Below are 72,089 nucleotides of genomic sequence, written 5' to 3' on the forward strand. Positions count from 1 at the left end.
TGGTCTAGGGAAAGGGAGTTCAAGGCATGTTATGTTGCCTTACCTTTGGCAAAAGTTCCTAAAGCATGTGTAGCTGAAGATGGGATTCATGTTGAAGGGCCTTGTTGGGAAGCTTGCAAGCCCTTCTAGGATATTGTACAATACCTTAGGGAAAATCTATGCACCAGACGAACCAAGCGAATTCGTGACAAGAAACATGGGTTATCATCGATGTAGCCGACACTAAAAATTTTGGGAAAAAATGCAAATTTGGCAAGCTCGCACAAAATTGGGCATAACCCACTGAGCCCCGAGGGTTTTTCGTTAGTGAAAATCCACTGGAATCATCAAAAAATGCAATGGAGAAGTGTACTGTGAGATCCAGGCCTGGAACTTTATTTTTCATTAAGGTTTTGATCAGCTCTCTAATTCTTGATTAAAAGTTGGTTAATCCAAGTATCATTAGCTCAAGATTATTTTCACTCATTGCTATTTCACTCTCTCAAAGTATTTTGGTTAAATGGGAGTACAACTATCCCAATTGATCACTCAAAGTTAACTATTTTTTTCCTTGAGATTAGTGGTGATTATTAGTGATCTCAATCTTGTTTAGCACCCAAATCTAAGTTAAATTTGTTCAAGTTATTGTAAGAGGAATAGACAATGTTGAGATAGAGTTAAAATCTTGGTGAGACCTTCCTCATTGAGCCATGGCCAGTCAAACCTTAGTGGATAAATTCAGTGGGTGAAGGATTTCATACATGGCAAACAAAGGTCATGTATTTACTCATGCAGCAAAAGGAGCTTTGGGGGCTAGTAAATGGATATGATCTTGAGGAAGGGACTGATGAAGTCAAAGCATGGATTAAAAAAAGATAGAAACACCATGGTCACCATTAGATTAATTATTGGGGATAATATCATTCATCATATCAGTAAACAAGGAGTATGCCAAAGAACCCTGGGATGAGGTAGAGAAAGTATTTGGAGTTAGAACAAAGAATTCAGAAATAAATCTAAAAATACGGTTTTATAGGCTTGATATGGAGTCTAAAGACTCATTTGTAATTATGTATGTAAGATGAAGAGCATTATGATGCAACTTGCAGGTATCAAGGCAACCGTGGATAAGAAAGATGCAATTGTGTAGATGAGAAAGATGCAATTTACGGTCTTAAATCAAGAGCATGCCTCAAGAGTTTTCTTTAGTGGTAGCAACTCTTAATTAAAATTCGGTTTTATGGGGTTGATATGGAGTTTAAAGACTCATTTGTGGAGCATGTAGGTAAGATGAAGAGCACTATGATGTAACTTGCAGGTATCAAGGCTCCCGTGGGATGAGACATGCAGTTGTGGTCTTAATCAAGTGCATGCCTCAAAAGTTTTCTTCAGTGTTAACAACTCTTAATAATCTTATAAATCTTACACTTGAAAGTGTTGAATCTTCTCTATTTGAATAAGATAAAAAACTAAAACGTACACAACAAAGCTCAACAAGAAGTAGAGAAACTGATTCTTTAACAAATCCAATATCAAATGTAACCATTATGGAAGGATGGGGCACGAAATGGAACAATGTCATCATCAAAACAAGTCCAAACTTGTATGTGATGCATGTGGCAAGGTAGGCCACCTTGAGAAGAACTACTGATCAAAGGAGAAGCACCAAAACAACTTGATGGTGGGAGCAACTCATGAGGATGCTCCATAAGAATACCTTTTCTAGGTGTAATGATGTATGTGATATCATTACAGAAGAACTACTGATCAAAGGAGAAGCACCAAAACAACTTGATGGTGGGAGCAACTCATGAGGATGCTCCATAAGAATACCTTTTCTAGGTGTAATGATGTATGTGATATCATGTCTTGTTGATATCAATCTTGGGGTTGGTCAATCTTGGGGTTGGTCAACCCTTGGTGAAGATGTTCCCATACGTATGTGGATGTGATGATGTCTATGTTCATGTCCATAATGTCATTTCATGTTGATGTAATCACCTCTAGAGCTAGTGATGATGTAGGCTAAGTGATATATGTGTGTCTCTCCATTAAGGGGGGCAAATGTCATGTCTATGTATGTTACATTACCTTCTTGGGATGAGACCCATTTGGGCACCAAGGGGGGTTGTTAAAATGGTGCTCACGTCGTGTCATGTATGAGGCACATTATGTGGGAGCAAGGTAGATGGAGCTTAGGATGTCATGAGATTAGAATGGGTAAAGGAGGTTATTAGAGAATGTGAATGTAAAAGGGAGACAATGGTCAAAAAGTAGGCACATGGAAAGTTCAAGGGTGCATAGGCATGTGGGCATTTATGAACACATGGATGGAACAAGGGTGCATGGAGCATGTGGATGAGAGCTCTATGAGAGCTATAAATGGATGTATCAAACTCATTCTCTTAATGCAAAAACATAAGTATGTGATTAGTCCTAATCCATATCTTGTTTATCTTCATTAGTGTCAACATTATGCTGTAAATATGTCTTCTTCCATCTCTATGAGAGCTATAAATGGATGTATCAAACTCATTCTCTTAATGCAAAAACATAAGTATGTGATTAGTCCTAATCCATATCTTGTTTATCTTCATTAGTGTCAACATTATGCTCTAAATATGTCTTCTTCCATCTTTCATCCACCATAGCTCTCACCTTCCTTAGTTATGTACTCATATTCTCCACTTCAATTAACCCCCCATCCACGCAGTTGGAGAAGGTAAGGACTTGGCACTAGTACTAGAGGTTAAGGCAAAGTACATGGTGAGGAAATCGAAAGATGGTGGAGGGATCTCAATGAAGGAGATGGTGTTTTGGAAGAAGAGCATGGTGAGGGTAGTGTGGGAGGTGTAAGAGACTTTGGAGAGGATGGTGGAGAAGGTGGAGGTGGGAATCTCATCATCAAGGAAGTTCTTGTGTTGGAGGAGGTTAAGCTAGAGGGTCCTATATATTAAGAGACTAAGGTTTTGTAAAAGGAGAGAAGAAGCGTGTGTGTGTGAATGGACTTATGGTCCACTAGCTCACCTATTTAAAGGTGGAGCTTACTAGCTCACCTATTTAAAAGGTGGAGCTAGAAGGCATTTCTGTTTTGAGCAAGAAGCCTAGTTGTATTTTGAGCAACTTAATAAGCAAGATATTTTCTTGTATTTTGTGTCTCTCTCTCCTCCACATAATGATCTAGCATGAGCACCACGAAATTTTATCATGGTATCTAGAGCTTGGCAAGATTAGGTCACTTTTGTGGTGTAGAATAGGTCAATTTTCTTCTTTTTTCTTTTGTGGAGCTGAACCTCCTACCAGTGGAGCAGCTCCAGCAACTCGTGGAGGCAACAACTCGTGGAGCTTTCAACTAGAAAAGTGAAGAAGACCTCCAGACGCTTGAGCTCATATAGCCAATCGACGGATTCCCCTTCTCCTGACCGCGACATTGTCGCCTGAGTAGAGCGGCGTCATTTTCCTGTGCAGCTGATGCTGTACGCAAATTCGCCGTGTGTAGTCGTTGGCAGTCCTAGAGACCTTAGGGCTTTTGAAGCCCAAGGTCCCAAGATCCTACAGCTTGAATCTTAGCCCTAATGGCGGGCTGAATCAACTGTGAGAGTGAAAAAACCAGGCGCCTACTGTTTCTCTTGTCCCAAGATCCTACAGCTTGAATCTTAGCCCTAATGGCGGGCTGAATCAATTGTGAGAGTGAAAAAACTAGGCGCCTACTGTTTCTCTTCTCCATGAAAGCTTGCTCAAGCTTGTTAATAGTGTTCTTTTTCACTAATCTCTTCTTCTCTGCTCTAATCACTTAAGTGCTCTTGTGAGGGCTTGTTGCTGATCCTATTTTGAGTTTGAAGTGGTGGGCATACACCATGAGGTATTCATGAGCCTCATTCTTCATCAAGCTCCATCAACAACATCTTCAAGTGCACAAAGCTATTCAAAGTGTGCTTATAAGCACTAATAGTATGGATTAACACTAATGAGGCTTCTAATCCAGCAAAGGGGAGTCATTCCAAAGTGTTTCTAAATACTAAGAGTGTTCTTAAACATTAATGGTGAATCTAATCACCAATGCAAGTGTCATTAGATGCTAGAAATGTGCTCTTAAGCACTAATCATGTTTTTAAACACTAATGGTGATCTTAATCACCAAACAAAGTGTTCTTTGACACTAATGAAGCTCTCCCCATCAGAATTAGTGGTTGGGCACAAACCCTAAGTGCTAAACCATAAGCTTAACCATCTTAATCTCCTTTTTTATGCAATATCCTTGGCTTGATTAAGGGTTGTTGCACTCATAAGCCTTTCTCTTTCTACTTAAGCCAAAACATCAAAAATTTTTATTTTTTCTTCTTCATAAATCAGCCCATTACTCTCTAGTAATCTCCTTCAATACCCAATGTCAAAGGACAACACCCAAATTAAGAAGTTCTGAAGAGAGGGCTTTCACACTTGGCAAGTCCTTGTCAAGTACAAGATGATGTCCAAAGGTTTTTGGCCATTCATCTCCGGCACTAAGGTTATTGATCAAACCAAGGCTGAAGATATTGTAGATGATGAGAGGGCACAAGCCATCATCATGCTTCATCTTTATGAGGCTCTCATTCACCATGTGGACTAGCTTCCGACTGCAAAGGAGAAATGGGATGAGCTTGATAAGCTCTATGGAGCTCGTGGTAAGAATTCCAAGATCTCACTTAAAATTGAATTTTTCAGCTTGGAACTCAAAGAGGGAGACGGCATTGGAGCCTTCATCTCTCACTTGAAGGGCCTTATGGCTCAACTTGCATCAGTAAATGCAAGAATGGATGAAGATGATGCAGTGGTTGTTTTACTAAAAGCAAGAATGGATGAAGATGATGCAATGGCTGTTTTACTAAAAGCAGTCAAGAAGGTGTACCCCGCCTTAGTCACCACCCTGAAGAACATACCTAATCCCACCCTTGAAGGAGTCATTCAATCTTGTCTTGATGAAGAAAAGAGGCCAAAGGGAGGAGCTGAATCTTCAAATGCAACAACTTCATCGAATATCAAACAAGCTTTGTCACATCAAGTGATCAAAGTAAGATGTCTCCATTGCAAAAAGGTGGGTCATTTGGCAAATAATTGTTGGATCAAATATCCCAACAAAATGAAATGTAACAAGTGTAAACAAATGGGACATATCACTTCTAAATGTCCTAACAAAGTTACATTCTTATGCTTCTCATGGTAGTGGGAGAGGGAGAATCCCTCTATTTTTTTGTGCATGAAGAACCTGTGACCATCTTCACATGAGCTCACACCCTACCCATCCCCTAAACCTTACCGTGACCAATCCAAAAAATCAATAACAACAAATAGGCACAGTGCCACAATGAGAATGCCTACCTATATTCTCATGCCATGAGAAAGCATAGTTTTAAGCTAAGAGGAGACCACAAAGCTTACCAATAGTATAGGAAATCAAAATTATTCATTATCATGGATTCTTACTTTTGAAATTCAACACTACATGTGCATGGAGAGTCTTGGGTAAATAAACAAAAATTAAAAAAGGGATGGGAAAACCAAGTTAATAATGATGTGCATAAGAGCTATGCATGGAGCTAATTCATAGAGCTAGCTTATGAATAGAGTTCTATGCATAGAACTGATGCATAGAGATAGCTAATGCATATAGAGCTCTATGCATAGAACTGATGCATAGAGATAGCTAATGCATATAGGTCTACACATAAGGCTCTATGCATATAGAGCTTATGTAGAGCCTTACATATATCTATGTACATATATTTTACTTTCATCCTTGCATAGTTTTCAACAATTTAATTTATTTTGTTTATTTACTTCTTTCACCACATGAAGAAACAAATATGTGGTGATACGAAACAAAGAAGAAGGAAATGCTTTCTCTAAATGGTAAATGACAAAGGACCAGAATTGTCTCATATTGTAATGTATCAAATCTTGACAAATCAACAACATTTGCATAAATCCTTCTAAGGCTTTTGCTTAGTCCTATATAGAATAAATGTTGTGAATGCCAAGAGAAAGATGATCTTCTAGGAAAAAACTTATTAATATCTTGACACACATTTCTATATACCTACATCCAAATGGTACAAATTGTTTTAGTGGGAATCTAAAGAGAGATAAGATAAGAACCATGGGAATGCATTGGGTATTCCATGCCTATGTTCACAGCACCCCATTAGGGTTTAGACTACTAATGATTATTTCCAGTGTCAACAATGGGCTACATAATAAGAAGACCTCTATATGTGACCCCAAGAATAAGTATTGCTCCTAGAATGACATCTTTGTACCTATGACACCATTTCATGGAATGCTACAAGGCAGATATGCACCAACCCTCCTAACCCCTCTAGTAAGTATGTTTTGGCTTAGCAAATAATAATAGGGGTGGCCAGAGAAGTTGGAAGAGAGATACAAAGCTATCTCAAGTGGTGAAATGAATGCCTAAATTTCATGGAGACATTGACCCTAGATAGCACTTGGAGATATTTTCCCAAGTCCATTAAACCTATGGTAATATAGACAACTTGACCAAAGTAGGCCATTTGGCCTTACACTGTAAGGTAGAGCAGGTGAATAGTTTAGATCATGGGAGCTCAAGGAAAAGTTAAATTTTAGACATTGAAAGGAGCATTTATGGTTGGATCTGCTCAAATAGGATCAAAATGGAGTGATATAACGTAATAGTACTTGAAATGAGAATGAAATAGTAAGAGAGTTTGTAGCTTGCACATGAAACATCTTAATCAAATATGTGAGCCAAAAGAAAGAATGATTGAGATCAATTATTGTAAATATTTCAAATGGGTTATGTGATTTTGCTTTGCATGATCATGAGTGATTTGATAAAATGAAGGACAAAGTGGGGAGAAAAGATACCTCAAATCAAAATCCACCCATGTAATAGATCTAATTTGCAAAGTGAAACCACCATTGCTGTTAGATGAAAAAATGACCTCATTTAAGGAAATCATCCCACCTTTAAAAATGACCTCATTTAAGGAAATCATCCCACCTTTAAAAATGTCCTCATTTAAGGAAAATACCAAACTTGTACACTATTTGTGCTAGGGCAGTCATGATACCAACTCATGTCGTTATCCTAGAGTATCTATCGCTACTATGCCTTAGCAGCACCTCTTATTGTTGATAAGGCATAGAGATACCAACTCATGTCATTATCCTAGGGTAGTTCATTATCATAGGGTAGTCATGATACTAGCTCATGTCGTTATCCTATAGTATCTATTGTTATACCTTATCAGAATCTCTTGATCTACAAACTCTACGATAAGTCTTAATCAACCAACTTTAAATAGCACAATAGTCAGTACAAAATGTTGCTCAAATCAACCATCTACTATTGGAGGATCCAATGGAAAATTGGGGTTACAAGTTAAGTTAGAACCAAATCCTCAATAATGAATTCGACCTAAGATTCTTTACTACATTATTACTAGATCACCAAGGGGTTCCAATTTTAATATTCCAAGGGTAGAGATATAAACCTAAGAGTATGAAGAGATACTCTTTAGTGTTATCATTAGACCACATAGAGTCACGAAGAGAGACGACAATAGGTACCTTGACAACACATACATATATAAACTTGATAGTATGAAGAGATACTTCATTTGTTGCTATCATTAGACCATATAGAGATATAAACTTGATAGTATGAAGAGATAATTCACTGCTATTGTTGGAGCACATAGAGTCATCAGATGGGTACCTCGACAACATATGCAATTGCCTTGATAGCTCTTGTGATAGGTGTGGGGATTGATTATTTACTAAAAGATTCTCCAACAAGGGTATCTATGGTGTGTCTCATCAACCAATATTCTTAGTTTTTTTAAAAGGAAGTTATAAGCATTCTTAAAACAATACATCGTAACATTTGGTCAACCCAACAGTCTTCAAAGTTATTGAATATAATTGAACATATTACTAAACAATCTAAAGAGAAATTGGAGGGAAGTTTGGTGCCTAATCTAATGACCAAAATTTTGATAAAGGAGAGCTTGCACCTTTAGATGTTGTCATGGATTTACCTCAATCACCTATCAGTGAGAGCACATTGAGTATGAGACTAGTGCAAGGGTATATCCAAGGGATATTATAGCTTTCCTATTTTTAAAATCAACGTGCCTATTGAAACCCTACTCTAAATAAATCCAAGCCTTTAGATGGATCTAAAAGAAGGGATGGATGGTGACTTGAGAGTAAGAAATATACCATCCATTACCAATTCAAAATCCTAACAAGATATCAACAATACCCGTTGCCTATACACCCAAAGAGATGAAAGGTTCATAGAGATCAAAGAAGCCGATGTAATCATCATGGACGAGATGCCGATGCTAAGTAAAATGACATTTGACATGGTTGTCCGCCGTCAAATTGTTAACATCACAGATGGTACACTTTCGAGCCCTTTTAAGAACAAGTTGCTTCTCCTCTTCGGGGATTTGGCACAGCTCTCACCAATATGCAAGCACTCAACTAACCTATGCACGGCATTCCAGATTACCCAATCGGCCCACATTGCACATGTAACTGTGCACAACATGATGTTCTCTGTACGCCATGCTAGGGATATCCCCTTACTTGAATTCCTACAAACAATATGCCACAGGTAACCAACAGAATTTGAGATTCAAAGAACTCTTTTTGAGTGTATAGGGCAAGAGGACGGTATAGAACAGTGCATCGACAACCAGACCACTATCATTTGCACTCACAAGGAAGACGTTCATCGATACAATGACATAATGCTCACAAATTTGTACTCGAAAAAAGATATAGTTACTATTAGTTTGAAAACCAGACGGTATAGAACAGTGCATCGACAACCAGACCACTATCATTTGCACTCACAAGGAAGACGTTCATCGATACAATGACATAATGCTCACAAATTTGTACTCGAAAAAAGATATAGTTACTATCAGTTTGAAAACCAATGGCTTGCTTGCATGACTGGATTGGTGATATCACTTCAACGAAATACATAAAGTTGCAGGAGGTGCAAAGTGTATAATAACCGAGAACATTGACTTGACAATTGGAGCAACAAATGGGGCATCATGCAACATAGAGGAAATACTTGAAGATCCTAACAGAATAGTTGCAACAATACACGTCAAAATTGACGCAACACAAAGCACAATAACACTACGTCGTATGAAGTATGCCAGAAGGGGTACCACAAGTCCACATTCCCATTCCCATTAGCATATGCCATAATAGGATGCAAAACACTCTCAACAAAAGTCCTCCTCATGGTAAAAGAAGCATTTGCACCAGGACTAGCGTATGTGATGTTCTCACTTATCATAGAACGTCGACATTTGAAGATCCTATAGCTGCTGATGCCCGAAATGTTCATTCCCATGCCAAACCCTTTTCTCCAATGTGAGATTCGAATGACTCTAAATTCAAGTATAAGGTTAGCATTGTATATCATTTTTCTTTGTTTGAAATCAAATATATGCAAAATAAGAAATACAAACACATCACTCATCACTATGCCACATGCAAAAAATTTGATTCTGTAATATAATAATAAATTTTGTTCATTTATTGTCAGTTAACTTACATTCCTATACATCAACCACGTCCACACATCGAAGTAGCTATGGGGACAGTAAAACAAGGTATGTTTCTAACACATTCATTCATGCAATCATTAAGATAACCATGCACCACGTTTCCAACAATAATATCACAACATTTTTAACATGTAGGTATTTGAATTATTTAACATCACTTGACAACTCGAACCAAAGTCATGCCCATCACACTACGTAACAACAAACCAAATGCAACTGGCAAACTTGACTGGAGATCAACTAATAATAAATATTAACAAATTTTTGAGCTAACCGAGCTACGTTCATACATGAACAACTGCAACAAACATCTAAGTGATGACAAGCATAAAAACTTGAAGCTAGAACAAGTGAGCCGCATAAACATAAAGTTCCCTCTCCCCTTACCTAATAACTCTCTAATTGACTAAAAGAATTGTAATATTACCAACATTCTACAGGACTACAGAAGGAGATACTTGTAGAGATCGGCATTGAAATAGACGAGACAACTGGACAACTACTAGACGTAGAAGCCCAAAAACTTTTGGATGATAAAAGCAAAGGGATAACCACATACACAATGGAAATGCTTCGTTATGGATACAACATCGACATCAACCAACTATTTGATGTTGATAAAAAAATTACAAGCCTGATATTGTCCCAAATGATGAAAGAATATGATTACACAACCGACAATACCTGACCGTCAATAAATGATGAGAAAATAACTTGGCACTTTGATAGAAAACTCTTCAACTAACGGTTCATGCAAAACAAAGATCCATACAAGATGATTGAGAATACATCAGGCAACTAAATGACCAATGTCATAAAATGCAATACAAAAAAATACATATAAAATGAATAAAATAATAATAATTCCAGTCTGCGTAATCTAGATGGAACAGATGGAGATAGGAGACGAGCAACCAACAAAAAGACAATGACAAACAAAGAGGATGAATACGTAGTCTACTCCATCAAGTGCTCTAGGAACATGAGAAAATACATTGGAGTTATAAAAGACTACAAAAAAAAAAAGCAACGCATCCTAGAAAATCACCGAGTAGAATGAAGAAAGACGTTGAAGGCTATAAATCCTTCCACGAGAATTTCACATTCAACTACAAGCATTATTATAGCTAGAGCATTATTAGAGCAACAGATATTATTAGAAGAAACAACTAACAAAGGGTATAACAACTTGAAAGGCTATCCGACACATTGCACCAAATACTATTATTTGAAGCATTATAGAAAAATATAAAATTTAAATTTCTTGTATGTACTTAGATCTTTCTTGAACACTTGATGTGTAAGATTGTCTTTGCAACATGATTAATCAATAACAAATGGAACATCTGCTTACATCTTCTATTTTATATAATATCGTGACATCTCAAAATTTGAAAAAAGATTTATTGATTTTGAACAACGCTTTATTTTTGAATTTTTTGTGTTAGTATGAATTCAATTTCATGTTTGTTTGAGCACATTGGGTGCACTTGCACACGCAGATAAGGCTGCCCAAGCATACTTTCAACCTTAAAAGAGAGAGAGGGGGAATTTTCCATATGCCTAAATTAAGTTACATTGACAGTAAAATCCGTACTGTCGGCTATGGCAGGCAAACGCAAGGCAGAGGGCATTGCTCTACTCTCTCTCTACAACGACGAGGAGGAGGAGGAGGAGGAGGAGGAGGAAGATGACGAAGTCGTTGTAGAAGAAAAAGCGGAGTACCAGCAGGAACAGGATGAGAAGGGTCATGGCGATGGAGAAGAAGAACCACCAACAGAAACAGTTGCGGTTCAGGGTTCGTTCCCAAAATCAGAAGCTGCAGAAGCTGTTCAATGGCATGAAAATGCAATTGGCAACGCCTATGGCATCATCGTTGATTATGCTCACGACGAGGCTGCTCTCTCTCCAGAGGCTGAGGTACCACCATTCGTAAAGCTTTAATTTCCTGTTTCGTTTGGTTCTCTTTGATAAGGCCTTCTGTTTTTTTTTTGGTGTGTAATGTGTACGGGATTTTGTTTCCTAAAAGCACAACCCTGCTTTTCTACTTGGCTATGCTTTTCCTTTGGTATGCAGGCTGTTGTTTCTAAAGCACAGCAGTGGACGGCCTTGCCGCACAGAGCAAGAAAGTGGAATCTGTCGCCTCTTGCTCCCTGCATATGGTGTAAACTGCACCGTCATTTCTCCTTCTTTGAACTCCTTAGCTTTGTGCTTACCTTGCTTTCCATGCCGTGGAGAGGGTGAGCTAGAAGGGGAAGAAGAAGAAGAAGAAGAAGAAGAAGAAGAAGAAGCCGATGAAGATGAAAGGCTTGATAAAGAAGATGGGCTCCTCCACCTTTTCCAACTTTGTCGGCTTTTCGCATGATGAGAGTGGGCATGGCTCATCTTTTTCCATGAGAAGGTGGAGGATTGGGTGATCTCTTTGAGGGAGATCTCTTTGATGAAGACGTTTGAGGGAGATCTCTTTGATGAAGACGTTTGATTTTCAACCGCATTTTCTTTTGTTGGTTGCTCATCCCCTTTCTTCATTTGCTCAATCTTCTTAGATAACTGCTCAAAATTCTCATCACGTCGGGATCTTAGAGAATAGTGTCCAAATTGGTCATAGTTTTTTTGATCATGTGGGTTCTTGGGTCTTCTTGAGTTTGCTTTCCACTTTTGGTGGCTTGGTCCTCTTCTTGGTGGTGAGTGCTTCCCATTGCTTGAAGAAAAAGCAAAAAGCACCATGTGTAAAGATCGTTATGCCTCGTAGGAAAGAGAGATAAACTTCGCTCTGATACCAAAGTAACAGGCCTTCGTAAGGGCACATCAATTATATTAGATAAAACCCCTTGGAGGAGTCTTGAGTACAAATTCTTAGAGCTAGAGAGCTCTCTTGTCTTTTTTACATGTCTCAACAATGAGAGAATAGCTAAATTTATAGTTCTTGCCCAAAAGCACTTGAGAAAAGCGCTTCATAACTCACTTATAGCCCCAAAAGCATCTTTTTAATAATCTCTTTTTAGTATTTAAGAAGCTTTTAATCTTTTGCTTTCCAAAAGCTAGTCGCATCATTCCAAGCCTGAAAGGTTGCTTGCGCTGGTATCCTGCTACATGGCGCTGCCAGGTATATGAGTGGTGATGAAGAGTAGAGAGGGCTGCCATCCCGAGTGGTGTTGATGTGAGATGGTGAGCAGAAGGGATTGCTGTCCTGAGGTGAACTGTAGGAAAACGAAGATGTACTGTAGTAGAGAGTGGGCTGCTGTCCCAAGGTAAACTGTAGAAGAAAAATGATGATGTATTGTACTGTAGCAAAGAGCGGGTTGCTGTCCCAAGGTGTGAACTGAAGAGAAAACGCTGATGTGTTCTATGTAGCAGAGAGGGCTGCTGTCCCATGAGCTAATGTAAAACGTAGGTGTGCTCTATGTAGCGGTGGTGATGAAGAGCAGAGAGGGCTGCCATCCCGAGTGGTCTAGTGGTGCAAGGTTGCAAGCTCTGGTGACAAGGGTGCTGCAATATCTGAGTGGTGGTGAGGAGCAGAGAGGGCTGCTGTCCCGAGTGGTGTTGATGGTGAAGATAAGCAGAGAGGGCTACCGTCCTGATGATGTGAGATGGTGAACAGAGAGGGCTGTTGTCCCGAGGTGAATTGTAGAAAAACGATGATGTATTGTAGCAAAGAGTGGGCCGCTGTCCCAAGATAAACTGTAGAAGAAAAACGATGATGTACTGTACTGTAGCAGAGAGTGGGCTGTTGTCCCAAGGTGTGAACTGAAGAGAAAACGCTGATGTGTTCTATGTAGCAGAGAGGGCTCTTGTCCCATGAGCTGATGTAAAACGCAGGTGTGCTCTATGTATCAGAGAGGGCTGCTGTCCCATGAGCTGAGGTAAAAACGCTGGTGTGCTCTATGTAGCATAGAGGGCTGTTGTCCCATGAGCAGATGTAAAACGCTGGTGTACTCTATGTAGCAGAGAGGGCTGCTGTCCCATGAGCAGATGCAAAACGCTGATGTGTTGGAGCTGACAGGCGCTGATGATGAAGGAGATGAGTGCAGGCCCTGGCAACAGCAACAATAGCAGAGATGTGGTACTTGATGTGATCTATGAAGTGGTACTAGATGCTGAATGATGAGGCTAATCTATATATAGTATGTGGGCTGCTGCCAGGGCAATCGACCAATAGCAAGACCCAAAAACAAGAAATAAAACCTAATAAATCTAGTAAAAATCCCTTTTTAGGGCTGGCAAAATGCCATTTTCACACAGATACTCCCACCCCTTGCACCTCTAGAGTCGCCCTCAGACAGGAGTTTCCTAGCATGATTCTCTTCGTGTCAAGATCAACACGCCCCTGTTATATGGCAGAAGACAACACGTGCACACATGCTCGTCCTTGGGTTTAACTTGGCGTCCCCAACCCTTGGCACACATGCACAGATATGCTCACAAGCATAAATCAAATGAACAAATGAATGTACATACAATTCCTTGGTTTTGACACCAATTTCTTGGTTTTGACACCAGCTCCTAGTGTAGTCCAACTCCCCATGCTAGTGTTTGACTATGGGAGACTAACAGTAGTCATATCCATGTATTCAGTTTTGATTTCCTTCACTGATAAACAATGCCTCCATGAGATGGCTAGTCCCATGACTCTTGTACAAAAGAATTAGTGTTGTTCAATCTTAGAGTTGCTCCTTTTGGATACAACTTGGATAACAACCCTTGAGTTCTAGAATGCTCAATTCCCTGCACTGGAAAATAAACCTGTTAGTAGTCATCTCTTGTTTGTACACTATACCAGGGCCTTTGTTGTGGGTGTGCCCGCCCGTTTTAGTGTTTTCCCATTTTTCCCTACGGTGTGGAGGACTGCCGGCTGTCCTCAGAAGCTGGCCGACTGCTGCTTTGGTACCCGACCTGGTCAGGTGTCCTAGCCGACTTTAGGCACCAGGCCGACTTGCTTATTTGCTGGTCGGGGGCTGCCCAATGGCTGGTCGTGAGCATGGGTTGCTGTCGGCCTGTTTTAGGCTGGCCGACTAGCAGCCTAGGGCGCCATATAAAACGGCCCCCTTGCCCCCACACTTCTCACTCGTCGTTCTGGGATTTTCTTTGGTATATATAGCAGAGTTGTAACATGCGGAAGCTTTGGGGAAGATTGGTAACTTCAATGCTCAGAAATCAGCACACTTTTCGTGACGGAATTAATGAACAAAACTGAATGAAGATGTGTAGAAAATAGAGAGAGGGGGAGAGAGGAGAGGACACAGTGTTGGGTCTCGAATACCCTCTGGAGGGCCCCCCACCACGAATGGTGTATTTGCTTTATTAGAATGATCCTGGTAGTGAATCAGCATATTCACTTAAGTAATCAATCTTATCTTGATCTACGAGAGTTACAGCATCATGCTCAACATTATCACGTACAAAGACCAAGTAAGAACAAGCTGATTTCTTTATTGCCTTTGAAACAGATATATGGCTTACAACGGGTATGGTACTCCCAGTAGCACCCGCATCAATACAAACTTCCCTACCCCTATGAGTAAACATAACTTTCTTTTCTTTGTGCAAAATCTTGGGATCCAAACGATAATGCCAAGGCATCCCAAGTATCACATCACATCCTGTAAGTGGTGCCACGAGGAAGTCTTCATGATCCAAATATCCCTGTTTTTGTATGCGAAGCTTCCCAATGATGGGAGTGACCTTAACTTCCTTGCCCTCAAAGGCAGCATCTGCATGAAAGTCCATGTCCAATTCCTCGGGCTTTAACCCAAGAGCAGCAGCCATCTGTATGGATATGAAGTTATCTATTGAGGCATTATCAAAAAGGAATAAAGCTGTTTGGTCCTTTAACTTGTCCCAAGCTTTGCATAAGATTCTGCTCTTTGGTTCATGTGCAGTGTTACCCTGAACATCGGGTATAACATTCACACTCGGTTTGGCATTCTGCACATTATTCTTTTTGAGATTCTGGGGGCATTGAGCTTTCATGTGATCTTCGCTCCCACGTGTGAAGCACTTCCCTTCTCTCATGCAATCAAAGATATGCTGTCTGGATAGCTTAGGATCATCCTTTTTACCCCCCGGCTTCTTTTCTGAGCCCCCTTTTGCATCCTTGGACTCATGAGGCATAAACTTAGGTGGCTGTCCACTCTTTTTCTGCTCATTTCCAGCTCTGAATTTTCCCTTGTATGAGCTGAGTTCTTGTCTTTTTGAGGCTCCTTTGCCATGCAACTCCCCAAAATTAGTTGCTGAGTATATGAGCTCTTGTAACGTGTTTCGGGGATACACTGCAAGGCTCTTTTGAATGATTCGTTGTAGCCCTGACTCAAAACTTTCTTTTCTTCTCATCCTCACTAATTGTCATGAAAGGTGTGACTTTGAGAAGTATCTGCCAAAACTTTGAAACATAAGAGGAAACGGATTTGCCTTCATCCTGTGTTAGCCAATCCATTCCTTTCGTACATCCTTCTCAAAGTGAGGAGGAAGGAACTAATCATAAAATTGCTCTTTGAAAGCACTCCATGTATGGACGGCTGTCCTATCCAAAAGCTTTGCCATCCACCAATCACTTGCAGTCTCTTGAAGATGCATACCTACATGTCTGAGCATAGATTTCTCGGTAAATTCCTCAGTGCAAAAGGCTATTTCAAATTGCCTTATGAAAGCACGTGCCTTGGTAGTATCCAACTTTCCAGTATAACTCTCAAATTTGACGTCCTTGTCCCCTGACTTGAACTCTTTGGCCTTCTTGCTATGACGAGCATCCCGAAGCTCTAATACATCATCCTCCTCGTCATGTCTATGATGACAACGGTGCCCAGATCTAGGGCTGATTTCCCGTGTAACACCTTCCACTTTGGATGGAACTTTAGGAGCAGGAACATACCTAGAAGGTGGAGACACCACCGACAATGCATGAAGATCTTCTGCATCTCTCAAATGGGCTGAAAACCCCTCATCATCCCCACAGACTGCATGTCGATGTACATCTCCTCCTCGGGCTGCATGTCGATGTACATCATCTCCTCGGGCTGCATGCCCGCTCAAAACACTAGCTCCGTTTGCATGTCCTCTCACATCACTGGTGCGGTTTGCATGTCCTCTCACATCACTGGTGCGGTTTGCATGCCCTCTCACAGCATCATCGAAGTTCCCTTCACGGGATAGCCTGCGAGGCTGCCGTGTGAAGATCCACTTGCCCTCATCACTGGTGCGGTTTGCATGCCCTCTCACATCACTGGTGCGGTTTGCATGCCCTCTCACAGCATCATCGAAGTTCCCTTCACGGGATAGCCTGCGAGGCTGCCGTGTGAAGATCCACTTGCCCTCATCATCGGAAACATCATCGCCACGGCTGTTTCAATAAGCAAGAGCCAACTCTCGAGGTTTGTCGATTCCCATCTGTTGGGCAATTTTATCAATAGTGACCACATCAGCCTTGACATGAGACTTTGATTCAATGACCCTCTGTACATCAGGATCTCTTTGCAAAGCACGGAGCTCTTCAAGCTCATTCATCAAGGCATCAATATCCTGTTGATCCTCAGCCCTAGAGCAGACAACGGTGGATCGTTATCCGCCAAAGCCCCAACATGATCCCTGTCTCTATCTTCTTCCCGCATGCGGTGATACGGGTGATAGAGTCCTCCACAAAATGATCTGATTGGCTGGCCATAATGCATCTTCCAGCTTTTCAGAAAGAGGAAGATTTTTTCGTGCCCCGGAATCGCTCTCTACCAATTCCCTAAGTATGATACCGAATAGACTGCAAGGTTAACAGTGCCCCTACACAGACAAGAGGGCCATGAAGTCTTTCCACATGCTCACTGCCGCTTAAACCAAAGGTAACCTCTTTCGAGGTGTGACAATAAGACGAGGGCTACCTCAGAATCCCAACCTTCTCTCACGGATAATGACTCCTTACAGCCATATCCAGCATCATATTAGGCACAACTGTGTAGAAAGTGAGGCTCTGATACCAAGGTAAACGGACGGGCAATTGTACATGGAAAATCTTATCAATCATGAAAACTGAAAATACATATAAGCATGCCAGACAAAAAGAGATGACAAATTTGCACAGTACACCACACTAGGGCCCAGATGGGTTGACCCCCCCCCTCCCCCCCCTTTATGGTTAGATTACCAAAAAGGAGTTTGCTTCCAAATACAACTTCACAGGTGCCTAGGGATTCTCCACTGGCTAGCACCTGTCTCTTCCAGTACAATATGAAAGCAAAACAAATACATATGCTGAATTTTGTTGAAAATCCTCAGCATTAAAGGCACTTCCAGCATCAAGCACATGCAGGACAACTATGGACAGCCCATAGCACTCCCACATCAGCCCGGAACAACCTTGTGTCTTCACTTTCCTCCTGTTTGGCTCATAGGGCAAGTAGACCAGCCATGGAAGGCTATTTACAACAGTCAACCAGCCCTCAGCAGCCACACAGAAAGATGCGACCAGTAGCAGCACACAAACTTGCAAGCTCCAGGTCGGAAGGAAACTTGTCTAGATCGTCCCGACCAGCTTCTCCTCTCTGTTTTTCTCCCCTGTCCAGCCTCTACTCAGGCTGTAAAACCAGCCGGCTAGTAGTAGAAAACACACAGAAAGAGTCGTCCAGCTTCTCCCATGCACCCGATGAACTTCAGTTGCGATGGATGGCTGTAGAAGCTTGCCAACAGGCTGAAAACCAGCTGACCAGCCCTCATGCACCTCTGAAAAGCAGGCACCTCACACAAAGCTGAAGTCTTACTCAAGATTAGAGCTCCTCCGCCAGTTTTAGCTTCCAGTGTGCTTTTTAGGTCCAAAAGGGGGCACCTACTTTGAAGGAGGCCCAAATAATGTCCAGTGCCCAGCTTTTGGCCGTCACATGTATTAAATAAGTCCTGCTCAATGTGTACTCACTTATAAGTTGCCCGGTCACTTATAAGTGAGTGTGAACCTGTACCAATAATTATTAGCATGTGAACTCATAAAGCTGTAAATTGAGTTTTTGGGAATACTTACCACCTGCAAAACACATGTAGACCACCTGTCAGTTCCAAACAGGTGTGCACATACACGTCCACAAGGTGCGCAAGCATCCCCGGCGCCATGGACAACGCAAGTAGAAATCTCAGGCATTGTCCAGGCAAACAAGACAAGTCATCCAAAGATAAAATCAAAGTCATGCACACACATGAGTGCAGCTAGACTGGAAGAAGCACCCATCTGCTCAGTTGTATCCGTAAAATGTCCAGGGCTCATGATCCTTCCAGAACCTTCCCAGAACATAAATACAAAAGATCTCCAAGATAGCTAGTCCCGGAGAATTGCATCATGTCAGGCTCCATGGGCCATACATGTACACCATGTCAGGCCCCACAAGCCACACATGTACTATCATGTCAGGCTACACTAGCTATACATGTACTATCATGTCAAGCTCCATATGCTACACAGACACACCATGTCAAGCTACACCAGCCATACATGTATGTCATGTCAGGCTCCACATGCCACACATGAACAGTAGAAAAATAGAGGCTGTAAGGAATTTTGTGACAGTCATAGGTGCGTATGTTTCGGCCAGCCACCTTCAAAGATGCACTCTCGCTTGCGCAGAGTGCTGAGATGAAGTACAATGGAGGAAAGCCCAAGACTTCCTAGGCTTCCACTCCAAGGCACCCGCCCCGGGGGGAAAGGTCAGAACCAGGCGAGGGCTTTCCCTACTAGGACAGAGCACGGGAGCCTTTGGCTCCAAGAACTCGACTAATGCACCCAAGCTTACTCCATACTAGAAAGCTGAGGCAGGGAAGACCGGTGGAAAACTGAGTCTAGTAGAGACACCTCAGTACAAGAAGGAGGGTAGGTTTTTCCAATGTCATACAAAAGGACACACTTCTAAGGATTGTCCAAAAAAAACTTCTACTCCGCAGACTACCAACCTAGTCTCCACGGCTTTTGCGGTGAGCCCCGCTTCCACATAGACTCCCAGCGGTCGTCCCTAGTTCTTCGATCAGTGGAGTTTATAGCCGAGAGCTTGAAGATAAGCAGAAGGGCGCCCTAGACCAGGAGTATGAGCGCAATGAATTGATCAAGATGTTTGGCTACATAGGTGGCGAGAGAGTTGTTTTCTTGTTTGACAGCGGTGAGATGGAGCGCGGTTCTTATTGACTTCGGTAGACAAGAAGGTTGAAGGATTTAGCATAGGCATGGCGACGAGCATCAAGTTTGAAGCTCAAGGTGCTAAGCTAGTGATTTAGGGCATAGAGTTTGTGTGAGATTTTATGATTGCCCCTCTTGTAGGAGCAGACATCATTTTGGGAATTCAATGGTTTCACAAGTTCCAACCAGACTTTTTGATTGGGATAGGCACACTTTTCGCATTTTTCGGAATGTGTATAAAGCCCAAGTAATCATTAAGTGTGAGCCAGGGATCTTAAACTTTCATCTCATAAGCCACATGTAGAGTAAACAAGAAATACAGAAAGACGCACAATGTGAAGTGATTTTTATCGAGACTGCCCAGACGGTGGCTAGTGCTTTTGAGACGTACTAGGCTCTCCATGGCAAGTTCCAGGGGATTTTTCTTTTGGACGATCTCTGTCCCCAGCTTCCCCCATCTAAACCGGAGGACCACACCACAGGATAGACCTCCTCCTTGCTAGGCTCAGATTTCCCAAGAAAGTTTCCATACTGCCTGTCCAAGGCAATGGAGTTGGAGTTGGACCGCCAACTCCAGGAGCTGTTGCAAGCTGGCTTCATACGCGCTAGCCCTCGATTGTTAGGAAAAAGGACGGTTCTTTCCGATTGTATGTCGATTATCGTACACTCAATAAGCCGGCTATAAAAAGCAAGTTCCTGATGCCTCGGATAGATTACATTCTTGAGAGATTGAATTGGGCCAAGGTGTTCTCGAAATTAGATTTGAAGAGTGGGTACCACTCGGTTCAGATTGTTGAGAGTGACATTCCCAAGACGGCCTTCCATACGGAACAAGCCCACTATGAATCTGTGGTCATCCCTTTTGGTCTTACGAATGCCCTAACCGCATTCAACCGCATGATAATGCGGATATTCCGGGACTTGATTGGAAAGTGTGTGTTCATATTTTATGTATTTTCAGCAACAGTCAAGCAGTATGACATTGATGTAGAGAAGGTTTTGAAGTTGCTGGAAAGCAACGAGCTCTATGTCAATGAGAAACATTTAGAGTTTTATCTGTTCGAGGTTCACTACCTTGGATACATAATCAGTGCCGAGGGCATCTAACGTGACCCAGCCAAAGTGGTTGAGATAGTTAATTGGGAGATACCGCAAACAACGTATCATATTTGCTTATATTTTAGGCATATTCCACCCACATTGACAAGTTCTTTGACCTCTCGGCGGATCTTATAGATCTGCTCAAGGGTGTCAAGACTAGAAGGGAGCGGATCCGAACGACTCCACGAGCTTTGGAGGCATTCAAGAACCTCAAGGTGGCTTTGTGCCAAAGCGAGTAATCAGCCTTTAGTCATTCTACTTTTGGATTTTGAGAAGGTCTATGATAGAGTGGATTGGAACTTCCTTGAGGGTACTCTTAGCCATATGGGTTTCTCTTAGACATGGATCAGGGGAGTTTCATGCATGTATCGTGATGCTCACAGTAGTGTGCTCGCTTGCGGTGATAGAGGAGAGCAATTTCAGATCTCTTGCTTAGTACAGCAGGGTTGCCCTTTAGCCCCATTATTATATATCATAGTTGCAGAGGCCATGAGCATCTTCCTCCGCTCCACTGCTGATATTTTGGGATTAAGGTTGTCTCTTCGTAGTCAAGAGGAGCTGGTTGACTCTGAGTTAGCTGATGACACAACCATGTTCTTGGAGGCCTCACACATATGTTTATGTTCTTCAGGGTGGCACTGGAAGAGTTTTGTTTGGCAGCAGGGTCACTCATTAAAATTGTTGGTTTTTGGAGAAGCGACTTGTCGAAAGTTGCTTGGGGTGCAGAGTTTGGTTTTACTTGGATCAATAGAGGATGCATTGCTAGATATTTGGGATGCCAGTTGGGATTGATATTTCTCGTGCACAGCAGTTTGCTTCGGAACTCATGAGTATCGGGAAGAAGCTTCTTCATTGGAGCTCTAGGAGATTAGATTTAGCCTCCAGACTCCAGAGCATAGTGGCTAATCAGGTATTACTCGCCTTGGCTTGGTTTATTGCCTCTTGTTGGTGCTTCTCTCGTGCGTGCATTGGTCAATTGCGTAGGTTGATCCACAATTTTCTTTGGTCGGGTTTGGATGGCACCAAAGATACATGTGCCAGGGTAGCTTGGCTCATAGTCATTCAGCTCAGACGAGTGGGGGGGGGTTGAATATTATTGATATGGATGTTAAGTGTAGGGCGTTGCTTTGCAAACTTGGTCAGAGGTTTCCTACCAGACACTGAGCCTTGGAAGGATTTTTTCTTGTCTTAGATTTCCAGATGTATACCTTGTGTTGGAAGAGATTGGCTGTCGAGCCCACGTTTTTGTGCACAGAGGTTGATATCAGGGCACCATCTTCCCCTCTTACTGCAGCCATTGTTAGAGCTTGGAGAAGCATGAGACCATTCTTGCGACAAAGGCTTCCTAGGTCTTTGGATGAGGCTGACCAACAACCTATTATGTGGAACGAGTTCATTAGAGATGAGGCCGGTCGGCCACTTGGTGCATCTCGTTACATGTAGTGGTCAGGATGGGAGAGATGTGCATACACAGTTCCTGCTTGGAAGACCTTTAAGAGTCTTTCGGTGGATTGGAGAGTTGCATCCACTTAGCATCTTAGAGGCTCTCGCATACATATCGATTAGATTGATGCAGCTATACCGCATGAGTGGCTCTCTGGGACCTTTCATGGAGATTATCATCCGAGTTGGTTGGGAGTCTTTTCGAGGATAGGCATACCTCTGCAGGTCATTGCTTTCCCGGGCCAGGAGGCTACATATTGCATCATCTACTCTATCATGCTTGGAGGGAGATTGAGGAGATGCAGCATGGAGGGGATCATCCTAGATACTAGGCTTAGTCCAGTGAGGATTGTTGGTTGTTCGGGGAAGCATTGGTTCAGTGATCCTTCTCCTCAGATAGTGACTCATGGCTCTTGCTGTTTGTGGCTTTATGGTGGCACTCCTATCAGATATCTTCAGTGGGATCCAGGTGAGTGGGAGTGGATTGATGCGTTCGATCCTTTGAAAAGCCTTCCCTTTTTCAATTTCACGGTCCGGAATGCTAGGCTTCTCATCACTCAACAGATGCATAGGATCCAAGGTGGTACCAAACGTTATGTACTGTACGGATCCGTACGTATTGTACGTTGTTTGGTACGGGAAAAAATTTTAAGGTACGTAAAAATACGTATCATTGGTAAAAATACATACGGAAGGTTGAGGTCGTACGGCCTCCAGAGTCCAGACGCAAGACGCAGGCACGCCGCACAGAAGGCACAAAGTTTAGAACAAAACACAACAAAACGGCGAAACGTTTAACGCAGGTAAAACTCCCCCCAAAAAAAAGTACGGATCGATCCGTACGTACGGATCCCCGTACAATACGGATGTACGGTACGGATTGGATCCGTATGTAGGTTTTGATCCTACCTTGATAGGATCCCTACTCTCAGGCCTTATTGGGAGACTTTTGATATCTCTCCAGTGATACAGTGTAGGTATTGGCATGGGCTTTGGCATTCATACAGAAGGAGCCAGATCTCTCATTTCTTTTGGTTATTTTTACATGGTGGTCTCCCCACCAATCAGTGGAGATCGGTTTTTGGTGTAGCATCTTCCTGTCGAAGATGTGCGGCGAATTCTGAGAGTGTATAGCATTGTTGATGGGGATGCAACACTGCACATCATATTTGGGGTTCTTTAGCCCAACTTATGGGCAAATTGAGTGGCCGCACTATGCATGTGACTTGGGGGGTAGTTGCGTGGTTTTCCCAATCTGGTCCGCACCTTTTCTACAAGGGTAGTGATACAGACTCCCGCTATTTTCATTCGTAGAGGTATTGCCGAGCATGGTTTATTGCAAGATGTTCCTCACTTTGATTACACACCTCCCAGACAAAGGATTGACACCAGTTTGTAGATTGACACTCTTAATACAGCATGGCAGATTTGGAGAGCTAAATGCACGGAGGCTATTGAGGGTGTCCAGATTTTTGAGTCTCAGTGCATTAGTGCTATATGGGGTGATATCATCCATACTCTTATGGCTACTTGGGTTCGTATTCAGGGGTCCTCTTATTCCGCGTAGGCAAAGCACGTTGTATTTATGCGGGAGTGTGACCATGGCATTTTCTTTTCTTCTAGTCCCACAAGTCTCTCATGGCATCATGATGCTCCTCAGTGGTTGAGATCACCTTATGTATTGGGGTGATTCTATTCTATTCCGGCTTATAGCCGTGATTGTTGTATGCTTTTTTCATTCTTAATAGAAGTCTCTTTCTTGAAAAAAAAAAAACTGACATGGTCGGATACGATGCATTTATAGTTGGATTCTCGTGTAAAAAGAGCAACTATTGTCTAAGTTTTAACAAGCTGTAGATTTAGCAAAATCAACCATGGATTTTTGGCTCGACCAAAACTCTCCTATTTCTCTCTTTGAGGTGTTTCAAGAAGGGAGGATTGTGCATAAGTTCTTTGTTGAATCTTTGAATGTGTTTATGTGGAGGCTACTCTTTGGATTATTTTCTTTTGTAGGGGAGAAATCGTAGCTCAAGTACAACTGAATACCAGAATGGATTGTGGATATTTCTGAGTTTACACTTCAGAACAAGATTGTTCTAGAGATATCAAACAAGTGGACATGCCAAACTCCTATGAGAATCTTTAAGCTCCCTATCTTTTTGACTAGTTAGCATTTTGACTTATTTATGGAAGGTCTAGAATGAAGGAGGGAGAATGTTACGGGCCCAATCAGCCATAACGGCTGGCATTTAAATTGAGGCTAGGTTTATGCCTAGGGTGGCTTGGGAAGGGACGCACAAGTTACGGGTGCTTATTGGCATAGGTTAATGTGAAAGCTTATTTTTAACTATAAATATTCCTCATTTATTATTAGCCCCAAAGTGAGTTATTGGCTCATAAGTGCACATCCCTTGTAGGGGGATTGAGCCTCGAGCTCTAGCTGCACACCTTGGAGGGGTGGGCTGCCGTGGTTGGGGATACCATGGCTAGGCAAGGAGCGAGGTCAAGGTGTTGGTCTAGCCTCATAACTTAGTGGTGCTCCGCAGGAAGGTGAGTTGTTGGCACCATTATCTATGTGTTTGTACACAAGGGATGCTTGGGAGATCAAGTGGTAGTTTCAAGTACTCTTAGGCTCGGTGGCCGGCTGCCATTGGAGCCCTTGGCTTATTCTGCCTTCATCTAATTAATGTACTTGGACAATCTGGTGCATATCTCCTGGGCACCCACATCATGTACAAGAATAAACACTCCTTTTGGTAATACCTTAAAAGGAAGGGGGGGGGGGGGGGGGGGGCGGTGGCCGCTGTTAATTAAGTTCACTATTAAGTGTCCCACGAGTATGTGCCCTGTTACATTGGCTGTTGTATTTGCATCACTTCAAAGAGCAAAGAAAGAAAGGGTCACAAACTGCTTGCGACTGGAGCACTTAACTTTACTTGGCAGCACTTTCGAGTCTGGTTTTAAAGTCTTGAAAGCTTTATTAGGATTTTTCCTTTTCCTCATTTTCGGCTCTCACAGAGTCCCCCTTATGCTTACTTATTGGGCCCTATCTCTTGGCCCAAAGCAGAGGCTCTTTTCTAGGACCTGTTTGGCCTTTTTTCACCCTTCTCATCCTGTATACTGCACTTGCTTCACATTGTCTTGTGCCTCTCTTTCCATGGTCAGTGTATGCGGCCTGAAGATGATACATTCCTTTTCGTGGTATCAAATTATCCCAAGTCACTATTGCCTTTTTGGGTTGTCATTTCTTTTTAGTGTCGTTGAGTTTGTGCTTTGCCCTGAACTATAGGGTCAATATCTTTGTGTACATAAACCTTGCGATTATTTCTGATAATGTGAGGTGGAATGATACTCTATCCTATGCATGATGGAGTTGAGCTCTATCGACAGACTCTCATGAAGTTAAGGTTGCAGTTTTGTCCTTGTCAAGTGTACGAACTGGATGGGACCCTGATGTGGGAGAAGGAATTAGGGTTAGGTCATGTGGGAGACATACACAGAGAAGCACAAGGGAGAGAGAGAGAGAGAGAGAGTTGTGGGGATAAGTCAACTCATCAAGTGAGTGTGTGACTCCCCTATCACACATGTATATTGCACTAGTACACATAGTGCACTTAGTACATTAAAAGTACTAAGTGTACTATGTACTATAACTTATGGGCTTGTACACACTATAAGGGTGGGCATAACGCCTTTACCCCAACAACCTCCCACTTAAAGGCAAAGTGCCCTTAAGTAAAGGAAAAGAAAAAATCAGCATGTACATGATAATATACAAGGCCATATCAAGGCTGAAAATGGCCTCATCCAATGCCCATCAAGTGTCTGCAATGAGCAAACCGCTCCGGAGGCAAACTCTTCGTCAACAGATCAGCCGGGTTGTCATCCGTATGAATCTTAACAAGCTGAATTTGCTTGTTCTCTATCACCTCTCTGATGAAGTGATACTTCACATCCACATGCTTCGTCTTTGCATGAAAGACAGGGTTCTTTGCCAATTGAATGGCACTCTGACTGTCACAATGCAACAATGGAATATCCCCTGTATAACCCAAATCAACCACTAACCGAGATAGCCATAATGCCTCCTTGCAAGCCTCTGTGGCTGCAATATACTCGGCCTCTGTAGTAGATAAGGCTGTGCACTTCTGCATCCTGGATATCCATGACACAGCACCTCCTGTGAATGTAAACACATAACCGGTAGTAGACTTCCGGTTATCTGGATGACCGGCATAATCCGAATCCGTGTAACCATGCACTAATGCATCCTGTTTGCCAAAGCAAATGCACATATCCTGTGTGCCCTTCAGGTATCTCATGACACCTTTCACTGCTTCCCAATGCTTCTTGCCAGGGTTGGCCATGTATCTAGAAACCACTCCCACTGCAAATGCAATGTCCGGCCTAGTAGCAACCATGGCATACATGAGACTGCCACAAGCTGAAGCATACGGAATCTTGGCCATATCAACCCTGTCTCTATCCGACTGTGGGCTGTCCATAGCACCGAGTTTCACATATGGAGGCAAAGGAGTACTAGTCTTCTTCCCCCCGTCCATATTGAACCTCTGCAAGACTTTGCCAATGTATTCCTTCTGAGACAAATACAACACATGCTGATTTCTGTCCCGAAGTATCCGCATACCCAAGATGTGATTAGCATCACCCAAATCCTTCATATCAAAGGTTTGATGCAGCCTCTGCTTCAAGGTATCCATCTCCTTACGAGATTTCCCGGCAATGAACATATCATCAACATACAAGATGAGGATCAATAGACTGCCATCCAAAGCTTTCTTGGTGTACAAGCAGTGATCTATGTCACTTCTCCTGAATTTCTGAGATTTCATGAATGTATCAAATTTATGATACCATTCTCTTGGTGCCTGTTTGAGCCCATAAAGACTCTTTTTCAGCTTGCATACAAGCTTCTCCTTTCCACTTACTGCATAACCCTCTGGCTGCTGCATATATATCTCCTCATGGAGATCACCGTGAAGAAAAGCAGTCTTCACATCCATCTGAATCAAGTCCAGATCATCATGTGCAACCAAAGCCAACACAGCTCTAAGTGTGGTCATTTTGACCACTGGAGAGAAGATCTCATCAAAGTCCACACCATATTCCTGCTTGAAGCCCTTAGCCACTAACCTGGCTTTGTATCTTGGCTTTGCATCTAGTGCAACTTTGAGCCTGTATACCCACTTGCAAGGCAAAACCTTCTTGCCTGCAGGCAAATGCACCAATTTCCAAGTTCCATTTTTATGCAGAGAATCCATCTCTGACTTCATGGCACGCTCCCATAGAGCTTTGTCTGCCCTCTGTAAAGCCTCCTTATAACATGAGGGCTCCCCACAGTCAGTGAGCATCAAGTAGTCAACCCCTAGAACAAACCTGTCAGGGACTCTGGAGGGTCTGGTGGACCTCCGTACCCAATGACCATCATTTGCAGGTTGCTGTCCAGCCTGCATATCACCCATTGGTGGCTCCTGTTCCATGCCATAAGGCTGAAAAATCATGCCCGGTATCTCCTCTAACTGTGGTATATCCATAGGGATATCTTCTGCCATCTCTGGTTGTCCATTTGGACCATTTTCAGCACCATTTAAGGGCTGGTTTTCTTGCTGTAATGGCTGATTTACAGCCCTTTGTTGTTGTCCATGATGTCCATCATCATCAAAGATGACTCTGCCAGGCTCCTGTTGCCTTGCAGGCTCCTTATACATGCATGTTTCATCAAAAATGACATCATTGCTGCGTATAATCTTTCTATTCACGGGATCCCAAAGTCTATACCCCATTTCACCTTTGTCACCATATCCTGGGAATATGCATTTGTGAGACTTAGGATCAAGTTTGGTGCGCATTTCCCTGCGTATGTGCACGTACGCAACGCAACCAAACACTCTCAAGTGCTTGTATGACGGAGGCTTCCCTGTCCATACTTCTTCTGGCACTTTCCCACCAAGCCTCGTGTTAGGTGACCTGTTTATAAGGTGAACGGCTGTCATAACAGCTTTAGCCCAAAAACCATGAGGTAACGCAGCATGTGACAACATAGAACGGACCTTCTCTTGAATGGTCCTGTTCTTCCTCTCTGCTGTCCCGTTTTGTGGAGGATCATAAGGAGTAGAGAGCTCCCTCTTGATGCCTTTAGCATCACAAAAGTCCTGAAACTGTTTGGACATATACTCTCCACCATTGTCGGAACGCAAAGCCTTCAGTGTTTTGCCAGTTTGATTCTCAACATGAGCAACAAACTTCTGAAACACTGAGAATGTATCACTCTTCAAACGAAGAGGATAGACCCACACCTTGCGTGTGGCATCATCAATAAAAGACACAAAATATTTTGCCCCTCCCAAAGAAAGCTGAGGCATCTCACATACATCTGTATGCACAAGCTCTAACTGAGCATCTTTCTGTCCAAGAGCTTTCTTGTGGGGGCACTGTAGTCGCCTACCATATATACAATGCTCACAAAACTGAAAACTTGAAAACTTTAGAGAAGGCAAGTAACCCAAACGAGACAATTGCTCCATTCCCTTGACACTCATGTGTCCCAACCGGCTATGCCACATAGAAATTTCCGGCAGCTCGGTTGCATTTACATTAGCATGGTGACAAACACCTGCATGCATAAAATAAAGAGTGTCCACCTTAGAGCCTCTGGCAACAACCAGTGAGCCCTTACTAATTTTCCACTTTCCACTACCAAATGTGGTAACATAATCAGCATCATCAAGCTGTCCAGTAGAAAGTAGGTTCTTCTTGATCTTAGGCACATGCCTGACATCATGGAGCATAAGCTGTGAGCCATCTGAAAACACAAGCCTCACATCACCTCTGCCAAGAATCTTGCATGCATGGTTATCACCCAAATAAACCACTCCTTCATTGCCAGCAGTATACCTGACAAACAAGTCTCTGCAACCTGTGACATGAAAGGAGGCACCTGAATCAATGATCCATGAGTGCATACCATGACCACCTGTAAGAAGTGAATGGGCATCAAGTGAAGAAGTAAATAGGACCTCATCCTCACTGCCACCTGCATGTGACACATTGATTTCTTCAATCTTGACTCCACTTTTGCCCTTTGGCTTTACATCTTTGGCTTCATCCTTGTCTTTGTCTTTGCCTTTTCCCTTTTCTTTTTGATCATTTTTCCATTTGTAGCATTGCTTTTTAATGTGTCCCTTCTTGCCACAATAATGGCATTCCAAGTCCTTTTTGGAGCGAGACTTGCTCCTTCCCCTTTCTTGGCTTTTCCCCCTTTGCTGGGATCTCCCACGTGCATTCATTGCATTGGACTTTCCAACAGAGTTGTTTTTCCTATTCATCTCTTCTTGAAGAAGAGCACCCTCAACATCTGCATATGACAGCATAGCATGCGAATTGCTAGTGGCTGTCCTGAATGTATCCCAACTCTCTGGCAAAGTGCATAACAGAAAAGTGGCTTTGAACTCATCGTCCATTGCCAACTTTTGATTAATGACCTGGCTGACAATACCATTAAACTCATTTAGATGGGCTGTCATAGACGCCCCTTCCTTCATCTGAAGACCTATGAGTTTCTTCAACCAATACACTTTGCTTGAGGCACTTTGTTGGGCATACAAGTCCTGCAATCTCTGCCACATTCCCCAAGCTGTCTTCTCTTCACGAATGCTGAAAAGTAATGAGTCTGACACAGACAACATGATAGTAGATCTTGCCAGCTCATCCATATCTTCCCACTCTTCAGCAGTAAGAGAAGCGGGCATCACACCCCTTTCTTTGATAGGCTTGTGCTGCTTTTTCTGGAGCAACACATTGTAGCACTGGGTTTGCCAAATATCATAATTATGCGAGCCTTCAAGCTTCTTGATGTGAAGCAATGAAGAGCTCTCACCTGTGGTTGCCATAGCAATATGCAACCTGTCAATGCCTGACTCCCTGCAAAATGTGCAAACACTGCACCAAAAAGCACACAAAGTGCTCACTGTTGTTCTCCCAAGATTTATCTCCCACTGCGGAAGCAAGAATGCAACTTTTCTCCCACTTTATGTGATGAAAACACCAAAATCTGGTTGCTGCAGATTTTGGACAGCACCTTAAATGTGCTCTTTTGCCCTTCCAAAGTACTGTACAGCAGTACCAAGTGCTCACCAATGATGTACCAAACCTGTACCGGCAAGTACAGCAGCTGAAATTGAACCTTTTGGTCACTCAAAACAGTGTACAGCCATGCCAAAACATGCACAAAGCTGTGCCAAATCTGTACCAGCAGGTACAATAGCAATAAATGCTCTCCTGGCTGTCCAAATGAGTGAAAATCAGACTTTTACAGTCCTGTACACTGCATACAACAGTCCCGAACAAATTGGGCAAAAGCCCCTTGACTGCAAGCTGATTTTTGAGGATTCAAGGCATAAATGTCTTGCCTGCTGCTTTGCCAAGCTCAACAAGCATAAAAACTTGAAAAGCCCCTTGATTTAAGATCAATTTCTGATCATACACGGTACATTGACGTACATGAAGGCATCCAGAGTGTTCACGATGCTTTCCCCTGGCCACATATACATCAAATACATGAAACCCCTTGATTTACAGGCACATTGAGTGCTTGTAAGGCATCAACACATTATCCACAGCATCAAATGCGATTGCCTGCATGCAAATCAACCAAATCGGCACAAAAGCCCCTTACTGCAATTTGCTGCAATTTTGCCCAAATGTGCGATTTTTCACATCATACAGCATGTATGAGTGCTTAATTGCACAATTACATCAAAAGCCCCAAATTTTGACATTCAATTTCCTGCAAATTGATCCTGATTGTGACCAATTTCCTGCAAATTGATCCTGATTGTGACCAATGTCACCCAATTTTGCCAATTTTGCTCAAAAAATTGAGCAATTCGGCGCCTGTATTTGCTCAATTAATGATTGCACCTGCTCAATTGCAAATCCCAAAAAAAAAATTGAGGCAAATACCTTGATTTCTGATTTTCTGTTGCAGGAAAGGGGTTGATGAATTTGGTGCTGCTGTATAGATGATGCTGTTGGAGGGCTTTTGGCACACCAAGTTTTAACTTTAGCTTCATCTCTTGCCAACTGACTCCTGGAATTGCTCCTGTTCGGAATGCTGGTATGGAGTTCGAGCTGATGGCATTTTTGCAAGTGCGGACGGCTGCTGCAGTGATGTCCCATGCTGATCGTATCCAACGCCCATCTCCACGAACAGAAGCTTCATGGGTCTCTGCTGCGCCTCCTTGGCTTACGTGTCTAACGCCCAGCGCTAATACGCCTGGTAGCAACACGTCGCTTGGCTGCTGCGACCCTGAAGGGGCTTGGAGTCGGCGCTCTCCACTGCTCTTCGCCCACCTCTCGACTAGTAGCGAGTTGCAGCGTACGGTGACTTCCTTGCGCAGAAGCCTTCGCCGTGCGTTCACTTGCCTAGCGCTTCTTCGCTCCACGCTGTGTTAGCTGCTCCACGCTCGACGCCTTCGCTTCAGTTTCGCCTAGCGCCAGCCGACGACTAAAGCCTCCACTTGCTATGCGCTCGGTGACCAGCGGTCGACTAAAGCCTTCGCCGCCTGATTGGCTGCGCCTCCTTCAATGGCTAACGCTCGCTTTGCTGCCTTCGTTCACGCCCAGCACTCAGCTTACACAGGCTTTCTTTGCTCGATCAAACAGAGAGGACGGGCCTACTCCAGCTTCAGTTTCAGCTACGCGTTTCTGAAGAAACTCAGCGTCAACCCCTAGTCGACCTGCAGGCTCTGATACCAGTTGATGTGGGAGAAGGAATTAGGGTTAGGTCATGTGGGAGACATACACAGAGAAGCACAAGGGAGAGAGAGAGAGAGAGAGTTGTGGGGATAAGTCAACTCATCAAGTGAGTGTGTGACTCCCCTATCACACATGTATATTGCACTAGTACACATAGTGCACTTAGTACATTAAAAGTACTAAGTGTACTATGTACTATAACTTATGGGCTTGTACACACTATAAGGGTGGGCATAACGCCTTTACCCCAACAGACCCTTTTTTGGATATTTATTTATTTTTTCTCAAGCTTACTGTTTGTTTTGCTTTTTGATGGTAGGAGGGGGAGATAATGAGCACAGGAAGGGCTGTTTTTGGCTTGGACATGCAGTCAAGTAATGGTGAGCTACCTAGCCCCTGACCTTTGCAAGAATGTACACAGAAGCGTCTTGCAGAACTTTCTGAGAATGACTGAACTACTTCTGCTCAATCTTTTAAGCATTGATGTTGCCTGAATACAAAATGATTCTATTCTATCTCAGGGTTTTTTCAAGGAGTAACATCACCTGGTAGAGTGTGTTCAGCAATGCCTGAGAATGTTCAGTCAGATGATCAGTCTCAGCAGTTGAAAGTGGCTGTAAGTCAGGATCAAGGTGCTGCTACTGCTCCTGTAGAGTTTTCAGATTTTAAGATGAGTGGCACCGAAGGGGTAGATACAGATGCATCTAAAGTAGATCCTTTGGCAGATTTTCTGCCTCCTGCTCCGGTAGCAAAGTGTTCAGAGGAATTGCAGGTAACTGGATGAGTCACATTTTGATTCTGCTAAAATTTATATGAAGCTTCTGGCATGCAAATGGGTTGAAGTCGAAGCTTGTCACTGCAGAAAAATAATTTTCGGTGTATATTTTTTTACCTTTTTGATGAAAGTAAAAATGGGGTTTGTTTGTGTAGGGATCTTAAGAAAATTTTGGTGTAAGTATATTCTTCCTGCATTTGGGCCTCCCTTTCTCTGTTAGAAAATCCGAATGCATAGTAGCTCCTTTGACCTTTCATTGCTCTTATAGTAGTGTAAATCTACAATTTTTTCCTTGGAATGAAATGCTCAACAAAGAGGGCAATACGCTTCAGTGGAAGTCACTTCAGTTTTTGGGGTTGTTTAGGAGTACTTTTCTCACGTGCTGTTTGCATTGGGTGGAGTATTTCCAGTGTTTGATGGCCCCAAAGGAGGACATGTTCTTCGTCCTTGGATGATATGCCAGTTGGTGTATCTTCAAAGTTCACATATTTCTTAAAGATTGTACTGACAATGACCGGGGTTTCGAATTCGGCATATCAGCAGATGTATTTCTTTGAGTATGTTCCACATGACATGGGTGGTTTAGACATATAGGTGCTGAGTAGTATTGATAAATATAGATTTGGTGCAGTATTGTTGTTGGTTCTGCTTTCTTCCTTTAGGGTGCATTGGAGCCGGTGCAAGCAGTTCTTGTGCTCCATATGAGACGATGTGCATTAGTGGTTGGAGTTTGGATAGCGGAGTTTTGCTCGGCTATTCTCTAGAGTGCTCTTCTCATGGGCTATTAGAGCATACTTAGTGGTTTGCAGTGTTTTTTCATGGACCGTTGTATTGACGGAAAGCGCTTGATCCAGTGGACGTTGGTCATATGTAGGTTTCTTTGCAAGTCTTTGTGCTGATGCGGTGAGGACGGTATGTGAGCCTTTGCAGTGGACGCAAACTGTTCTTGCAGAGTTCGGGATCTTGGGTATCTTGGATGAGCTTTGCTTGGATCTTTTCCTTTTATGGAAGTGCACTTTATATGGACACCGGGCAACTGAGGACTAATGCAAGTAGGCGATAATGTGACACACCTATGAGTATGCAAGGCACAACTGGACATTAAATAGCAGCCGACAGGCAGAGTCGGACTGTCACCATTTGGTCCCTTCACTAGCCTTGACCAATGTTTTACACACTGAGCGGAACCAAGGTGTGAATGGGGATTTTTCCACAAAGAAAGCTGGAGCATTTACCGGCAAAGTTTGGCCTAAAAGATGGCCATAGAGCATAAGCAACATGGGATTTTATTCATCAAAGTGACTTATAAGGTTTATAAGTCGGTGTGTTCACACATCATTAAAGATGGGCTGCTCATATTAGTATTTTGGGCATGGATGGCCATAGAGCATAAGCAGCAAGGGATTTTATTCATCAAAGTGACTTATAAGGTTTGTAAGTCATCGTGTTCACACGTCATTAAAGACGGGCTGCTCATATTATTATTATTATTTTGGGCATGGACAGGTGGACAAAAGGAGGTGCCTACTTGAAACTTGACCAACAAGTTAGAGAAAAAAGCAGTCGCTCTCTCACTCTTTGCACAGCCGTACAACTCTCTCTCTCTCTCTCTCTCTCTCTCTCTCTCTCTGCTGACTGTACAGTGGTACAGCAGCTGTACAACACTATTGCGCAGGCCATACAGCTGCCCAGAGTGTTCTTGCCGAGCTCTGTCCGTACAACAGCTGCCATCAGAACTGGCTGTACAGCAGATAACAGCCAGCTGAGTTTGCTGATTTCTGTCTCTCTCCTGCGGAACAGCCATACAGCCGTACAGCACAGGTCCACACGTGTGAAACCAAGGGCTGAGATTCAGGCTTGTTTATGGACTGTTTTGGGCTGATTTGTCTTACTGAAGAAGTTTGTGGAAAAATCCGGTGTTATTCACACCCGCACCTTGGTTATGATGTAAAAAGCTTCTATCTCAATAAAGAAGTACCTAGGGGGGGCCAGCCGTTCCGGCTCAATGCGGTGTTTATTTATAGTTCTTGTGGTTGTCTTGCTGTGATAGTGGTATCAGAGCATAGGCTTTTCTAGATTGTTTGGAAAAGCGCAAAGATTTTGGGAGAGACTCGGAAGATTTTTCTCTTCACTTCGATACTATGGACAAGCAACACTATTGGGATACACCATCAACACCTTGTTCGAGAACATGGCTGCAAAGTTCCAGAAGAATTTGGATGCCCAGGAGGAGGTCTATTCAGAGCAGTTGGACAAGCTCCTTGGACAGTTGGCCACACGAGAGTCCTTGCTAAGCAAATATGGATGCTACCTATACGTAGAGACACTATTGTATAGAAAGGCAGCTCAGGATTGGTTGGTTATGGACATTTTCGGAGATCTAGCCCAAATGTATGCCGAAGATCGTGCAGACTTGGCTTTCAGATATCTTTGAGAAGACGACGACATTCAGCTACAGCCAAACGGTAATCTTCTCATCCTAAAACATCCTGAGTGATACCAAAAACGCATACTAGAGGATTTGGATGAGCAGTCATGCTATGAGAAGAAGAGACCTCGTTTGCATGTTATGATGTCTCCTAAAGAGCACCAAAAGACTGAAGATCCTTACCTAGCACCTCTTGAGTCTAAGGAGCAGCACGTCAAACGAAGCCCTGAGCTATTGTGAAATTGCATGCGTGGCAGCCTACATGTACTGATTGCGGAGCTGAAGGTCAGATGACAGTCTTCTGTTCCCAACCAAAGATCACGCATTATGACGATGCTGAAGCTTCATCTGAATTTTTGCATACACTTCAACGGTGTATTTTTGTCAGTAGTATCCTTTTTATCAGCAAAGTATTTTTGGCTTTGTATATGCAAGAAATATATATACTCTCACTCTTGTTGCAGGATAGACATCTTGAGCAGTTTAAATATACCTCTCTTTTGGCCACAAAGCCACTAAACTAGTTTATGATTTTGGTATTCTATGTGATATGGAATCATTTATCTATCAGCAATGAGGATTACTGGATTTTGATGACGCTTTTGTCACTATGCATACATCTAACAATTCTATTGCTATCAATCAAGTTTCTCGTTCCTTGTTTATTGGGATGGAATATGTTCTTGGCTTCCTTTTATTCGAGATGCAGTGGATTTCTAGAATTTATGGATATCTCATGGATCGAGGATTTTTCTATGGATTTCTATTGGGGGCAGACAAAATGCTTGTAAAACTATATGCAACATAAATGTTTATAGAGTACCAGGAAATTTATGCCTGTGACTCATTCTCATCTTATGTTCTACACTTAAGTCCACCTCTCCTTCCAGGTCTGTGATCAGAATACCACCATGGGGTGCATGTGGTAGAGTGAACTTGAGCCCACCTCTCCTCCAAGGTGTGTGGTCAAAGTATCAACACGGAGTGTTTGTGGTAGAGTGAACTTGAGCCCACGTCTCCTCCAAAGTGTATGCTCTGAGTACCAACTTGTGGAGTGCATGTGGTAGAGTGGACATGACGCCTTGTTGGCAGGGGACATATGTCTATGCCAAGGATTATGTGATCTAGTATCTGGTAGGAGATTGTGTCTATGCCAACTGTGGATGAATTCATACATGAAAGGGTGGTAACCGTGGTGAGTGATTCTGTAAACTCATGGAAGGGTGGTGACCGTGGTGAGTGTCGCATGAACTCATGGAAGGGTAGTTGCCCTGGTGAGTGAAGTCTCGTGGAAGGGGAAACCCTGGCGAGCATGTTTGGTTTCATGGAAGGGTCATTGCCCTGTTGAACCATAAGGACATGTGAAGCATGTTTGGCTTGGGCATGCGTATGGATCATAGGAGCGCCGCCCTGACGCAGTCCAATGGCATGGCAAGATGTTTGTGGCTACGTGTTTTGCTTACCTTAATTTTTTTGAAGGAACTTAAAGCTATATATGGATTTATGAATATATTTGGGACATAGTTGGCTCTTATGCCTGTGAATGGTTATTATGAGAGTTGTTGACTCAAGATATGGATAATGATTGTTTCTCGATACAGTTGGCTCTTGTGCCCGTATCTGACTTTGGATCGTGGATCTGAATTTATGGCTTTAATGCATCGATTATGAAATATTATTGGCAGTGCATTTGCTTTATATTTCAATGGTATCAGGTTTATTCAGTTGTGGACAACTGCTTTATAAGATGGAGTAGATGTCACCATTTGGTCCCTTCACTAGCCTTGACCAGTGTTTTACACATTGAATGGAACGAAGGTGTGAACGGGAATTTTTCCATAGAAGAAAGGTAGAGCATTTACCGCAAAGTTTGGCTTGAAAGACGGCCACAGAGCATAAGCAGCATGGGATTTTATTCATCAAAGTGCCTTACAAGGTTTATAGGTCGGTGTGTTCACACATGATTAAAGACGGGCTGCTCATATTATTATTTTGGGCATGGATGGCCAAAAACCTTCTATCTCAATAAAGAATTACCTAGGGGGGGCCGGCCGTTCTTGCTCAGTGCGGTGTTTATTCATAGTACTTGTTGTTTTCCTGCTGTGTGTTCTCTGTCTGAATACTTCGAGAGTTCTATCCTTTTGTTCCGGGTCATTTAGCTATTTGTGTCACGGACATCGCAGGTAACGTGTGGCACTACCACGTGGCAGCGATGATGTGGTGGCGGTAACATGGCAGTCGGGTATAGGTGGCTCATATCAATAATATTGGCTGACTAAGAGCAATGGTGCATATATATACGTGGGTAGCTAAATTGTCATATTCATTTGCTTTCCTCACAGTGTCGGACTTCACAGATCATTTCTCAATAGACGAAGTGCTAGCCATGGGTGTATTGTAGGTCACAGTTCTGTGATTGGACTTGTTCATTCTCAGCCAAATCTTGTACTTGAATTTCAGTTGTATTACTTCTTTCTTGTACATAGTAGTAGTTTAGGAATTTGAAGATAACATGTTGGAGTTACCCCAGTCAAATGATTCAAAGTCTCCATCAATGGTTGCACCATCTCCTTGTCTGTGCTGTATTCATTTGCTTTCCTCAGTGTCGGACTTCACAGAGCGTTTCTCAGTAGGCGAAGTGCTAGCCGTGATTTGACTTGTTCATTCTCAGTCAAATCTTGTACTTGAATTTCAGTTGTATTACTTCTTTCTTGTACATAGCAGTAGTTCAGGAATTTGAAGATAACATGTTGGAGTTACCCCAGTCAAATGATACAAAGTCTCCATCAATTGTTGCACCACCTCCTTGTGTGTGCTGTATATGTGATTTCGTCGCACTCTTCTAACTATCTTAAAAAAACCCTAGCACATAGGCACAAGTGTTCTAGAGCAGCAGAATACTTTCTAGTGAGACTTGAGAGTAGGTTTGGTTCCATGGATTGAATGTGCACGGAGTCAGACTGTATGATCATGCTCTGAACTTGCAGCCAGCTACAAAGTTCTTAGAACTATCTTTTCTTGGTAGTTTGACAATAGGCAGTTTATAAAGCTCTATGCCGAAATGGCTTTTGACTTTAAAAAAAATCTGGAAAATGGGGATGCAGTGGTGAACACACATTTTTTATTTGAGCCAAAATAAAAGGCACAACAATTTCTCAAGGGATGGCCTTAGGGTTGTCCCTTCACCATGATAACCTAATGCCAAAAATTGTCTGTCAATAAAATAAAATATTTTTAATACTTGACCACACAAGCTATTCTTTAAAGGCTTGCTTGCCGAGTTTCCTTGGGTAATTCTTCTTTTCTCACTTGTGATTCCCCTTTCTCCTCTTTTCTTTCTCCATAGGTTGATGTTGCGATCCTCCTCCCCACCATCCCCTTAATCTTTTTCTTTCTTAATGGATTGTTGTTACCTGCATCTTTTGAAGTAGCGTTTCTGTTATAATATTTTTATGATTGCTCATGTTTTATGAATGGCAGCACCAGTTGTCCAAGTATTTAGCTTTGAAGAATGCTTTTTGATTGCTTATGGCAGCACAAGTTCTCCAAGTATTTAGCTTTGAAGAATGCTGGGAGGAGCTTCAATGAGGAGTTACGAAAATCAAAGGGGTACCGGAACCCAGACTTCTTACAACGTGCTGTAAAACATCAGGAGATTGATCAAATAGGCAGCTGTTTCAGTAAGAAGATTTTTGATCCACATGGTTGTGATCCGAGTGACTTCTATGGTGCACTAGGTGAGCTTTTTCCCAAATCTTTCGTGAGTAAAAACAGCCTTCTTAGTTCTTGCGGCAGTTCTTTTCTTAAATTCCCTTTAGAAACAGAAGTATGTAGAAGATCACAGATTCACCCATTTACTCTTCAGAGAGTCGTTGCGAGTGAATAGTATCAGTCTTGCTGAACAGTCAGTGTTGTACAGAGGTTTGGTGCACAAGTTAGCTTCTACAAGGCAGCAACCTCTGTGCCTTCAGTGGTTGTTTTTTAGATTATTATTTTTTACTTTTCAACATTTTAAGTCATTTAGTTATGGTCCTTATTTAATCTTGTGGGTCTTTGCTTTGACAGTATTGGAGTTGAGGCGTGAGCAAGAAAGGAAGGAACTAGCCAAGAAGCAAAGCCAGCGGGTTGATTTTGTGCACGGAGGAGTACAAGCTGCGCCAATTGCAGCATTGACTGATAAATCAACCATGTTACCAGTTCCTACTGGGCAGAAAGGTGGGCCTTACTCAACACCCACACGTGCATTCTGACATCAGAGCACCAGAGATTCGCTTATGCATTATTGTCGTAGGAGTGAGTAGAATTAGCAACACAATCCAGTGCTTATTCTTATTCAAACTCAAGTTTCACAAGGATTCCCTTTCTATGCGCACTTGCATTCCAGGCTCAACTACCATAAATGCGTTGACTTCTGGATCTCAAGGAGTAACAGCTACTTCTGAGGCTGCTCCGCAAGCAGATGGTGTGCGGTCAAACAAGAAGAGCAAATGGGACAAGGTCTGTTAAACTTAAATGCCTTTAAAAAGAGATCGTGATTGGTAGTTCTGACAGGTTTTGGCAGTGCTGCCTTGTCAAACTGAAGTCCCTGTATGGAGTAGTTGTACTGATGCTCTGTATGTTTACAATGGTTTATTTTGTCAGGTTGATACTGATACAAGAGCTCCTCCCCTGCCACCTGTTGCCAAGTCTGCCATAGCAGCTGCAAGTGCACATGTTACATTATTAACAGTCAATTCTGGTTTAGGCTACGCCTCGTTTGCGTAAGTGCTCACTCAACAAAGGGGTTATTTTGTTGCCCATCAACCTCAATAGCTCCTATGGGCACACTTTTTTCTGTATTTGTAGCTTATATGTGCACATTTTTGCAGACAACTGAAAAGAAGAGAAGCAGAGGAAAGATCAAGAGGCAGTGAGAAACAGTCCGATAAGAAATGAGATATCAAAAGGAAAACTGTACAAAACATCAAAGCTGCAAATGTTCATACTCCCCTGCAGTACTACAGTCAGGTTAATAGGTTATGCCTTCCTTGTTTACCCCCACTAGGCTCACTCCAGAATGGTCTAACAGAAGCATGAACCCAGGATCTTCCATCTTTCGTTCAATGGAAGGCTTGGGGATGTCCTGCATCATACAAATTACTAACTCTTTATTCTAACACTTGACTTCTTTTCCTTTAACACTTGACTTCTTTTCCTTTCAAGTGGCACCAGAAGGCAGTGACAGGTGCTAACGGTGGCCACATTACTAGTTGGAAATTTTTCTAATGCAAAATTGCACCTGAAGAATGTCTTTACTTTTTTGTTCTCTTAATCTGAGGTTGCATCCGGTTTGTTCCCTGGGGTGCACATAAAATTTTGCTTATAGATTGTGGGCCTCAAATTGTCAGTCGACTGAAAGAGATGCTGGTACCTGAGGATAACCTTGTTATCCCTAAGGAACTTGTTGAGGTTGAGGGTTTGTCCTATGTTCCACATGAACTCGAGAGGTTGATAGATTTCAGGGAAAGGCAACTTTGAAACAAGTTGATCCTTGAATATAAGATTAAGTGGAAAGATGGGCGGAGGACTAAACATGGGAGTCGGCAGCTAGTTTGAGTAAGTGTTTTTCTAATTTCATTTGAGAGTAAATTTTTGAAGAGAGGAAGTGTGTTATGTACCTGGACACTAATCTATGGATTATGGAGCTAATCCAACAAGGTTACGAGGTGCTGAGATTAGGGATTAGCAAGTAGATACTTGGCTAGGGTTCATGGATTAATAAAACAAGCTTAATGGCAGTTTATAGAAAGTTAGGTAGTTATGTTGTAGTTATCACTATATAAGTGAGAGCTTGGGTTATTATGAGACATAGTTGTGCGGATGCACCACTGAAGGTCTGGCTTGGACTAGGAGAGCAGACATGCTCATGCTGTGGACACGGCGAGTACGTAGATTGGCGTGTCAAAGGCATATGGGCAAAGCTTTGGTGGTATGGGATGCGAGAGTTAGACATGGGCCTAGGGGATTGTGTAGAAAGCCCTAGCCCTGGCTTGGGGCAGGTCGGTGGATGGTTGGGAGGTGAGCTACCTCATGATTTGGTTTTTAGCTACCTCGTGATTAGGACTAACCTTGTTTTCAGCTGTGTTTAGGGCAGATTTTGGAAAGGACTTCACACAAACCCCAACTGCTGCGCGTGCTTGTCTTGTCTTCTAGTGAGTTTTGTGAGCATGCTGGTGCTCAGTTGGACACATGGAGGCCTGAAGCATTTTCTCAAAGGTGGACATACGGCATGGCTTTTGTCACTCATGACTTGGAGTTGAGACCTTGTGGACTCGAGTGACCTTAGGAGTCGTAGCATGGATTTGATAATATATTAAAGTTGTATCATTTGTACAAAGTTTTACACTAGGAAATCCGGAACCTTGTCAAGATTAACTAATTTTGGACTTAAAAAAAAAACAAACTTATACACTAGTGTTACGGCGGCTCTCTTGAGTGCATTTGGCACCTTTCTTGATGGCGCATACCCAACCCACTCTTTTTTTTAATTGATGGTGTATTAATTAATGCCCGCTCGCTATGCGTGGGCATTAATTAATACACCATACCTTACCCCTACGCTGCTTGGCCTCACCCACCCCCCTCCCTCCCTGCCTCCCTCGGCTGAACCTCCTTCGCCAGCTTCCCTCCCCACACCCAAACTTTCCATTATAAACTCACGGGGAACTTTGAAGACTAGCAAACTTTCCCCATCAACAAGACATTGGGTGAATTTGTACCAGCACAGCAGCAATGTGCTTGCACAAGGAAGCGTTGTTGCTCCACAAATTATACTAGCCAGATTAGAAAAATCGATTGTTGATACACACCTAAATACTATACAAGCTGAATTGATCTTAAATCTTTCTCCAAAAGTTCTGAAAACTGGAAGCGGCATGCATGTGAATGACAATAACCAACGGATTATTGACTTAGATAACTTTTCTCAACTTCAGTTCTTAGGTGGACGTAGCTATGGATTAAATGTGATATCAAACTAATAAGTTTCTTAATCCTTCCTAATCACGATCTCAGCTCTAACTCGCAGAGCACCGGCCTGTAACCTCCGTTTTTATTTAATTAAATGCACAAAAAGATTTTTTTTAATAGTTAAAACAGTGGAATATATTAAAAAAAATGTGGTTACAAGATCCCATGCGGAAGGTCCATGGGGAGACACTACGAATTGATGAACCCTTCAGAAAAAGGGGAAAAACTCTGAAACTTCTAAGACAAATGCAGCAAGACAGAAACTGTGCTAAACCAGATCATGATGAACAGCTCGGCAGAGGCCAGCCAGCACCAGTAAATGTTAGAACCTTCAGAAAAAAGGAACAACTCTGAAACTTCTACAGCAACACTGTAGCAGTACAACTCTGATGAACCGGTTCATAAGACCAATCATGATGAATAGCCTGAAGCACTCGGCAGTGGCCAGCCAGCCCCAGTTGGAGCTTGACTGTCTTCTATTCCGGGAGAGAGGATGGGAGAACATCATGAGCAGAAGATTGAGACCGTGAGGGCTTAAGGGACCCACAGAAGCTTTCCGATGCCTGGACGTAGTACTCGGAGTGCTATAGCCTTCTTTGACATTCCAGATTCAGTCCTTGTATCATGGATTCCTTTGTTTGTTCAGCGCAAATAAGCTTGAAGCGGAAGGCCCATTGATGTTTGTTCCAGGCCAAGGACCATCTCTTGTTAAGCTTAAGAATCCGATTTCTTGCATGAAAAGTGTTAGGTAACTTGACAAGGTTACTGGAGCCGCCCCACCGGATGGCTTTAGAAAAGGTTATACAGTCACAAATCAGCCCCGGGGGAATGGAAACCTTAAGAGCATTACACCTTTGCATTACAAACTCAACTCCACCACGGGACAAGATGAATTTATTGCTGATTTGTTCCTTGTTTAACATGCCAGTTGAGTCACATAAGTCACCCCAAACCTTTATACCAGCTTTGAAACAAGAAAGACTGATCTGGACCTGTTCATTGGAGATCGGAGACACGAGGTGCCCAAACCACACAGAGTCAGCAGCATAAGCATACCTACCTCTCTTAGTATAGGTTTGGAAACAGAAGAGCTTTTTGTATTTCATCCAAGACTCCCACATCCTACAGCACAGTTTGCTGCCTATGGGGGAGAGATAGGCCTTTGAGAACAACACTTCATTGAGAGAGAAACCCTTCCAAGATCTTTTACCTTTGAGCCAAAATTTACTAATATCCCTTTTGAGCAAGTCTGCCCAAACATTATTAGACAAGATGGCTCTTTGCACCCATTTAGCTGCAAGCTTCTCCGCAAGCAACCCAATGTTGATGATGCCAAGCCCCCCTTGCTCTTTTTCCAAGCAACAGGCCTGAAAAGCAACTTTGGTGATCCTCTTACTTTCCAGAGACCCCCCCCATAGATAATTACCCATGATAGAGTTAAGGGATTGGAGTTGGGTCTCAGAGGGTCTCCAACAGGCCAGGAAGTAAACAACAGAGGGGATGATGAAGTGATCGAGGACAAAGGCTCTTGATGCCACCCCGGTGTTAATGCGACTCCATTTCTTGACCTGATTCTTGAGTTTATCAAGCACATAGTCCCACCTTTGTTTGGAAGAGATGTTAAAGCCCATGGGGATTCCTAGAAGCCTGAACACAACACCATCCGGGATAATCTTACAACCAGCGGACAGGATCGAGGGAGGGGGCTCACCTTCGAACACTCTGAAGCTGGTCTTGGAGTGGTTTATTTGCGAGCCATTGGCAAGGCAGAAGGTTTCAAGGCAGGTCATGAAGTGGGCAGCAGTCTGCACTTCATTACGGAGTAGCACATTCGTGTCATCAGCAAAAAGCTGCAGGCATAAAGGATCAGCCCTGTTGGGGATCTCAATACCCTTGATATTATTGTTTGTTATCTCCTTGTTAACAAGCCACCCCAGAGCATCCGCAACAATAGCAAATAGAAGAGGGGACAGGGGACAACCTTGCCTTATAGATTTCCTAAGAGGAAAGGCATCAGTGAGAGACCCATTGACTGCCACCTTGGAAGAAGCATTCCCCAGCAAGGTTTGGACATACTTTATGAATTTCCTATTGAGGCCAATATCTTGAAGGGATTGGAAGAGGAAAGACCAGTCTATTCTATCATAGGCTTTATCAAAGTCTATTTTGAGGAAGATGTAGTTCTGGCCAGAGTTTACAGCATGCTCCATACCCTCCCAAAGACTAATGATAGCATCAAGAATATACCTTCCCTTTATAAAGCCCTTTTGCTCCTTGAGGATCCACTCATCCATATAGGGGTTGATTCTGCTAGTCAGGATATGAGCAAAAACTTTGTAAAGGGACGAGAGACATGTTATGGGTCTCCAGTTACCTAGATCTTCTTTCTCATCCTTTTTGTGAATCAGCTTGATAACCCCCATATTGGTCTTTTCAGCTAAACCTCCCTTCCTCATGGCTTCCCTCCAGATGTTAAGGATGTGAGGGGCCAGTTCGTCTTTGAAAACAAGAAAGAATTCGTTTGGAATCCCATCTTCATCCGGAGATTTGCATTTTTTGAGATGAGAGATAGCCTCCTTGACCTCCTTTTCAGTGAAGGGGGAGTCAAGCCTAAGGGCTAAAGAGGGGTTAACAACCTTTCTCCTAATGCGGGCAATTTTGGCCCTAGCAGCAGAAACTTCCTGAGAGGGAGGGAGGGCTGTGGAGAACAAGTTAAAAAAGTGGTCCTTAATAACCTGCAAGTTTTCCACATCATCTAAGGCAAGGTGACCATAGGAATGAGATCTCTACCTTTTTTCCTTTTAAGGAGAGCAAACATCTTAGGGTGAGGAGTATCAATTTTCCCAGCCCAAACCTCTCGGTACCACAATCTAGTGGCCTTAGCAGCCAACAACTCCTCAAGTCTGAGTTGATTCTTTAGCTCAATCAAAGAGTGGTTTACAACACAATTTTTAGACAGATAAATGTCCTGAATCTGGTTCCTGATCTGAACTCTACGATTCAGACGGATCGTAGAAACTTTCAGCTTATACTCCTTGTTGCAGATAGAATGAACCTTGTTAACCAGACATTCCCATCCTTTGGATGGGGAAGCGAACTGATTGAAGGCATTAGCAATGGACGCTTTGATCATCTGTTGGATACACGGGAGACGGAAGAGGGAGGGGTCAAGATGGGGCCATCCAGCCCTACCTTTGGCCTGGCCTAACGAAAGATTACAGATCAGAGGGATGTGATCTGAGATGGTTAGGGAGGAGTCAGTGGTAACTTTGGTTTTTAAGAACATATCAATCAAGCTCCCCGAGGCATAAAGTCTGTCCAATCTGGCAGCTCTGTGATAGAAGCCTTTTTTATTGTTAGACCAGGAGAATCCAGTTTTCATAGAAAGGTCAGAGAGGTCTTTCTCCACCTTCAACACATCCCATTTAACCTTTTCATGACCACTAATGGTACTGCCCAGAAGTCTACTTCTGTCCATCTGGGCCTCTACCATGTTAAAGTCACCTATGAGCAAGATGGGTCCCACAACCTGAGTGATAGACTGCCAGGTAGCAGCTCTCAAGCTGGCCATGCAGGGGCATACACAGAAACCAAGGTGAAGTTGAACCCTAACAGCGATCCAACAGTGGTTAACATCAGACCAAGCATCTAAAATGGCATGCTCCCACTTCATGTGGATGCCAATCGCAGCCCCACCTTTCCCAGAGTGATGATTGGTAAAAAACCAACGAGCATTCCTAGAGATTTTTTGAAGGTTCATGTGCCGCTGAGGACCCCCGATTTTGAGCTCTTGTAGACTAAGAAGGTCAAATTCAAAAGTTAAGTCCCTTAACCACATATTGATGGCCACAGCCCTTTCCGGGTCCGTGAGCCCCTTACAGTTGAAAGAGAGAAGGTTAATAGAATTCATTTTTTACTGGTTTTGGACGGTTTCCCTGCAGACACGGAGGTTCTTAGGACATCTTGGCTTTTTTCCTTTTTCCTCTTCATTTTCGAACCCATAAGAAGGGGAGAGAAGTCCTCCTCCTCATGCTGTTTCATTGGTGAGAGGGACATCCTCTTCATCAAAGAAGCATCTTCTTCATCCAGTTGGGCTTTGAAAACTTCATCGATACGCTGAGTTTTGTCAATGAAATCCTCATCTGATTCCATAGGGGAATCAAGATCTTGACTAACGAAAACACGGTCCTTGTTGGGGACCCTTCCCGGGGATGGTTGAACAGCCCCTGTAAGGGCTGAGCTAATAGCCTCTTTGGCCTGAAATTGCATTTCTAGACCATCTTGCACCTCAGCTAGGAGGGGGGCATATCTGTTGGCTGGGATATGCCAATTAGATTTATTGTTTTTAGCCTTGGACACATGTTTTCTCTGGGGCAGGACAAAAGCCTCCTCTCTGGTTGGGGTTTTATCACTAGTAGCTGGTTGATGGAGATCAGGGCAGTCCCTGATAAGATGACCTTGCTTATTACAATTAAAACAGGCGTTCGGGAGGTTCTTATAGGTCAGAGTTTGCTCATAAATAATCTGGCCCTCTCTGTTTTTCAAGGGAACTTTCTCTTTGAGGGGTTTGGTGGTGTCTACCTCAATAAGCATTTGGTGCGCCCATTGAGGATTAACAACTTGAAAAGGTTTTTGTCCTAGAACCTTACCTACAGAACCCCCTATCCTCTTAGCCCATATTGAATACTTGGTTGGCATATCTGTAAATTCCACCCAGACAGGGATTTTGGTGGGTTTAGGTCCTTTGGGATCAAATGAATCATACCATCTAAAAAAAGAAAGGGGGGTGTTTCTGATTATCCACTGTCCGCTGTTGATAACAGAAGAGGCGCTTACCTGGTCTTCAAACAGGAACATATAGTAAGCATTAGGAAGATGTTGAACAGAGGCTACTTTAATTCCCTTCTGTTCCCAATTCGATTTAATCCAGAATTTCAGGGTGTCAACCGGCGGTCTCGCACCATGACAGAGACCTATCAAGGCGTGTGAAGACAGATGGTCCTGCCATGCTGCCAATTCCTCATCATCGCATATTATAGCACCATCATCGTCAACATAAAAATCACCAATTTTTTCCTCAAAAGTTGGGTTCTGTGACAGATTAATCAGTGGATTATCAACAGATTTAGGGGGTAGAGATGGAGCAACATGACCTGATAACGCCCGAGGGCCTGACGGAAGACGAACAGCTTCCACGAAAGAAGTTGGGGGACCCGAGCGAGCATGACCAAAATGACCCTGTGGGGGGGGCCGTCTCGAGAAGGGACCCCCGAGTTCCTTCAGCTTCACACAGGCCTCCCGGTCCGTTATGATGACGAAGGAGAGGAGGAGAAGCCTTGGGCGTGGTGAGCGAACCACCGAGGGGCCTTGATGGCACTTGATGGAGACGGAGGAACAGATCCTTCACGTGCGGAATGCGAGGATGAAGAGGCTCCAGCAAGCACAACGTCCTGCAGAGACATCTTAGCACAGCGTTCCCCCCTCTCGGGGGGAGGAGGAAGAGCGAAGGGATGTTCAGCAGGCAGGACGGAAAGGGGAAGCATGGCAGGGGCGATGGAGGCTTAGCATGCAGAGAGGGGGCGCATGGGCGACACCTGGTAACTAGCAGCGGCTACACGTCGTTTATGCAACGGTTACCTCCATCACCGTCTTTTCTGATGCTTTTTTGAGTCTTTTCCTTTTGATTTTGGGCTATAGCTAGCTAGAATGTGATTCTTTTTTTTTGGAAAATATACTATAATTAAAATATACAATTTATATTTTGTGAATTTACTATTTTTGAACCTTACAATTTACAAGTGTAAAATAATTATTCTAAGGATTCATTAACCTTTGACTTGTGCTTTGTTTTTATTTAATTAAATGCACAAAAATATTTTGGGTGCATAATGGCACTTTTACATGTGTTGCTTTTGAAAGATCATATCTTCAGTACTCCCATGCTAAGAGATCCCTTCAATTTTTCACTATCCTCAAAATGTATCTTTCTTGCTTTTATTGCGTATTTTCAAAAAAGGATCTTACACGTCCTTCAAATTTGCATTATTATTTAGAATATTTTTTCATATAAAAGATAAACATTATACTATACTATAGCTTATATATCATAAATTATAATGTCTTACATTATCAATTTTTATTATTATTTGTTATTTTTAAGTTATGACATGCATAAATTATAGATTTTCTATATATAATAAAATAAAGAATCATTATAAATGATATTATCTAGTAATATGCATAGAAAGCACAAATAGAAAACTTGTTAAATTTTTTTCAAAAAATAAACTTTTAAATTAAAATAAAATTTAATGTTTCAAGAACAATGTGATGAGATAGTATGAATTTAAATTCTAAATACTATTTATTTAGTAGCATTTATTGTTGGAATCTAGATTGCCACCATTGGTATAGTCATTTGAGATTCCTTGTCTAAACCAATGGAGTCGAGGCCTAAAGAGAAATTGATCTCTGAAATGTTCGTATGTTAATCCATTCTTAGGGTTAATAGGAGCTACTACCATTAGCTTATACCAAGGAGTTATGGTAGACATATTAAAAGGTCATACATTTAAGATATGAAGCAATGGTATCCAAATCTACAACTTGGATGGGTGTCTGTAATGGTCTTATGGAATACTTATGACGATTTTCATTTCAAGAACGTGTGGTATTTAGTCGTAAGTGATGTACTTCATGGATATATTATGAGAGTAGTCATTGTAATAGCATTAGGTCTCTTATACGTCTAAAGTGCTCAGTCGACCACAATTTAAGTGAGTGTGAACATTCATGGCCATGTATATAAGTGAATATCTCTCAAAATACAAGGAACTCTTCCATTGTGCAATAGAGTCTTGCTCTTGCTATTTCTCTCGTTAATCTCTCTAATCCATGTTAGTAAGTGTGTGAGTGAAGTGAGGTGAGAGGAGGGACGAGTATCCATAATGTAACACGGCGGTGTGATAACGTTCGCGAGAGGCACAGTGGAATTGCTTCTCAAGAAGTTGTAGAGTTTGGAGACCTAAAGACTTACGAGCTTGGCCATTGGAAAGATCCTTTTATGATAATTACGGTTCATCAGCAGGTAATCTCTTGTTGGATGTGTTTCAAGAGAGGTTTGGGTGAGCTATAATATTTTTGGTGTCGTTGCCAGGAAATTATCCCTTGGCTTTTTCCATCGTTTTCTTCTAATCTATGTATTATCCATTACCCATTGTCTTGATTAGTGGTTCCATGAAAAAGATATGGTTTTGATGGTGATTTGTGTGTGATTTAGTAAAGAATAGCTCTCTTTTTTGTTTTGTAAAGAATGTTTTTTTTGCTTAATTTTAAGCTTAAATTGTTGTTTTTGATATTAATTTGGTTTTTAATGTTCTTAGGGCTTGCACACCCCACCCCACCATCCCATTAAGAATTCTCGTTAATCTCTAGCCCTTTTCTTTACTAACTAGCCTTTCTTATTTCCCACACAAAAGCCTTCAATGCAATCACGAGAATACGATTGGCATTAGGAAGGGAGGAATGTTAACCCATTCCTAGGGTTAACAAGAGCTACTACCATTATCTTATATCAAGGAGTCAAGGTAGATACACCAAAAGGTCATACATTCAAGATATGAAGCAATGGTGTCTAAATCTATAACTTAGACGGGCGCTCGTAACGGTCTTATGGAATACTTATGGCAATTTTCACTTAAAGAGTGTGTGGTAGTAAGTTAAGATGAAGTTCCAAGTGATGTACTTCATGGATATATTATGAGAGTAGTCATTATAATAGCATTAAGTCTCTTATGAGCCTAAAGTGTCCGGCAGGCCACAGTTTAAGTGAGTGTGAACACTTATGGCCATGTAAATAAGTGAATATTCTCATAATATAAAGAACTCTCCCATTGTGCAATAGAGTCTTGCTCTTGCTAATCCTTTTGTCTCTAATCCATGCTAGTGTGTGTGAGTGGCGATTTTCACTTCAAGAGTGTGTGGTAGTAAGTTAAGATGAAGTCCCAAGTGATGTACTTCATGGATATATTATGAGAGTAGTCATTATAAAAGCATTAGGCCTCTTATGAGCCTAAAGTGTCCGATCGGCCACAGTTTGAGTGAGTGTGAACACTTATGGCCATGTAAATAAGTAAATATCTCTCATAATACAAAGAACTCTCTATATTGTAATGTCATGTTATGTATATTTTGTCTCCAATGTATATCCTTTACTTTCTTTTGAAGCGTGTGTTGAAGGATTTGTTGCTAGAAATATGAATTTTGATTTATACACGTGGAATTAGTTTTGTGTATACAACTCGTTTTCTTACATCTTTTGTCTGTCCAATGTATTTCTTGTTAGTAGTAATACACTGTATATTAGGCTCATATTTTGTTCTTGTTTGTCTTGCTTATCTTGATTTTTCTTGTTTCTTATAAATTGATGCTAATGATTTTGCTTTACTATAATTTTTTTCTTGATTGCGGATCTACAATTTGTGTGATATACTAGTATAAGTGACGTAGATTGCACCTACCGTAAGGCGCTTTGCCATCTCTACTGGTGGAACGGACACTTAAACTTCTGTAAGATAGTGCTAGAACATACAAAGTAGAGTTACCATGATCTTAATGTCGAAAAGGAAAAGTCTATGAATTAGTACACATAGTTGCCAAAGACTAGTAATAGAGGTTATAGTATTTTTTAAGTTTGGTTGGTCTAGTGTGAAAACTAGTCACTTGTATACAAGTCATTTTTGACAATAAGCAATGGACAATTTTTCCCTTGTAATAGTTTCCTTGTCCGCTCTCCTTATTTCCTCTTCCTGCTTGCTTGTATGCTTTTGAATCTTGCTTGCTTGACGGATGCATGCTATGTAGGTTTGATTGTAGATTTTCTTTTTGCAATATCTTCTTTTTCTTCGCCAACCTTTGTGAGAGAGAACCACTGCGAAGAATCACCTCTTCTTGTCTCTATCTAGGCATTGAGAGCTCTTCTTTCATCTTTTTGGCAAGGAGCATTTCGGTGTGACAACGAAGTGAGGATGCGATAGATGAGCTAGCGTACCCACAATGGAAAGTTGAAGCTCCAAAGGCAAGAACCAACGACACATGCTTCAGCAAGGCAGCTAAGCTCTTGACTTGAATATATTTGGCATCGTTGCCAAGGACTAGTCTAGGGCTTAGCTATGTTTTTTCGTCCATTCCAAGGTATTGGGATTACCCAATATTGTCTCGTGTTGATTTGGACGTCGCACTTCGAAAAAAGTTTTGGAGTATTGGATGTATTTGTTAGTTACTTTTGATTTTGATTTGAAGTTTATTTTGCATTGGGGCATTCTATTTTTATCTATTGGTAGGATAAAACCTTAGTTTTTTGGTGATTTGCATGAAATTAAAGTCCAAGACACTTAGATTTCATTGCTTTGATCCAAGGATTAGCTTAGTAATCGTAAGTAGGAGTGAAATCCACTCCGAAAACATGAACATTGAACTTAGAGTGAATTTGTCAATATTTGTTCGTGTTTCATATATTTTCATAATTTGTTCATGCATTATTGAATTGATAAAGTAGAAAGATGCAAAATCATTTGCAAATAATAAAAAAATACTAAATTAGTTACATAACCATTTTTATGACCATTAATCACATCCCATCAAGTCTCAAAAATCACAAAACTATAAAAAATTGGCTAAACCAGCTCTCAGATAGAGGACATGAGTCCACGATTCTGAGTGAAACGACGTGAATCTAGACATGCAAGCTTGCAGATGTGAGCTTGGACTCAAACCCTTCAGACATGAGCCTGGAGGTAGGTATAACTAATATAGGATGGATTAATTATTATGGCCATAAAGACTCGTATCAACACACCTACCCATGTTAGAAGATTTTCTTTTCATGCAATCTATATCACCAATAAATTCTAGGGAAATTTATTGTTCTTCATACTTATTAGGAAATGATGTATACTTTTTATCTAATAATTACACACCAACCTTGTTATAGGTCCAATTCCTAGATTTTCGTACCTCAGGTAGGCTCCTTTCATACAAGGGAAGTGCGTGAGTTGAGTTCATACAATAAAAGTGTGAGGTTGCACATGTGAACTCGGACTCGGACACGTTAACCTACATACGTGAGCCTAGAGATGTTATTCTAGAGGTGTGAACCTGGACATACGTGAGCCTCCATACATGAATCTCTAGACACGAGTCTAGAGGCGTGAACTTGGAGAGGTAAGCACAGCCGAAAAAATAATCAAAAATCAAATCTTTAAAAAAACATGCTTGAAACCATTCTCAAACTTGTACCAAAAATCCAAGGAATCTTTGATGGACTAATAGTTGGAAACGACAATGCAATTGATTGCAGTGCATTAAACCACACTTCTTGAGACGCGCCAGTACTCAATAGAGTGCTTCCTTGTTTACAAGGCTAGACTCTTTTAAATTGACCTCAAGCGAGGAGCTTTGGGAAGAAATGAGCGAACGAAACATATATGTGAGTGGAGGAACAATGGAACACCTAGAAAGAGGAGCCGCTATAGGGCCTTCGCACTCCACATTCACCAATTGGTTCTGAACAGTGCCTTAAATTTTATGAAGAAGTCAATTAATCATGTTCTATCTTTAGGTGAAGCTCTAGTCAAGGAGCGGGTGCAGGACTTGGAACCTCAAAGTTCTCTCCCACACGACACAGTCAAACCATGTTTGACGCCACAATGTTTCAAACATTTGGTGTTGATATCAAGCCGCAATGAACAACAAGCAACCCAACAATTGAGTTACGACGACAATCCGAACATGTCTCTTTTGCTATATAACTAGATACAAATGTTTCACAATACACACAGCAATAAGCGCACACAATGCAAGCAAGATTCTTGCACTCTATAGGAGTCCATTATAGAAGTGTCTTCAACATAGCTCCATTTGGATGAGGAACACAAGGAACATAAGTTCCAGTTCTTCTTGAATGAGAAACAAGGAACACAAGGAACGCTAAAGAGCTAAGGTTCAGGACTGCCTCAAACCAAAGGGATCCACAAGAGCAATCTCATAATGTGTCCTCATGGCGTGTTGAGCTTGCAGACTCAAGGTCAAGCTAGTGGAGGACAAGTGTCATTGGAAACCACGAAGCCCAACCCCAAAGGGCAACAGATCCCGTACCCTAAAACAAAGCGTCTTATACAGCCACCTCCTTACGTTCCACCACTATATGAGTACACAAAAGACATGTTGATGATGGCGTTTAAAATGGGAAGGGGGTTTGCAACCAACATAAGACCTAGAAGATTAGAGTTGGGCAAAACCAAGCCAATTCGCATCTCATTGGATAATGACCAAATTTGATGGAACTAGAGATCCCATTCAGTTATCTAGAGAAGTTCCATCAAATTTGTGAAGCCACGAGACGAATTGATGATCCCGCCCCGATATTCTCATTTGAATTTTGCCTTGAAGGCAAATCAAGCTAGTGGTTTAGGTCACTAAATCCACTTTAAAAGGCAAGCTCTATGAGGTGTTGTGACACACTTTCATAGTGGGATTCTTGCCCAACGGAGCCGGATGGAGCCCTATCACACAGATATATAACCCCAATGAAGAGGAGGGCGAAACGATATGAGATGCAACACCCACATGAGACTAGATGACTTATCTCTCATTGATCGGTCTTAAGAGCAAGAGGCTTCATGACCATATTTACAAGTCTAGGCACCACATCTTCGATGAGCATTGTCTGTGAGGTAATAGACCTAGTGGATAATGTGCAAGACAAAGATGTAGAAGTCATCCAAAGCCTCGACATTGGCCAAGGGTGTCCAACCAAGATAAGCTAGAGTTCTAGTCAAGGACATGAGCATGGACGTGTTGGCAAAAAATTTACTTACTGTTCAAGTCCAACAGGGCAGGGCTAGCCCCACAAGGGCAACCTCAAGGTGAATATCAAGACTTTCAAAAGTTTAAAAAGTATCTTCAAGAACATTAGGAAAAATTCGGGCTCCAAATGGGCCCTTTTTGGGCTTTCTCTCTCCTCCTGGAATCCCGAAAAAGTGTAAAAATAATATTATTATATTAGGTTTCTCTCTCTTCTTTTTGAATCTAAATTCACCTTTTTCCATATTTTCTAAAGAGATTCAATGCTTATTTTATTCTAGTATTCTTAAATTCTACGTAACTTCAACCACTGTGAGTGGAAATTCACTCTAAAAAGTAAGAAACAAGTACGAGGATATTTCTAACATATGTAGTAACTATATGTAACTATATTTCTGACATAAGTACAACATGGAATTAAAAAATGTTGATTGAAAATAGTGGCATTTTTTGAAAGAACTCGAATATATCTTCGGAAGCAAACTTAGCATTATGAAAAGTTCCTTTTTTCAGCATAATTAAACACGCTTAAGTTCTATTCTAGTGCATTTTCATGAAGTTATGGTAGTTGTCATTGAGTGAGTTTCCTAATTCAATAGCCACTCTTCTCCATTTGAATTTCCCTCCATTAAAATCTTCAATCTCTCAAGAAGCTTTCACTTGAATCTCCTCTTTCCTCACATACTATTTATGCATGGACAACAATGAGGAGAGATTTGGCTTTCTAGTTTCTTCAAGTGGAACCAAAAAGTCATATTTGCCTTCATTGATTTATTTACTCGATTATTTTTCTACAAGAAGTATTATTACATCAAGAAGGGCATCAAGAAGTGTTGCCACAATACTCAATGGAGGTATGGCATTAATTTTTATGTTATTTGAAACACAAGTGTCTGAAATTAATGATAATGTTTTACTACACCGTATATTTTTACAAAGAAAGGAGTTAGTTGCAATTTTAGTATTGTTTTGTGGTCTATAGAACATCAGAGATAATTCTAAGCGATGTATACATGTGGACCTGGATGATAAGTATGCTCCTCTCTATAAGAGAACAAAGGCTTCTAAGGTCAACCCTTATGTAATGCAACAAGTCAGGGAATTAGGGAGAAAGCATGTTGATATATGGGTGGAAGGATTAGTTTACCCACCTGATCCCTTGACCCAGCAACCGCCTAAATTTTCAATCCTAACTTCTTTGATCAAATATGTTTACGAGGGCAATGCTGGCTTTCTTGGTTACACAACAAGGCTTGCTAGTCAAGTGCAAAGCATTTGGATATCATCACAAAGGATGCTGATGATGAAGGAAGCTCAGATCAAGCGGTTAAATGTAGGACTATCTAACAAGGAGAATGAATACAATGAGTTGGTAGAAGTTGTTCATACTCAGCATTTGCAAAACTATGAATTGGATCAAAAAGCAAAGGATCTAGAGACCAAGAAAAATAAATTAGAAGGGGTATTAGAGAAGACACCCACATGTATTCGGACGGAGATATATGGTTTGGTGCACAATTTGTCATCGAAATCATACAAGTACAAATTAAGGCCTAGACAACAACAATATCGTGCTCATTGCAAGTTCATGGGAACCATGATATATGTCATTATTGGTACCTGGAAAACTCGACACAAAACAAACTATGTTCCTAGTGCCAATGCAACCACTATCCCTACTTCCCATACCAAATGCTTCTCAATCGGTGCATAATCCAACACTCATTCATCAAACCCTATACCGAGAGGGATATATAGATCGTCACCAATGCCATACCCACCTTCGGGGTTACCACCCCAACTGGTTCCTCCTTGAACTGCACCAGTACAATAGTACTCGGTGACATTACCAGCAGGCTGAGAGAGTCCAGAACAGGAGAGCTATGAGTTATATGTATATCCAGAGCAACCTCTATCCATAGACTATATATACCTCTCGCTTTGAAGCCATGGTGCAACAAAGAGAAAGAGACCTCAATAATATGGCACATAGGCCACCGATGCAATGTTTTCCCATTGTAAGGGCTCACACAGAGCGGCCATTGCACCAAGTATCCCATTTTCATCCCCAAATAAAGTGCTAAACCCCAATGTCATTCCATACGGAGGCACTTGTTATAAGTGTGGATTCAAACATGCCTTCAAGGAATGTCCTAACAGAGTGACAATCATCCCAATGGCACAAGCATTAACCACTTCGACAAGCCTTAACTTGTTAAGTGTACAAGGTGGATTTATTCATGATGCAATCCCAAACCAAGTTGAGGACAATTGTCAAGGAAACATCCAAGGCAATGAAGAAGTAGAAAGCTCAAGCTTCGACCTCAAAGCCAACAACCCCTAAGAGCCATAGCAAAGGTTACATCACAGCCCTTGAAAAGGGTAATGAATGAAAACTAGAGGTCTAGAAGAAGAAGACTTGGAAGAGTATGTGAAAACGCAATGCACGAGCAGTTAAGAGCGGGTTTCGAAGCCTTTATTTATGAAACTAATCCAACTAGATTCCGCATTGCTAGAGGTAGTGAAGGACTTAGTGGGAGGTGAAAAGTAGCCTTCCATGGGTCATCATAGTCACTACATTATTTTCCCTGCGTAATAGGTGACGACTTTATTTTGACTTGATCAGAGGAACCACCTCCTAGGGGAGGAATAGCGAACATCCCCTACACATTAGTAGGGGTGCACCCGTGGGGTGTGTATGAGCTAAGTGAGCATGTATATCATATGAGGGACATAGTTGGCCTCACAGCCTTCTTATCCTTAGAGGTATGAGTTCCGATAAGTTCTCTTTTAATTCTCAACTTTGGGGAGACATCCGATTGGATGAATGGGAATTTAAGAGCCCACACAACAGAACTTGAACTTGAAGAGAAGGAGGATGAGCCGTGACACATGAGTGCTCTCCTTCCATACCCAAGATGAAAAGGTTAGCCAAAAGTGCCCCTACACAAGCTAGGACACTACTTTGGAAGTGATGGAATGAACCCCTCATTACCTGTCCTTTATAAAAGAATGAGGGTCTCTACAATCTTGGATCATGATGGTCTTTGAAATCTTGGATGGTGGTGTTGGTGTCAGAGTAATTACCAAAGATTGCTGGGAGGTTTGGGAAAGCCACCACTTATTGGGGTAGGCACAAGACTCGTGGTCAAGCTTGCTTAACGGGAAGATAACGGCATCCTTCAGGATGCAAAGATTAAGACCTTTGGGCTAAGCTTCCACTGCACATTCGTGTTGATGGACTTTTAAAGAACAGGGTCATACACCATGATTATCAGAAGGCCTTATATGAGAGACACAGGGTTGGTTCACAATTGGGAAACCAATCACACCTATATACGCAAGGGTAACCAGCCCTTGAAAATAAACTCGAAAACATGGAAGACTCATCCTATGGGGTGAGGCATTCTTGCCAATGAGTCAGACACAACCGCTCTCAGACCACTTCAATCGATATTTGTTGAGGATACAACATAGAATCTCACACCACATCCTATGGGGTTAGGCATTCTTGCCAATGAGTCAGACACAACCGCTCTCAGACCACTTCAATCGATATTTGTTGAGGATACAACATAGAATCTCACACCACATCCATTGACATCTGTAGAGCTTGTTGGATGCTGAAGTTGAGGACCGGGAATATGAGCCCCTTTTAGAGCCTGTAGACTTGGGGGACTAGATTTATTTTCTTACAAACCATGGACATTCTTCTACAAAAGCTTGGGACAAGTTTTATACGATTGGACAGTGCCGAAATCACATCCCTATTAATTCTCAACGTAACTCAAACTGAAGCAGTTATAGAACTAGCTCACCTCCTTGAGCTTGAGCTCCCCCCAAAAGACCACCTAGTTGCATGGCTTGCCTTGGTTGCCACATCGAGGCTAGCCACAACATGTTGTCTTGGGAGAAGTGGACCTCATCAGGCCACCAAGTGCTTGCACCATGCGTAACAACTATTACCGTGGTAAATAATATCCAATCTATGACCATCGACGGCTGTTTTGAAGCAAAGTTTCTTATTGGATCTAAAGTTACATCGTGTAAGTTTTATGTGACCCCAATAGGTACATTAAAAGAGAGCATAACCTATGTATGTCACACCAACTCGCAAGCTAGACCTGGAAAGACATGTCAATCAAGCGCGCCAACAATGCCAGCCATGGTGGCATCCAAACTTTTATCATGGATAGGAAAATGATTCTCTACCCTTGCCCGTTGAGTGCATACATGGTAAACCTCGATCCCTAACTCATGTGTATGTGTTTAATGTAGCCCTCCCCACTAAAGTGTAAAGTGACTACCTTCACCCAAGAACGATAAGAAATGCAAAAGACAAAAAAAAAAAATGAGAAACATCAAAAACAACTAAAAACATGCATGTGCCCACATATTTATACATGCGTGCACACACATCGCATTCGCATGCACAACTTGCATTCACGCATGTGCACCTATGCCCTTTACATTTGTACTCACACATGAACTCCACACACTCATTTTCTCTTCCAAACTCATACCTATAGAACCAGAAAGTTCAAACACAATGCATTGTACACCCTTTCCCCCAAGGAAAATCAAGATCTTAAAGCATGGTTGAAGGAGCCACCCTCCACCTTATCCCTTAACATTCAAGAGTCCAAAACCGTCTTATGGATCTTCTTGATCCATTTGCCAAAATTGGGATAACAACTATAGAAGATACATGCTCCCTAGAAGTAGAAATGCTGCACAAAGTCCATCCAAGCACATGTTAATACCACCCTTAGTGCAATCACTATAGGGTTGCCTATCCATAGGCAGCGTGTCTTATAGTCCTTTAAGTACAGGAAGTAGCCCCCTATCCTAAAAAGACCGGCCTCAAAGTCTTTCGAACACAACCACCATGGGGCCTGAATCTTCCTCTTATGCGGGAGGTGTGGATGGGTCATAAAAAAGGATCACCCTCAATGAGGTTCTAATTAGAAGTTTCCTTCATCCTCCAACCGTCCCATGTAAATTCCACAGTGGGAAGTACGCCATGGTGAAAGTTAAGCATCTTGTACCAGATGGTGCAAAGTTGAGGATATCATTGTTCTAGAATTAGTAACCTCAGCTAGAGTACTCAGTTCTCACTCAACAAAAGACTCGAGACCCACATAATGGAGTATCACTCACCATTCCAACAAAACTATATACAAGCAAGCAGACAAATTAGGGTAAGGCATTTATAAGTAACCTTCAAGGCTTATGCAAGAATCCAATAGGAAAGGTACATTGTCCCCACATGCTCATCAAGTTTCTATGCCATGTAATTGACAAAGAACTCTCAAATCCTATGCCTTGACTAGAAATATCCCCCCTCATGAAGCACCTCATCTTTGACATGAAGCACCTCATCTTCTTGTGCCTTGACCATATTTATTCTTCCTCATGAAGCAGCTCATCTTTGACAATCCTAAGCTCCATCTCCCCCCCCCTAAAAGATAAAAGTTGCAGATGACACGTAACCCTTCAAACACCCTTTACCCAAGGTGCCCATGGAGGATCATATGACATGCCTTGAGTCCGTTGGCAAGATCAGCCATAACCGATGACTCAAGAAGAAAATAGTGCCATTTCCTTAACCCACTCAAAAGATGCAACTTTAAATTAAAAATTTCGATGAGCTCTACTACACAAAGGTCTATGACCCAACAATAGATGCCACAAGGACAAGTAAAGAATGCTTTGCCTTTGACCTCAATGAAGCCCCAAACTTTTGCCAATAGCTCACCTCTCTGGCATGGTAAAATACTTCCATGACCACCAGGTGCCTGATATGTTGGATATCGGGTTCTTGAAACCCTTTGAAATCATGGAACGATCAAGTAGATTTTCTTTTCACACTTCACTTATATGATATTGGTGGCATCTATGGCACCAATACTTTTGCTGGTACGTCTCCAGCACGTCGGGCCTAGTCTATCACTTTCCTTTTGTTTATGAGCTTGGACTTTATACAAAACCTTTGTCAACTCATAGAGGGGTGTTAAAAAAAACTTTATGAACTTGATTCCCCAAAATTGAGACAAAAGATGATTGTTGAAGAAAGTAGAGTTAAAGAAATTAGGGAGTTAGAGTTTTCACACAGGGAGGAGAACACACACTGGCACACCTTCAACCCTCATATCCCATGCACAACACTTGCATTACTCACAAGAGCTTTGCACTTCAAAATCACATATTGCATACATATGCACTCACAATAGCACTTGCACAAAGCCTTATCATCAATAACCATCCAAGTATATCTTTGGATGGGGGGGCCATGGTGGTCCTAATGTTTCTAGCCTTATTGTCTCACTCTTCTCTAAGTGCACTCTCTTTCCTTCTTGAAATCTATATTAAAAGAGACATATACATGGCTTGGGAGGGACCTTACATCACGTGGTCAGATATTGATCTCCTCACATTGGGCATGACTTTTAGAGGTTTCTTGATGATGGTAGTTAGGGAGTATAATGATTTTCTGGAAGACCCTTTGTGGCATGAAAAATCGATTTTTCACATCAACCAAGTTTTCATAGTATCAAAGTTACACTTATGTGGGCTTGCTGGCGCACACGGTGAAGTTATATGGCATAGAGTTTAGTTGGCTACAATTGAGTAAGGAAACATGTCAAGGCTGCATGTGATGTAGTGTGAGCATAAAAGTGCTTGATATGAGGCCTTATCTTAGAGGTTGCGTGCTGTTTGGGCTGCTGGTACAAAGAAACCAAGCATGTGGCTGCTATGTGGATTCACGCACAAAGACCACCTTCATTTGACCAATAGTGGTTCATAATTGTTTGGCATGGCAAGGTATGATTCCTAGATCTCATAGTGGTACTAGAGATTATGCTCTCATTGCTTATTGCACCATTGGTGAGGTTTGTGTTATGATGGGGTGAAAGTAGTAAAAGAAGAGGCAAATGGTTTAATGGAGAATGCAAGGAGTTGTTTGCTTTAAAGTTTTTTAGAGGTATGTGCTCAAGAAAAGAGCATAAACAAAGAAGATTCAAGAGATGGGTCATACCATGGACTAAGATTAAGTATCTCCAAAAATAGAAATTCGAATTCAGGTGATAGGAGGTCGTATTTAGAGTACTTTTACATATTTAGAGTCCATGCAAACTAAAAATATGGAAAAGCAACACGTTTCTAAAGATATCGCGTTTTCAGCCTACAGATGTTCTCGCCTATTCTACCCGCGTTGGCTTGTAGACTAGATGCGTTCCGATTCTTTTGAGTGGTTACATGACCTCTGAGTTTTTATCAGAGAGTTATGGTCGAAACAATTTGCTGGTTCCGTCAAGGTCTCTACATAGGAAAACTATAAGAATACAACTAGTAGAGCCACAAGGTGATTCTAGACCTTGAGATGCATATATCCCTTCATTCTTATCTAATCTCTTAGAAAAGAAAGCTAGCTTGCTATGAACTTTATGAGGAAGAGACTACTACTCCATAGCTTTTCTTTTAAAGAAAGAAAGTATGTCGTAGCCCTACAAGAGAAGGCTACTTTGCCATAGACATTCGAAAGAGAGAAAAGTTAGAGTATGAGTAAGAGGAGATAAAGCTTGGGGATGATCGAATGATTTCAGAAGGTATTAGAAAACTCTCTATTCTCAAATATCAAGTTCTGAAACTCTTATTAGCGGGGCAAAGACAACGATAAACGATAAATTTCTATAAGATATATATATATATATTGTTTTTCAATTATATATCATTCTTAGGGGTTGAGGTATGGCCCCGGTTTCTCTATTAATTGTTAATAGTGATCTATTTGGTTGATTTACTAGTTAAAGTTTTTATTCTTTCAAACAACAGCATATGCCTTAATAAATAATGTCTTATCGCAATCTCAAGTTGAAATGCTAAAATTTTTGTGAAAGGGTTGTTTTCTTAAGAAGAAGGTAACGTGGATTCTAGTCCTATGGTTTAGTTGAGTAAATGGATTGTTATCTTGGTTAAATTAAGGTATATGTACAAATTCTCCTTGCCTTGACGCTGCTCCGTTCATGTGCTTGTGTAGCCGGACGGCGGAGTCGTTAGTAATCCCTCATACCATTGGGAGAGAATGAGGTTTGTCTATTGAGGCGCGTGATTGTGATGCTGTCTAGTTCTGAGGGCCCAGGCTAGTGTGGTGAATAAGTCCACCCTAGTGCGTAGACATCCCTCTGAGGAGCAGGAGGATCAAGCGACGGAGCCTGAGGGGACGACAGGCCGGCTTGATTCCTCACCAGCAGGTTGATGATGAGGTGTATGGTCCGTAGGGTTTTGCCCAGCATGTAGAGGCTGGAAGGCCAAATTCTAGATCATTGACAGTATAAAGAAAAAGAATAAGAGAGCTAGTTTGGCTTGTATAGAATTGATTCTTGTATAAACGTTTTTTAAAAATCTTGTCTTTGCCATTATTGTACTGTGAAAAGAGGCTGTTTTAACAAACCTTGTGAAAGGGGCCTTAATTAAGGAACATGTTTATTTATGTCAAATAGTGTGGTAGGATTAATTAGAAAACAAATTGACGCGTGAGTAGGGTGGAAAGTGGGAGGATGGAATGCCCCAGCGTGATGGCACCATCCTACGGACGGGTGGACCCAATTAGTCGGGTAGCTTTCCAACAGATTAAGTAAAACCCCTACGCTAGATAAATAGGTTCTCGGGCAACTCTATTCTAGGAGACTAGGCTAGCGGATGTGCCTTGAACATGGATGAGGAAAAAAGCGTTGTCTCTAGGAATCAAGATTAGTAGTTGCCCAAATTATGATCAATTACCCTATGGGTAATTTGACTTTTAGAAGACCACGCTCCCCCTGCAGGATAAGACTAGGTCTTATCTACAAATTTTATCCTTGAATCTTTACATGGTCAAGCTCCAAGCTAAGACTTAGTAGACTATCTTAAGTGTTTCTCCTATTTTGGAAGGGGGGAACCTTACAATTGGTATCAGAGTAAAGGCTAACTATCAAGGGATTAAAACAAGTGATTGTTTGTCATATGAGGATAAATTAATCATCTCTACTGGCCATAGAAATGGTTTGAATATCCTCACATGTTGAGACAATCATCCTATGAAATTGTGCTTGTACTTGGGGGTGCACACGCAAGATATTTGTACAATAAATTTGAGAACTAAGGTTGGGGAGAAAACCTTTTGAGGAAAAACATAAGATGATCAAATTAAGAAACTAGTGAGAGACTGAATGACTAGAGGGATAGAATGAAACTTTGTTTAGAGAAATTTTCAGGATATATCTCATTAATTTGTATATTATAAATTATTAAGATTATAACTCCATTAAGGTTTGAATAGTTGACGTGTTAATACCATCCATTGGATACTTTACACTAGGACGATCATCCAAGATCTTGAACCCATCTCAGACAAACATGGGTCTAACTTCGGATGTGTAATTCCCAGAGGATCATGCTCTTAGATGTGTTAATCCCAAGATACTAGATGTGTAATTTTCAGAAAACTAATCATCTCAGACATGTTAATCTTGATAATCTTTGGATGTGTCAATCCCAAGGCACCATATGTGTAATTCTCAAAAAATGAAGATCTCATATGTATTAATCCCTTAGTGCCTTTAGATGTGGTGCTATGATAAGTATTTGATAGTTTTGAACTTTTCATGGATACAATGAAAGAAGCAAGTTCACCCTTTCTTGTCTAAAAATCATAAGAAATGCCGAATTAGTCGGAAGCACTATTGTCAATCTAACCACCACTGGAACCAAAATCAGTTATGGGATGCCATGAAAGTACACCTTTGTGATGAAAGGTTTTGTCCTCCTAGGAGAGGATAAAATGAATGAAATTTTTGGAGCTAACCCAAGAAGGGAAGACCCTAGAAGAATACCACCAAAATCTTGCTAAACTTATCCGATTAGCTTTAGAGAGATGGATGAGGCAACTCTTCTCCATTGATTCATTTGGAAGCTTAATCTACCATTGAATAACCTCGTCAAGAATGTAAAACCATCCTCTATTTAAGAAGCCATAATTATAGCCAGAGACTATGATAAATTTTTTTTATATAGAAAGTGTCGAGAAGGGCATGAGTCCTTCCATGTTAATCAAGAAGAGGTCCCCTAATTCAAGAGGAACGTCAAGCCCACCCTTGGTTACAAGGAATCATGAGCTAGAGTAAAATTAGGTCAAGAAATAGGGATAACAGGGTTAAAGATATTCAACAAGTATTTCTATGAGTAAATAGAAGAGGATTGGTGCAAGATTCATGTGAAGTAATGTACATGATGAATAGAGGTATTCTAGAAGACAATACTAAGATTATGCAATTATTATCATAGGTTAGATTGCGTAAAGGATTGATTCCCTTACGGTTTTCCATGACAATTTGTTAAGTACCATATTACATGGGGGTATAGAATAAGAAATTCGTAAGGAAGGATTATGATTTTTTTAAAAACCATGTGTAAATACTCTTAACTTCAACCTAATAGCTCCATTGCCTGCACCATAAGGAAACCATTAGCTTTACCATCACCACAAACTAATAATACACCCATGTGGCTAACTGGCCATGTATAACAAAATATACAAGGGGTATGTATAGGCTACCTGAAATACAAGCAAAATAGATAGTCATGAATGAAAAGGCCATTGGTAGTTTTACTACCACAACCATTTTCACCTAATCTAACAATTAGGTTTTGATCGAGGAACCATTGGCAGGAAGCGAGTATCCTCGTGACCCAAAATTAAACAGTAACTATTATGAGGAGTTGTAGTAGGATATCATGCCTGACTTCTACATTATGCAGGGAGCCACACAAATAGCCATGTTTTAAACTACTTGTCTTCGTGGAAAGGGTGGGATATTAATTCAACTATGAGAAGGGTTCCTCTCTATAATGTTTCCATTGCCAAGGACCCCATTGAAAATTAGGAGAATGTCCATGTCAACAAGCGTCATTTGCAAGCTCATGTGTAAATAATGAATGTTTTAGCTTTAACATGTTCCAAGTGTGGAGTGGATCGTTTGATCAAATATTTTCTGTGTACAAATCAAATGGAGAGGGCAACCTCGTACTACAAGCATTTGCATTAAACATTTTAACTCATTCTTGAGCCTAACAATAGAGCAAAGAGACAAGGTAGATGTTTAGTTAACAGATTTCAGTCTCTAGTCCAAGAAAGTGGGAAAGGGTGAGACCATGGTCCGAATTCAGGATGGTTCCCAGAAAGAAACTATAAAAATAGAGTCAACACGGTCCAATGAAGAGGATATGTTATTGTTGTTGTAGGCTTTGATGAATCCTAACTATGAGATCCCTCTGCCCCCTCCGCGCACCGGGGACTCCCGATAGCTGACAGCGGAAGTAGCCCCCTCATGCACGGGGCAAGGTTTCTCACTCGGGGCCTTGCCCATGAATGTCCGGGCACGAGACTAGGCTGGTGGTCACTCTGAAAACCGAAACCAGGAAAATTTCCTATGCCCGAAAAGCAGGGACGATTCCACCTTTTTGAATTTTCTTAACGAATTTTTCTAACGAGATCAATTCTAAATTATCCTTCACCTGAGTAAACCAGATAGAAGGAAACTATCACTGATATAATTTGATCATCTGAGTAATTTCAACGCTTTATTCATAATCAAGATCAGGCACAACCGTTGATCCACTCAATTGAGAAATTTATCAAGAAATTAACTAGCTACTTGAATCCTAGCATAATCCTAAGATTTTTCAGTTTGATTATTAAAACTCCACTGATTCCAGCCTAACCCCATCCAGCCCATGGGTTAGCCACCACCCTACCACTGGAATCGGTAGAACCAAACAAGTACTCACCCACCCATAATTGAAATGCCTTTCTTAACTTTAGCTTTAGAAAACAGATACGCACACACTCCTCTTTAAAACTTTAATATAAAAAAACTATCTATTGACAAAACAGATATGATCACAGATTTCATAACTCAAAATTTTCATTCAATCCCTTGTTTCACAAAAACAATACCACTCTCCGCCGTTGGGACCAGCTGGTCATCAGCACAACGAGATCCAGTAATAGATTACAATAATCATTTCGTCAACATTCATATATATATCTTCCTCGACATACGTATGGGTGTCCTCTAAGCAGCACCGCGAGCCCATGCATCGCCTGGTCAGAACCCTCCAGGATCCTCCTTAGGTGTCCTGGTACTTCACTTAGGGACCGCTTCGACAGCCCTCGCCCATCGTTCCGGAAGCACACCATTTTTCACCATACCCAGGCTGGTCAAGACCTGGGCAGGTTTTTGCCGCGTGAGCTGTCCCTCGAACACTCCCTGCCAGCTGTTGCAACCGAACTTCCCTTAGATAAACATATATGCCAAATGCTCCCTCCTGCATTCTGGCGTAAGACAGTCCTTTAAGAAAATAGGGTATCTATGCAAGTTTTTAGTTTTAATTTTGTTTGAAAACCATGAATAATCTTAAATCCGTATCCCAATACTTCTAGATCCAAGTCTGAATTCCAAACAGAATTCCTCGAATTCTGTTAACTTGATCCTCAGATCAAAATCAAAAGTCTTAACTTAGTTTCAGATTCGGTGGGGGATTTGAGTACATTTTTCCTGAACTGGGCACATCGTCATTGATTGAAATTGACGAAAGAATTAGGTCTTGGTCAATAGTCTGAATCAGAGTTTGGGTTTGTAAAGGTTCTTCCTAAACTTTCTCGAAAGGTACTATGTCAATTTCTCTTTTTCTAAATTTCGTTCGATAAATATTTGCTTACAGATTTCTAAAACATGAATTTCTTATGAGGAATAAAATAATCATTTATCTCGATCTCTGACTTCGATAGTTTAATTGAATTTTCTCATTACCATCTTAGTGAATATGAAACGGTAGCATTTCTTCTCACAGATTATCTACTTATTCATTTTTCCAATTTTTGCGAAAATTAAACAGAGGATTAAGAGAACCCTTATTTAAATATAATCATTCTACATGCATCTATTTATGCATAAAATCTAATTTTGATGAAAGTCACACTTTTATCATCATAAAAATCATTTATGATGAAAATCACTCTTTTAATATGAAAGAATTTCTTTTATGCATCCATTTATGCATAAAAATCATTTATGATAAAAATCACACTTTTAATATAAAAATATCTTTTATGCATATGTTTATGCATACAAATCATTTATAATAAAATCACTCTTTTAATATAAAATAATTTCTTTTATGCATAAAAATCATTTATGATAAAAAGCACACTTTTAATATAAAAAATATCTTTTATGCATACAAATCATTTATGATAAAAATCACTCTTTTAATATAAAAGAATTTCTTTTATGCATCCATTTATGCATAAAAATCATTTATGATAAAAATCACACTTTTAATATAAAAAAAATATCTTTTATGTACATATGTTTATGCATACAAATCATTTATGATAAAAATCACTCTTTTACTATAAAAGAATTTCTTTTATGCATAAAAATCATTTATGATGAAAATCACACTTTTAATATATAAAAAAATATCTCTTATAAATATGTTTATGCATATAAATTATTTATGATAAAAATCACTCTTTTAATATAAAAGAATTTCTTTTATGCATCCATTTATGCATAAAAATTATTTATGATGAAAATCACACTTTTAATATATAAAAAAATATCTTTTATGCATATGTTTATGCATATAAATCATTTATGATAAAAATCACTCTTTTAATATAAAAGAATTTCTTTTATGCATCCATTTATGCATAAAAATCATTTATGATAAAAATCACACTTTTATTATAAAAAAATATCTTTTATGCATATGTTTATGCATACAAATTATTTATGATAAAAATCACTCTTTTAATATAAAAGAATTTCTTTTATGCATCTATTTATGCATAAAAATCATTTACGATGAAAATCACACTTTTAATATAAAAAAATATCTTTTATGCATATGTTAATGCATACAAATCATTTATGATAAAAATCACTCTTTTAATATAAAAGAAGTTCTTTTATGCATCCATTTATGCATAAAAATCATTTATGATGAAAATCACACTTTTAATATAAAAAATATCTTTTATGCATATGTTTATGCATACAAATTATTTATAAGAAAAAGTCACTCTTTTATAATAAAAATAAAAATTTCAATATGCTTCCTTCTATACATAGAATTTAATTCTAAAGAGAGTAATATTTTTTTAAAGAAATATTTTTAGTATGCATTTTTTTAATACCTAGGATGAAAAATAACACTTTATGAATACATATACGATGAGAATTACTCTTTTTGAATAAAAAAGTAAAACTTATTTTTCACAATTTTAGAAAAATTTTGCCATAACCTCCTTTGTATGGGTGATCATTTTTCAATTTTTAACTCTCTAAAATTAATTAGAAGTTCACCAAAAGTATTTAACTCATTCTAATGTAAACATTTTCTACTTTATCAAAGAGAAACATTATGAAAAACTTGATTTTATCCATTAATCATTCATCTAGGATAAGAATGGTTGGATTTACTAAAGAAGAGAGGGGAATGCCTTTTTTCAATGAGGCATAACATCATATTCAGTTTAGAGAAGATAAAAATAATAAAAAACCATAAAATGAATAGAAAAGAGAAGAATCTCCAACATACGAAGGAATTTGAGAGCTTTCCTTTAGCTTGATGGTTTGAGGGTTCTACTCTTGTTTGAAACAAGAGTGGCCACCAATCTTTAGAAGAGGGAAGGTCAAAAAACTAATGAATTATGAGTAAATTCACAGTTTTCTGGCTCTTGGGAGAAGTAGGGTAACAGTGCAAAAACACTATTAAGCTTCAAGAAAGGGGAAGGCTTCTATTTATAGGAAAAAGTAAGCTTTTAACCAAGCCAACTGATTCTAGAATTTTCCAGATCAGTTTGGTCAATTTTTGACCATTTTTGGATCAGTTTAGTCCACTTTTTGGATCTAGTTGAAACAGGAGAGAGGAGAGATAAAAATATCTCATTATTTGGGAGTTTAAAACTCACACATGTGAAATAGGTGCCTCCTTCATGAGGGAAATTCCCACATACTGAGGTGTCAAAATGCATCATTTCATCTAAATATCTCTCTTTTTTAACTATTAACCTTGTCCTTAGTCAACTCTTCATCTTATGTGAGTATTTACTCATTTTTGGGGATTTTTCTTTTATTCTTCTATTTATCTCCTACATTTGGATGAATCTTATTGGTCCATAGGAACCTTAATTTAAAATTTTGAAAAAATCTTGACCCCCAGGATAATACCTCTTGATCAGATTATACTTAAATTTCTAATGCACCTTCTGAAAATCTTTTTGGACTTCTGTTTCAAGGGAACTTATTTTAATAAGATGAGGCATTTTTCTATCCAAAAATATTTAAAAATTGAATTATCACTCTCTAGAAGATTTTCTCTCTCTAGGCCAAAACTGGTAGAAACAAGATCTTTTATATTTCTGAAGAGGGATTTGATTATAGGGGAAGATGCTGGACATCTTGAGAGGCTGGGGAGGAATCTTACATTCTCTCCCACTTGAAAAACGCGAGATGCCCTCATCTCGCAAACTAGGGGTAATCCCACAACATATCGGTTTCATTCTCCCAGGTGGCATCTGAGAATTCTGTTCCTGAGAATCTTTTCTCGAACATCAAGAATTTCTTCAGGTTGGAGTTCCATCTACCCTTGGGTTTAAGAGGTTAGGATTTCATCATCAAGTACATGATTTGGGCTTGGCACATATTTCTTTAGAAGGCTTACATGAAATGAACTTTGAGATGAGGAGGCAAAAGAAGCTCGTAGGCTAAGTCACGTACCTTCTTTGTAATCAGATATGGCCCACAATATCTGGGGGATAACTTCTTGTACTTCCCAAGAGATAGAGAACTTCTTTTGGACCGTACTCTAATGAAGACCATATCTGCTTCTTCAAACTTTCTGTCTGTCCTTTTCTTATTTGCATACTGCTTCTGTCAATCCTGAGCAGCTTTAATATCTTTATGAATTGACTGCATCTGCTGTTCCATGTCGTCAAGCATCTATTTGGACATCTCGACCCTAATCAATGGATCGGACCAAGTTAATGGAGTTAAGCAATCTTGTCCATATAGAGCTTTGAAAGGGCTCATCTCGATACTTCGGTGATAAGAAGCATTGTAGGTGAACTCGACTAGGTGCAGATAGCTTAGCCACTTCTTGGGTTCCCTGCCACCACAGCATGACCGAAGTATATCTTCGATTACTTGGTTTACCCTTTCAGTTTGACCATCAGTCCCAGGGTGATAAGCTGTGCTGAGATCCAAGAAAGTTCCCACTGCTTCAAAAAATGCAGTCCAGAACCTTGAAGTAAACTTGGGATCTCGATTACTTACTATTCTCCTGTGGGTAGGTCATACAATCCGAAGATTTCTTTGAGGAACACTCTGGCCACATCCACTACAATGTAGGTTTCTTTTACTGGGATCAGATGGGTAACTTTGGTTAGTTTGTCAACTACCACGAAAATGGAGTTGTAACCTGATTGCACTGAAGGTAATCCAGTAATAAAAGTCCATACTGATACATTCCCACTTCATCTGGGGGATGTCCAATGGATGTAACTTCCCAGGCATTTTTACTCTTTCAGCTTTGACTTTCTGGCATGTCAGACATTGACGTACATGATTCACTACATCCTTTTTCAGACTAGGCCAAAAGAAGCTTTTCTTTATAGACATGTAGGTTTTTATGAAACATGGATGTCCTGCTATAAGGCTGACATGAGCTTCATTCAAAATTTGGTCCTTGGTTCCCTCATCATTGGGAATGCATAGCCTGCGATTATAATACATAATGCCATCATCCAGGCTGTACCCTTGAACTGTGTTCAACTCTTGTGGAGTTTTGCTTTCCTGCATAAGTAGGGTAGCAATAGGGCCAAAGAATCTATCCTGCATGATCTTCTCTCTTGCTTCATTAACCAAAGGATTTGATACTACAGTAATTGCAAGCAAGGAAGCTTTTCTGTTGAGGGCATCTGCTACCACATTCTCTTTGCCTGGGCGGCACTTGATTTCAAAATCAAACTCCTGTAAGGTCTGCATCCACCTTCTTTGGTGCATGTTGAGGTCCTTCTGAGTGAAGATCCACTTTAAGCTCTAATGATCTGTCATCAAAGTGAATCTTTTTCCCTGTAGGTAATGTCTCGACAATTTTAAGGTATAGACTACTGAAAGTAATTCCAAGTCGTGGACAACATAATTCCTCTCATGCGTTCTAAGCTTTCGGGATTCATAGGCCACTGCATGACCTTCCTGCATGAGTACACCTCCCAGGGAAAAACCACTTGCATCAATTACTACCTCAAAGGGTAGAGAGAAATGTGGCATCTTCAGAACGGGACTGGTTACCAAAGCGGTCTTCAACTTATCAAAAGCACTCTGGCACCTGGCAGACCACTAAAATGGGGTATTCTTTTTGAGAAGGTTAGTCAGGGGGGAAGCTATGAGAGCATACTTTGGTACAAAAATTCTATACCAACCAGTCAATCCCAAGAATCCTCTAACTTCTTTCACTGTCTTTGGTTCAGGCCAATCTATGACTGCTTGGATTTTTGCAGAATCTGGAGAAATTTCATCTTTGGATACTAGAAAGCCCAAGTATTCAACGTGGTTTGACAGAGAAAGTGCATTTTCTCTTTTTGGCAAAGAGTTGGTGCTTCCTTAGAATCTCAAGGACTTTTCGGACATGAGTCTCATGGTTACCTGCATTCTTTGAGTAAATCAAAATGTGATCGAAGAAAACTAGAACAAAATCATCCAAGTATTCTCTGAGGATATCTTGCATTAGGCGATTGAATGTAGTTGGGACATTAGTTAATCCGAACGGCATGACAGTAAATTCATCATGCCCATAGTGAGTATTGATGGCTGTTTTTGGTATATCTTGATCATTGATCTTGATCAGTAA

The 72,089-nt window shown here is 41.1% G+C and overlaps 1 protein-coding gene across 1 annotated transcript; it reads left to right on the plus strand.

Moving 5' to 3' along the window:
- Nucleotides 1-11,050: 11,050 nt before the first annotated feature.
- Nucleotides 11,051-40,549, plus strand: LOC147604679 (uncharacterized). Its single transcript, XM_086794656.1, has 8 exons — nt 11,051-11,519; nt 32,375-32,435; nt 32,577-32,827; nt 38,794-38,995; nt 39,324-39,473; nt 39,643-39,755; nt 39,900-40,018; nt 40,127-40,549. Exons 1-8 carry the CDS (start codon nt 11,205-11,207, stop codon nt 40,191-40,193), a joined length of 1,278 nt encoding a protein of 425 aa, XP_086650782.1. The 5' UTR covers nt 11,051-11,204; the 3' UTR covers nt 40,194-40,549.
- The last annotated feature ends 31,540 nt before the right edge of the window (nt 40,550-72,089 follow it).

This window comes from Cibotium barometz, chromosome 61, assembly GCF_041138505.1.
Source record: "Cibotium barometz isolate CiBa-2024 chromosome 61, ASM4113850v1, whole genome shotgun sequence".
Lineage (NCBI taxonomy): Eukaryota > Viridiplantae > Streptophyta > Polypodiopsida > Cyatheales > Cibotiaceae > Cibotium > Cibotium barometz.

Bases quoted from the DNA above. Each gene is read 5' to 3' on its own strand.
- LOC147604679 (XM_086794656.1), top strand. From the start codon at position 11,205: ATGGCAGGCAAACGCAAGGCAGAGGGCATTGCTCTACTCTCTCTCTAC. The intron at 39,474-39,642 runs GTGGGCCTTACT...CTTGCATTCCAG, and splicing joins AGTTCCTACTGGGCAGAAAG to GCTCAACTACCATAAATGCG. The intron at 39,756-39,899 runs GTCTGTTAAACT...TTATTTTGTCAG, and splicing joins AGAAGAGCAAATGGGACAAG to GTTGATACTGATACAAGAGC.